The sequence below is a fragment of the Pristis pectinata genome, chromosome 24 (genome assembly GCF_009764475.1).
Source record: "Pristis pectinata isolate sPriPec2 chromosome 24, sPriPec2.1.pri, whole genome shotgun sequence".
NCBI lineage: Eukaryota > Metazoa > Chordata > Chondrichthyes > Rhinopristiformes > Pristidae > Pristis > Pristis pectinata.
Genome location: NC_067428.1, coordinates 31,660,936 through 31,733,024, shown reverse-complemented (window position 1 = coordinate 31,733,024; position 72,089 = coordinate 31,660,936). Strand labels below are relative to the sequence as shown.

General features: G+C 44.9%; 1 protein-coding gene and 1 long non-coding RNA gene across 4 annotated transcripts; one reads left to right on the top strand and one right to left on the bottom strand.

The window, feature by feature from the left end:
- The first annotated feature begins 1,941 nt into the window (after nt 1–1,941).
- Nucleotides 1,942–19,315, top strand: mob3a (MOB kinase activator 3A). 3 transcript variants are annotated; one of them, XM_052037549.1, is made up of 4 exons: nt 1,942–2,156; nt 12,450–12,995; nt 15,453–15,655; nt 18,265–19,315. In XM_052037549.1, the coding sequence occupies exons 2-4, from the start codon at nt 12,578–12,580 to the stop codon at nt 18,292–18,294; spliced, it is 651 nt and encodes a 216-aa protein (XP_051893509.1). In that variant the 5' UTR covers nt 1,942–2,156; nt 12,450–12,577; the 3' UTR covers nt 18,295–19,315. The 3 variants fall into 3 exon arrangements, with proteins under 3 accessions (XP_051893509.1, XP_051893510.1, XP_051893511.1); XM_052037550.1 differs by lacking the exon at nt 1,942–2,156 and adding an exon at nt 10,272–10,458; XM_052037551.1 differs by lacking the exon at nt 1,942–2,156 and adding an exon at nt 10,272–10,482.
- A 7,369-nt stretch (nt 19,316–26,684) lies between these two features.
- Nucleotides 26,685–50,510, bottom strand: LOC127582374 (uncharacterized). Its single transcript, XR_007958106.1, has 3 exons — nt 50,397–50,510; nt 42,209–42,279; nt 26,685–26,780 (listed from the first exon to the last, which is right to left on the bottom strand). It is a non-coding gene; the product is annotated as an uncharacterized LOC127582374 (long non-coding RNA).
- Between the last annotated feature and the right edge of the window lie 21,579 nt (nt 50,511–72,089).

Here is a 72,089-nt window from a genome sequence, read left to right as displayed (position 1 = left end):
CAAAGAATTATTACTAAGTGTAAAAGTACCATGCAGTGGTGCAGCTTTTGTACAATCTTCCACAGCTTTTACCTCTTAACTAACCATAACTTCAACTCCCGTATTATCAGCTGTAAATCTGATTCTAGGCACATCTCAGCTTGGTGTCAATTGGACCTGTCTGTAATTTCCTTGCAAGTTGCCCAGTTTTACCCAAAAAACCTCTTTTATAATATAAAAGAGTCACACCTGTGACAACTGATTGCCACAGCTCCTTCCTTTTCTCAATTGTCATTTCTGTGCCCATTTTATTCCTCACAAGACCATGCATCCCAACCATTTTTCACTTAAGATTGTTGTGGCTGGGAAGAACTCTCAGACTGTGGAGAAAACAGATAATATAAGTGCTGTCCTTGAGCTCGTCTTGTTTGTGAAAGATGATTTTCCCTGCAATTTTCTTCAACTCTCAACCTGTATTCTTTTTTAAAAAGTTGTTCTAAAAAGGTCCCGTGGTCTCTCATAGTGTGGAATTTTGGTTAATCAGGAGTTAAATACACACCATTTTTTGATGGTACTGCCTACAGTTCTAATGAGAGATCACTAACTGAAAACACTAACTCTTTCTGTCTTCACAGATGCAACTTCCCTGAATATTTCAAGCACTTTCTGTTTTTATTTGGTAGTTGTAACCACTTCCCATGCCTAACTGAATTTTGTCACCTTGTTTATGACCTGTACAATACTCCTAATTTCCCAAAGGTGGATGAATTAACACTGATAAAGATCAATTATAATTCCTGGGTCTTTTTCAGCGTTTTAGTGAATTTCAATTTATTGGCAAGTAACATGAAAAATACACGAGATTTAAGTAATAGTTTTGCCTCATAACTTCTCTAAAACTGAAGTGTGATTGAATAACTGTTTTTAGTTTTTAAGATGAAAACCAAATGACGTCGGTGACAGCAAAAATAAACCTCTTAGAGAATTGAAACAAAATTATTTTCCCATGAGGTTGGAATATACAATTCAGGGCTGTTCTGGGACAATGTCAGTGATGCCAATTACTTATGTGACAAATGAGTCTAGTGCAAGTGCACCCAATAATTGGTTATCAGTGATCCTGTAAAAGGTAATTGGAAATGTAAGGGTTAATGGTGTGAAGCTGTTATTGCTTCAACCATGGTGTGACTATAGTTATGACTGCAAGATGTGCAGGTGCTGGTGAGAAACAAAGAAGTGCTTAAGGCATATCTTGTTTTACTAAAAGCTTGCTGTAAGCAACTGCCCTAGTATGTGCAATGTCCCACAGAGGCTTCCCACTGTTTAAGTATAAAAGGAGGGACACTAACATGTAACTCTGAGTGGGGATCAGTACAGAGCTCGGGTTACACTGTTTACTCTTTCTCTGTATCCCTCACTCCCGCTGACGTTATAATAATAAAGCATTAATTGTATGCTCGTTGGTTCTGCGGTTGTCTGCTTTATTACAGCGCGGGTCGACTGTCGCAGTCCCTGATACTTACGCCAGTGTTACCTGTTGTATAGCTGTCCGATCACAATGGTGCGAATGTAGATTTGACACTGACTTAAAAAGCTTTACTGTGCTATACCACGTGGTAGATTCAAGCTCTCCGTTTCCTCGGGAATACGCAGGGAAAATGCTTCACTGGGCAGAAATCTCTACCACAAACTCACCGAATCAGTAATTCTGGATTCAAAGAGAAACTGTTGCTTGAAAAATAGAAATATTGGGAGACTAAGTAGGGCAGTACAAATATTATAGGATGCACGATAGGTGCACAATTTGCAATACAAATCAATGCATCTAACAGGTGTATTTTTCCACAAGGTGAGCAGTCCTGCAGGTGCACTATTCCCATGTTCTTTCACAACTTTACCTTGAACTTCTGGGAAGGGCTCTCCTGCTGCATTTCCCTGCCCTTGCACCTTGCTGACCAGTGCACTGTTGTTGCAAATTGCTGCCCCCTGGGGAGTTCCTGCAATGGGCGATGCTTGGCTGCTCTGCCCCGGGGCGATGTCCCTGGCGGTCGCCCACCTGCCGACGTCCGGCGGCGGGACGGTCTGGCGGAGGGGGTGGAACTACCATTCCCGGCGTGCCCGGCGGCCGGCGCGCGTGCGCAGTGGGGCGCCAGTCGGAGCGGGAGCGGGAGCCGGCGGTGAGTGACCGGGGCCGAGCCGGGAGCCGGGAGCCGGGAGCCGGAGGCCGGAGGCGGAGGCGGGGACCGGGGACCGGGAGCCGGAGGCGGGGACCGGGGACCGGGGCCGAGGGTCGGGGTTCGGGGGCCGAGCCCAATCAGTGAGGCAGCGGGAGGATTCCCAGAGACAGAGGGAGGTGCGCGGGTGTGGCGGCTCCAGCGGGCGGGGCAGCGCCGGGCGGGGCGGGAGGCCCCGGGACCCCTCAGCGGGAGGAGGCGGGGAGGGAGATCTCCTCCCCTCCCCCATCCCCTCCCCTCCCCCCTCCCCTCCCCTCCCCTCCCCCCTCCCCTCCCCTCCCCTCCCCCCTCCCCTCCCCTCTCCTCCCCACACCTCCCTCCCCCCCCTCCCCTCCCCCCCCTCCCCTCCCCCCCTCCCCCCTCCCCTCCCCCCCCTCCCCCCTCCCCTCCCCCCCCTCCCCCCCTCCCCCCTCCCCTCCCCCCCTCCCCCCCTCCCCTCCCCCCTCCCCCCTCCCCTCCCCCCCCCTCCCCCCTCCCCTCCCCCCCCTCCCCCCCTCCCCTCCCCCTCTCCCCCCCCTCCCCCTCTCCCCCCCCTCCCTCCCCCCCTCCCCCCCCTCCCCCCCCTCCCCCCCTCCCTCCCCCCCCTCCCCCCCTCCCTCCCCCCCCTCCCTCCCCCCCTCCCCCCCTCCCCCCCCCCCTCCCCCCCCTCCCTCCCCCCCCCCCCCCCCCCTCCCCCCCCTCCCCCCCCTCCCTCCCCCCCTCCCCCCCCCTCCCCCCCCTCCCTCCCCCTCTCCCCCTCTCCCCCCTCCCCTCTCCCCCTCTCCCCCTCTCCCCCCCTCCCCCTCTCCCCCCCTCCCCCTCTCCCCCCCTCCCCTCTCCCCCCCTCCCCTCTCCCCCCCTCCCCTCTCCCCCCCTCCCCTCTCCCCCCCCTCCCTCCCTCTCCCCCCCCTCCCTCCTCTCCCCCCCTCCCTCCCTCTCCCCCCCTCCCTCCCTCTCCCCCCCTCCCTCCCTCTCCCTCCCTCCCTCTCCCTCCCTCCCCCTCCCTCCCTCCCTCCCCCTCCCTCCCTCCCCCTCTCCCCCCCTCCCTCCCCCTCTCCCCCCCTCCCTCCCCCTCTCCCCCCCTCCCTCCCTCCCTCCCCCCCCCCTCCCCCCCTCCCCCCCTCCCTCCCTCCCCTCCCTCCCTCCCCCTCCCCCCCTCCCTCCCTCCCCCTCCCCCCCTCCCTCCCTCCCCCCCTCCCCCCTCCTCCCTCCCCCCTCCCTCCCTCCCCCTCCCCCCCTCCCTCCCTCCCCCCTCCCCCTCCCCCCCTCCCCCTCCCCCCCCCCCCCTCCCCCCCCTCCCCCCCTCCCCCCTCCCCCCCTCCCCCCTCCCCCCCTCCCCCCTCCCTCCCCCCTCCCCCCTCCCTCCCTCCCCCCTCCCCCCTCCCTCCCCTCCCTCCCCCCTCCCTCCCTCCCCCCCTCCCTCCCCTCCCCCTCCCTCCCCTCCCTCCCTCCCCTCCCCTCCCCTCCCCCCCTCCCCCCCCTCCCCTCCCTCCCCTCCCCCCTCCCCTCCCTCCCCCCTCCCCTCCCTCCCCCCTCCCCTCCCCTCCCCCCTCCCCTCCCCCCCCTCCCCCCCCTCCCCTCCCTCCCTCCCTCCCTCCCTCCCTCCCTCCCTCCCCCCCTCCCTCCCCCCCTCCCCCCCTCCCTCCCCCCTCCCTCCCCCCCTCCCTTCCCCCCCTCCCCCCCTCCCTCCCCCCTCCCTCCCCCCTCCCTCCCCCCCTCCCTTCCCCCCCCTCCCCCCCTCCCTTCCCCCCCCTCCCCCCCTCCCTTCCCCCCCCTCCCCCCCTCCCTTCCCCCCCCTCCCCCCTCCCTTCCCCCCTCCCCCCTCCCTTCCCCCCCCTCCCTTCCCCCCCCTCCCTTCCCCCCCTCCCTTCCCCCCCTCCCTTCCCCCCCTCCCTCCCTTCCCCCCTTCCCCCCTCCCTCCCTTCCCCCCCTCCCTCCCTCCCTCCCTTCCCCCCTCCCTCCCTTCCCCCCCTCCCTCCCTCCCTTCCCCCCCTCCCTCCCTCCCTTCCCCCCCTCCCTCCCTCCCTCCCTTCCCCCCCTCCCTCCCTCCCTCCCTTCCCCCCCTCCCTCCCTCCCTCCCCCCCTCCCTCCCCCCCCCTCCCTCCCCCCCTCCCTCCCCCCCTCCCTCCCCCCCCTCCCTCCCTCCCTCCCTTCCCCCCCTCCCCCCCCCTCCCCCTCCCCCCCCCTCCCCCTCCCCCCCCTCCCCCTCCCCCCCCCTCCCCCTCCCCCCCCCTCCCCCTCCCCCCCCCTCCCCCTCCCCCCTCCCCCTCCCCCTCCCCCCTCACTCTCCCCCCTCCCCCCTCCCTCTCCCCCCTCCCCCTCCCTCCCTCTCCCCCCTCCCCCCTCCTTCCTTCCCTCTCCCCCCACCCCCCTCCCTCCCTCTCCCCCCACCGCTGACCCCCCTCCCTCCCTCTCCCCCCACCGCTGACCCCCCCTCCCTCCCTCTCCCTCCCTCCCTCCCTCCCTCCCTCCCTCTCCCCCCCCTCCCTCCCTCCCTCTCCCCCCCCTCCATCCTCCCTCCCTCTCCCCCCCCTCCATCCTCCCTCCCTCTCCCCCCCTCCTCCCTCCCTCCCTCTCCCCCCCCTCCTCCCCCCCTCCCTCTCCCCCCCCTCCTCCCCCCCTCCCTCTCCCCCCCCTCCTCCCCCCCCTCCCTCTCCCCCCCCTCCTCCCCCCCATCCCACCCCCCCCCCCCCCCCCCATCAACGTTTCAGGTCTGCAACCCTTCATCAGAACGGCTGCAGGGTGACTCATTTCTGAGGTGGCTACTGAGGCCAATTTGGGATTCCCAGGCTCTTTCACAGATAGGGTAGGAGGTGGAGGACAGTTGTGAGGTGCTCAGTAAGATGGAGCTAAGGGGGAAGAGCAGGCTGAAAGGGCCAAATGGCTCAGACCTGCATCTATTTCTGATGTTGTCCCCCAGGCCAACGTGGCCTCAGTAACGAGGGATATTGACAAACCACCTCATTTTATGATCATCTGTAGGCATTGCAATTTGTGATGGATGAGAGGCCTTTTTAAAACCCAAACATTATTTATTGTTTGTTTCCAATCATGAGAGATTGCCAGTGATTATTAGTTGCACAAATCACAAATGACAGTACAAGGATCAGTGTCCCAGTTCTGTTTATAATTAGACCTTTCAGCTCTGAGGCACAAGTATAGCTGCAAAAAAAATCTATTAATTATATGGTGGCATGACTTTAGTTTATCTTAATGAGTTGACAATATAAGAAAAAAACACCAAAAACACTATAATTTGCTGGTATGAAAATTTAGAAAGAAGAAATAGGTCTAAATTTATGTTCAACTACAAAAGGAAAAAAAATATGTAAATAAGGTTAATTCTGGTTTATAAAATTCTAATGTATATGAAAAATCTGTAGTGAACTAATCACAAACATCTAAAAGTGATTTTCTGATTTAAGAGCAAGTTTGCAATACAGATTGATGGTGAAAAATGTTTAAAAATCTGTTCATGTCTAAAGAAGGCTTTCAATTCACAACAAACAGTGGAAGCTGCAGTCATTAAATGAAACTTGCTGATGTGAAAACGAGTGGGAGTATAAACTGTTGGTGAGAAAAGTGATTGGTCCTATTACGTGAACTTTAGTGAGAGAAACCATGTTGTCTGATTGCCTTTTCTCTGTATTTTTATGTTTTAAAAATAACCAATATTTAATGCTTAATTATAAAATAGCATTTCTATTTTAATCTTCATTAAAGTATGTTAGAAATAGTGGAAACCCAAAGAGATGGAGGCATTCACGTCTGTAAAATGCCATAAATGGGGAAATAATTACAATAAGCCAATGGATTTTATATCTGGAAGATTGGAATACAGGAGATGGGAATTGTGTTGCAGATATATACACAAAGCCCTTGAAAGCCCTGGAGTCTTTTCCCCTAGGTGGAAGTGTGACAAAAATTTATCAGAATGATACCGAGATTCCAGGGGTTAAGTTGGAGGAAAATTCTATGCGAGCTCTGATAGTATTGCCTGCAATTTAAACGATTAAGGATCTGACTGAAAATTTCAGGGTATTGAGGAAATCCTGATAAATTAGAGAGGCAAACTAGTTATGTTGGTTGGGGACTCTTGACCAGTGAATAGTCCAAAAATTTCCAGAGGGATGTTACAAAAGCTTCAATGTGCAACTGGTGGTGTAGACATCTCTTTCACAAATCTTAATTGATAGGTTAGTTTTAATGTTGTAACTTCTAACAATTTGTAAACCAGAGATATTAAAGTATTAAATATCTCTGGAGCAAACAGGAATTGGATCTCATTGAATGGCAAAGCAGGCTAAAGGGTTAAATCGACTGTGGGTCTGGAGTCACATAGACCAGACAGGGTAAGGATGGCAGATATTTTCCCCCTAAAAACATTCATGAATTTGTTTTACATTTTTGTATACCATTCAGATTACAGTGTATAATATGACAGGTGAATATGAAGGGAATGGAGGGATATGGATCATACACAGGAGGAGGACATTTCATATAAATTGGCATCAAGATTGGCACAACATTGTGGGCCGAATGGCCTGTCCAGTGCTGCACTGTTCTATGTAATATAAATGGGATGCACACATGCCTCCAGAAGCCATGAAAAGAGGACTCTTAAAACAACTATCAATTTGTCACTTTATTTCAGGTTGGTCGTGCAAGTGTCTCTGCATGGCCACGTCTGTCCCATAGTGTGAACTTGATGGGTTAGGCACAATTGAAGCCCACTTTGTTGTACACCTGCTTCTATTGGAATAAATAGAACAATAGGAAATAATGACCATTATCTTCTATAAAAGAGGGATGGGTTGTAGCCATTGTCTGATTATAACTGAGCAAGTTGATCTGAGGAAACCTTGAATGTTCAGAGGGTGGAATCTCTTTTGTTGCTGAAGATCTCAGTTGATCTGTATTGCCCACAGAGGAATATGCACTCTGCTCCTTGAGGAATCCTCCAGTCTTTGAGAACCACGTGCTCAATCTGTCTGACGCTTTCTTGGAAAATGGAGAAATGTAGTCAGTATTCTTTTTAGATAGAGAACAGTTATTTCCCTTATGCAACAATAAACTGAGAGATGCTGCAAATATCTGAAACTACAGTCGGTAAGGAGCCTGATTCCTGCAAGTCAGTGGTTCAGTTGACCTTAACGACTAGTGACAATGTTGTCCTTGCATTCTGTAAGTATGAGACAGTAGTCAAATTGAAGGGAGATAAACAGATAATTAGATTTGTTAACTATTTTTGAACACTGACATTACATTTCATCCTTAGCTTTACTCTCTGGTGTCACACAAGCATAGTTTATACATTTTATACTTGGAAGTGACTGTGTTCACACAGGGATTGCCCAGTGTATCCAAATGCTATGATGTACGTAAGGAGTTATTGACTACCTTTGTGACCTATTTGCTGCAATGTTACAGGAACGTTTATCGATTTGAAGATAAATTCTGTTTATATGCTCATGCTGGAACCCAAGTTCATTTTTCTCAGTATTGGTTTGTTTAGACTGTTGAGTGTCCACATCCTTCTAACCCGTGACCGGCAGGACAAATTAAGAGTAGCATAGAGTTGAAACAAAATATTGACATCTGTCCACCTTATCTTCCTCCGATTGTTCAGTAAACAAGAGACGGCTATACTGATCGGGCCTTGTGTATATCACACATGATCTGTTGATATCAAGCAGATTCACAGCACCCCTCCTAATATGCTAGTTATTTATTAAAACTGATATTTAGTACATAAACAGAGCTTTGGATTGTTATCCCCAACTCTGTTGTATGATGCATCCCATTTTATCCAGACATCTGTAGTTTGGGTTCTATTTTTCATTAATCCATTTTCTCTGCAGCTTACCTTCCATTCCATTAATATCTGGTGTGGATCCGAACCTCTTTGTTCATCTTGTGTGGTTGTCTTTTCCAAATGATTTTTTGGTCCATTGTTCACACTTGATTACTACAGTTAATTAAGGCTCTGCAATTCATTATCAACTCTCAGGCCATTAGTGTCGTTGTACAAAGCAGTTCATTTACCAGATGCCTCCTATTCTCACATGAGAACTTCTGAGTTTTGACAAAGGGTCTTTGAAATGAAACATTGCCTCTGTTTCTCTTCCCACAGATGTGGCCTGGCCTGCTGAGTATTGTTTTTGCTTTAGATTTCCACCATTTATATGATTTTGATTTTTGCCTCCTATTTTATTGTTTAAGATGAGAATCAACTTTATAGAGTCTTTATCCACTAAAATCCTTTCCTTCATCCAGTTGGCATGTACAAAAGCACTCTTTCCTTTTAATTCATTCAGTACATTTTTAACTAATCTGCTGGACTTGGCCAGACAGTTTAGTAGTAGCTTTCACTCCTTCAGTTCTTGAGCCAGCTGCTGATTTTATACATACTGTCCAAGTATTTATTTAATCTACAACAGTATTAGACTCCACACAGCTTAATTTAATGCAAAGCACATTGCGACATCCTTGGGTCGTGTAAAGACCTTTATAAATTATTCCTTTCTGTTGCCTAACTCTGGTTTAAACTTAGCATGGCAGTTTGAACTTAAACATCAAATTTAAGTATTACATCATTGATGGAGAAGAACAATTTCTGTTATAGTGCTGGATCTACTTTCTATCGTGACATTGGTTTGCTGAGAGGTATAACCCAAGTATATATTCATTTTGCCTACTCTACCCATTTTTAAATGCTGACCATATCGGTGTTTAAGCTTGTATTCAAGTTTGTAAAGTAGTTGTATATCTTGCGTGCAGTCATGTTCATTTCTCCCCTACCTTAAATTTTCTTAAAATATCTTCTTCCTGCAATTGCCTCCATCTTTAACCACTGGTTGCTATGTTACAACCACAAAAAAATACAAAAAGCTTCAGTTTTTTTTATATAGTATCTTTATTGGCTGATGGTCGACAGAAGTGCAACCAATGTAATTATATGAGGGTTGAAACTGGCTGTGTTGTGTATGAACTGAAATAGGAAGGGCGGGGAATCCCTAGATCATTTGTTAATGACAGGAAGTTTTTCAGTATTTTGAAGAAAACCCCAATATACCAGCGCCCAGACACCACTTTATTAATTTCCAAGCATTATTTCTTTAATATACACAGATTTGAAATATCATTCCACCCATCGCAGAGAGTCAATGTCGCCAACATGCAAAGTTTTTTGCGTCACCTGTGGTTTAATGGGCGCGGTTTGCATTTGTTCAACCATCAGAGTCTGCTTTAAGGTGACATGTTATTGGGTATCCACCATCTTAGTGTGTAATGTGTTGTATCCTGCAACTGAACAGCAGAGTGCACAAGGCACATCAGCAATGGTTGGATGTATTTATAGCCCAGGTGGCTGACAAGTTTGGCAGTTGGAGCATTGCAGTTTTTGAGTTTCTCAGCTGGATTCAGTAAATGATTTTGCTAGGTTAGTGATTGGTTAAAAGATGATTTCCAAGTAAGTGGTTGAAGCGGTTGCCTGCGAATTCACAAAAGATACTAGAATTGTGTAAGTGAAAAACTTACTGCTCGGTCTTGGTTGTAGACACTATTTCAAGCAATATTTACTGTAAGTTGCACGTCATTAGTGTGGTTTCTCGAGTGCAGTTTCTGTGATCGGGTCCTGGCCAGCTGACTTTTACAGATCGAAAAGGAACTGTGCTAGAAGTGTTGCCTGAGGGGGGGCATTGACTTTATCTCCTCAAGCAGGTCCAGGCAACCAGCTGAGGTTCCAGAACCCAGAGCAACGTGCGTCCAAGCTACTGGTTCTTTTTTTTGCAAGATGACCAAGATGAAATGGTTACTAGCTTAAGCTTTTAGTAATTCCTTGGGGGAACTCAACTCCAGAAGTATTCACTGAATCTGAATTGCCAGTTATTTGAATGAATTTCTTGTTAGTAGTTGGGTATTTCACAAAATTAAATACAAAATAAAACAGGAAGTGACTCTCCTGGGAAGTTCCCAAGGTATTAAATTGTTGGATTTCCCCATGCCTTTATTCACCATGGTACATTCCGATGTAATTACGTGAGAAGATCTGAACATTATAAGTAAAGGAACCAGAAGAAACATACCTTTATTCAAGCCGGTTATGTAGTGTATGGACTGTTTGCTAGGTCTTTGTTCAGTTATTTTTATTTTCAAACTATGTGTAAAATCTTCAGGAAGGCAGTGAGCACAGATGATTTATTTTCATGTTAAAACCCATACTTTGAATCCATCGATGGTGAAAGAGATTTATTTACGTAGAAAGGTAGGTGAATGCATCATTTCGAAGGTAGGGGAAACTTGTGGCGTCCAAAAACCTTGCTGCATGTTTAGTGTTGGCTAATAAACTAGGTGTTTCAGTAAACAAAATGTTCTCTTCCAGAGGCAAGATAAGGGGAGTTTTAAAAAAAATCACTGAAAAGTTTGGAGTGGAATTCGGCTTTCAAATTTCATAATTCTCGTCACTCTCTAAGATTTGCTTTTAATTTTTTGAAGATTGACTTGAAGGTTAATACAGTGAAAATGAAAGAACCAAAATGCATGCAAATTGCTGCTTAATGAATCACATTCAGAAGACTCCCTTACATAAAAGAACATTGCAGGGAATCTGCACAGGAAAGGCCTCTAACGTAATTGCTTCTGCATGTTTGGATGTCCGTCATTAATATATAACTAATGTATGTTATTGCTCTGTACTTAGAAGGTATATTGAGGTTGTATAGTAAGATAACATTGTGAAATAATGAGGATATTCATATCAACAAATTTTAGGTTCTTGTAATTTGAGCAATTATGTAATTGCACACACCTCCATTTGGCCATATCTGTTCAATCAGTGTCTACTTGTGTATTGTGTTCCCAGTGGATCAAACACTAACCAAGAACATCCAAAGTTTGATGGATGTAGGGTTATCTTAGTCTGGGCAGTTGATTGTACATTGTGCATCAGGGAAGAAGATGAAATAGCATTCTGGGTTCCCTTTTGAATCACTCTTTAATTTTGGATCATTTTTAGCATCTGTATTTAGCATCATCTGTTTTATGTCCAATTTGCAACACACCTGTATATTATATATACATGTATATTATGTTATGTATACTGTCAATTACTATTGTCACAGATTCTACCCCAACTTCAAGAGCAGATTGATACAATTGGAGAGGGTGGGGAAAGGATAGCTTATTTGAATCAGGTTTAAAATGCTTGTAGTAATTGGCACAGGTCAGAGAGAAGTTGGAGTAGAATTGTAGGTAGTCCATGACATAATTTTTATTGAAGATTTAAAATAAATCTGTTGGTCCATGAGAAGTTTCCCTTTAATATTGCCTCCAAGAAAACTCTTGCATTTTTTCTATTTTAGTCTTAACATTTTGAACCATCCTTTTATTTTTGAGATTCTTTGTACTTTATCATTTAAATCTGGCAAAGATGGGGAATTAAAATCTTTTTAGTACTGTGTTACTGGCTTATTTTGTATTTCAGTAAAAGAAAATATTTTATTCACATGAAGAAACATGCTGTCCATAATTTCTTTAATAAGAAGGAACTGTCATGTTAGAGCATGAAGCTGTTGGAATGAAGTACCGTGCCTGCATGTGTAAACAAGATTACCTAAACGTAGCAATTCTCGGAAAGAAAATCAAGGAAGTATTTAACCCACTTATTCCTTATCAAAGAGGCTTAATGTCCAAATAGCACAAGAAACTATCCCACCTCAGGGATATGACCTGAAATATTACCTTTTTTTTATTATTTCAAAACTTTATGACAAATAACTTTAAAAGGTCTCTGATGCATGAAGCAAAGTATCTGTTTTCTGACTAAAGTGACTAAACCAATAACTTCTTCAGCACCAAACTGTGGGTTACAGGATTGGTCTAATTGTATGCCCAAGGCTGCACACAGTACTCGTACTATAGCCAAATCAATGCCTTGACTTGCTTGTGGAATTCTGTATGCCTCACTAATCAAAGGAAGCCGGAGGGAGATAAACTAGTGAAATAATAAAGTTCATTGCAGTATTGTACTTGTACAAGTTAGTGACTTGAGGAAGTACAATGAATAGCGATCTATGTATTTTCATTTGGGAGCAATTCTGTTACTAATTGTTACATGAAAGATAACTTTACGTAATTTTGAATTTTTTTCTTGAAGTCTATTGACCAGAACAGGTGTAATTTGCAAATAACAATGTAGGAATGCAATGTAGTCAAAGTACAATATGTTTTAAGTTTTGTTTTCTATATTTTTCACAGAACTGAAGAATTGTTGAGTGAAAGGAACTTTTTGAGGTGTGCAAGCAAAGTAACTTGCCTCTAGCTCCATCCTTTACCTTGGAGGATTATCAGTCCTCCTCCTTGCAGACCATCACCAAGAGTTTAATATGGCTGTGGCCTTGAAACAAGTGTTCAATAAGGACAAGACTTTTCGTCCCAAACGCAAGTTTGAACCAGGTACACAGAGATTTGAATTGCATAAGAGGGCACAAGCATCGCTGAATGCAGGTCTGGATTTGAAAGTTGCAGTTCAACTCCCTTCAAACGAGGACCTCAATGACTGGGTAGCTGTCCATGTGGTGGATTTCTTCAACCGTATTAATCTAATTTATGGAACTGTATCTGAGTTCTGCACTGATACCACGTGCCCTGTAATGTCTGGAGGACCTCGGTATGAATACAGATGGCAAGATGAAAATAAGTACAGGAAGCCTACAGCACTCTCAGCACCACAATACATGAGTCTCCTTATGGACTGGATTGAAACCCAAGTGAACAATGAGAACGTATTTCCAACCAATGTTGGTGAGTTGGAAAACCAAGTCCTGTCTCTTGGTTTTGATGTATGATCTTTGTTTTCTCTGAGAAAATGTCATAGTCATTGAAAGATACAGCAACAGGCCCTTCAGCCGAACATCAACCACCCAGTTACACCAATCGACTTTAATCCCATTTTTTGTTCTCCCCACATTCTCATCAACTCCCCTCGGATTCTACCACTCCCTATACACTGGCGGTGATCTGAAGTGGCCAATTAACCCACCAACCCGCAGATCTTTGGGATGTGGGAGGAAACCAGAGCACCCAGAGGAAGCCACAGGAAAAACATGCAAACTCCACACAGATAGTGCCCTAGGTCAGGATCGAACCCGGGTCACTGGCGCTGTGAGGCGGCAGCTTCACTGGCTGCGTCACTGTGCTGCCCAATGTCATTTACATCCAGTTAAATAACAGAAACAGAAAAAATATTTGCAGACTTTCTGAATGACCGAAGAGCTGCCAATAATCTCCAAGACTTCATGCAAATTGGTGACTTTATTCAAATATAAATTGACACTCAGGTAAAGGGGAGAGCATCTGCATTACCAAGTATGCACTTGCTAAGTGAATTGACCCAGTAGTTTGCACTTTCCAGATCTATTCCATCATTACTCTGTAAACTCTCAAATCTATTGAATACTGACAGGCCTGGAAAGAGTGTACATGGAGAGGATGTTTCCTTCATTAGGAGAGTCTAGGTTCCAAGGGCACGGCCTCAGAATGGAGGAACATCCCTCTAAAACTGAGATGAGGAGGAATTTCTTCAGCCGGAGGGTGGTGAATCTGTGGAATTCATTGCCACAGAGGGTTGTGGAAGCCAAGTCGTTTGGTGTACATAAGACCGAGATTGATATGTTCTCGATTGGTAAAGGGGTTAAGAGTTACAGGAAGAAGGCAGGACAATGGGGTTGAAAAAAATCAGCCATGATTGAATGGCGGAGCGGACTCGATGGGCTGAATGACTTAATTCTGCTGCTATATCTTGTGGTCTAAACTTAACAACTTCTGGCATCCACACTGAAAATTAAATTTAGGTGTCCAGAAGTTGCTTTCAGTGATACCCTGCTCTACCACAGTCTGCGCACTTAGTCTTCACATACATGGTCAGTCATCATGACTTCAAATGATAACACACTATTTTGTTAAAATCATTGATGTGCTGGGACTCGCTAAAAGAATTACAACTGAGTTTTTAGTACCATAATAAGACACAATCACTGCTACCTAAAATCTAACTTTATGTGTGGACTCCCAAGTCCTTCAAGAATAGAAGTTGATTATTTAAAAAGTCAGGTAAAAAAAAATAGGATTATATGAGGAGACACGAGAGACTGCAGAAGCTGGAATGTGGAGCATCAAACAGTCTGCTGGAGGAACTCAGCGGGTCGAGCAGCATCTGTGGGAGGAAAAGAATTGTTGATGTTTCAGGTCAAAACCCTGCATCGGGACCAGCTGCTGCTCGATCCACTGAGTTCCTCCAGCAGATTGTTTGTTGCAATAGGATTGGGCAGCCCTGGCGTTGCCCTTTCAGAGAGATTCCCTTTCTCTTGTTCATCTCTTTGCCACTTTCTCTGCAACTGTTCAACAGTGACTGCAGTTCAAAAATGCACTTCATTGGTGATGACCTGAAGTTGAGAAAGATGTTATATAAATGCAATTCTTTGCCAAAGGATGGAAAATCATCTGATGACAGCACGTTTTAAATTTCAGTGCTATTGGCTGATCCGCCATTATTTCAATCTTGAGCTGAGTTATTCCAATCCAAGTTTAATGATTGGCTGTTCTGTGTGAGTGGACATTCATGTCTGTCCTATTATTTGGTTGGAATATAATCTGTTAACAATACAAAGACTATAAGCTTAATTTCTGAGCTCAAATCAAATGCTGAGAGTGCACAGCAATTCTATTGTGAACTCTCACCATGGGAACAGAAGTAGACCATTCAGCTCCCTCAGGTATTAAAACATGGCTGATCTGTGTCTTTATTCTAAGTAGAGGCAGGTACATTTATGACATTTAAAAGGCATTTGGACAGTTGCATTGCTAGGAAAGGTTTAGAGGGATATGGGCTGAACGCAGGCAAATGGGACCAGCTCATTTAAGCAACTTAGTCAGCGTGGACAAGTTGGGCCGAAGGGCCTGTTTCCATGCTGTATAGCCCTTAAAATCATTGTCCGTGAATTTAAAAAAATCATTCAGTTTTAACATTCTCAGTGACTACACTCAATTGATTTCTTTTGTCATTCACAGTTATTCCCACCTACCTGCTATGTGTTGCCTTCACATTTTACTTCAATCGTTGTTTACCTTTGGAGGTGATAAACTTCCAGGAGTTTCAGATATAAAGGAAAGCTTCTGTCTATACTGCATAGAAATATTGAACGGTTGTCAGCATTCAGACCTGAAGGATGATTAAACTGTGTGTTTTTCATTTCTCATCAGGAACCCCATTTCCTAAGAACTTCCAGCAAGTTTGCAAGAAGATCCTCTCTCGTCTTTTCCGTGTTTTTGTCCATGTATACATCCACCACTTTGATCGAATCGGCTTTATGGGAGCAGAAGCGCACGTTAATACTTGTTACAAACATTTTTACTACTTTGTTAAAGAGTTCAATCTTATAGACGACAAAGAATTAGTACCCCTGGTATGTAATTTTATATATTTACAATAAGGGGTGCTTGGAAGATTTTAATTTCTTTAATGGTTGGTCTGTTAATTACTCTACAGAATTTAAATGCATCACAATAATAACCTGGTGGGGTGGGGGGAAAGTGGAGGCTAATACAGTGGCTGTGTGCTTGGAGGCTGAAGTTGAATGATTGATCTCTACGTACAGTAAAACTCTGATACTCCACGATCCCATTGTTCTGAAATCCTGATGGTTTGCTAGCTGGCTCAGCAGAGCTCCATTCCCACCCTCCCTCTAAACACACTGGGGCCCCATTCCCACCCTCCCTCTAAACACGGTAGCATAGCAATTAGCGTAATGCTATTACAGTGCCAGCGACCTGGGTTCAATTCCCGCTGCTGCCTGTAAGGAGTTTGTACGTTCTCCCCGTGCCTGCGTGGGTTTCCTCCGGGTGCTCCGGTTTCCTCCCACATTCCAAAGATGTACGGGTTAGGAGCTGTGGGCATGCTGTGTTAGCGCTGGAAGAGTGGCGACACTTGCAGGCTGCCCCCAGCACATTCTCAGTAATGCAAAAAGACGTATTTCACTGTGTGTTTCGATGTACATGTGACTAATAAATAAGTAAATAAATATCTAAATACACTGGGGCCCCATTCACACCCTCCCTCTAAACACACTGGCACATTTTCCCGTGCTCTCTTAAAACATCCCTGGCTCACTGGAACATTTGTTAAACAACTGTGTAACATCTAAATGAAGGGTGTATTAAGAAGGGTAATATCCAATTGTCTGAAAAATCTGCTAGTCCAGCATCACCAAAGTCGCCGGATTATCAGAGTTCTACTGCGTTTATAAATCTTGGAAGTGTTGTTTTGACCTATTACACATGCAGAAGTTTAATGAGAACCTTTTCAGACAAGCAGGTGTGGAAACTGCAACATGCAGAGTTTGATTTTTCCTTAGCTGGGTCTCATCAGTGAGCCTGGCCCATTACTGAGGGTGCAGGACCATGGAGGGGATTAATATCGCACTGGATTACTGAATCTGCCTCAAGGGCTTGACTTTGTCCCAATGCTGGCTTTTTACCTTGGAGCCCCTGCTTCACCCAGGGTACAGATTCACCATTTGATTATTGGATCACTTTGAACTCTTCCTGAGTGGAAATAAGGAGCTACAGAGGTTTGCAAAACGTAGTGCAAAATGTGTTGGTGTGTGTCATCATGCTGAATGTAATCCAGGTGTAGAACACACGACATTCATGGTTCCACCAGCTGGGAGCACAAGTTCCTCAACAGCTACCTGTCTCTCTGCTGGTAAACATATTCTGCACTTCAGTCCTGATTGCTGGAAACCTCTAACTTTGTTTCAAGTATTAAGTTTATGAATTCAGGTGCACTCTGTGCATTTTTGTGACAATCTTGCTTTGTTCTAGAATAATAACAAGACCAGACCTAGTTGTTAAATCACTTGTACCTGTATTTATATGACCAGGTATTATTGTTGCTGTGATAACATTTGAGAACAGTCAGTAATAGGGTGTGATTAACAGGATAACAACATTAATGGGATAATCCATTAGCCGAACTACCATGGTCAAAGTCGAGTTTATTGTCATGTTGCACAAGTACGTGTGTGCACAGGTGCAATGAAAAATTTGCAGCAGCATCACAGGCACATAGCATCAGATAAGCAGCATTCACAAGAAAATAAATAAACATAATATTTAGACAATTTTTACAAGAAAAAAATGCAATTAGAACAAAAGTCTGTTTTAATGCAAAGTGATCAGAGTGGTCATAGTGTTGCTAAACTGTAGTGATTAGGGTTTTGCCAGTTGGTTCAAGAACCGAATGGTTGAAGGGAAGTAGCTGTTCTTGAACCTGTGGGTGTGGAACTTCAGGCTTCTGTACCTCTTGCCTGATGGTAGCTGCGAAATGCTGGCACGGCCCGGATGGTGGGGATCTTTGATGATGGATGTTGCCTTCTTGAGGCAGCGCCTCCTGTAGATACTACCGATGGTGGGGAGAGATGTGCCCGTGATGTATTGGGCTGAGCATTTCAGATAAACACTCATGTTCACAGGAGTTTGCTGATTCACGGATAGCTTATAATGCTAAGAGGTTTATTTAACTTCAGTATAAAGCTGCCTCCTCTCACTAACTGGGCAATGAAGTGTTGTATTTTTGGAAGACCGATCAGGGTAAAACATTCACAGTGAACAGTTGGACCCTGGGGAGACTCACACAACAGAGGACATACATAAAACAGAAGACATACAATAAATGCAGACAAAAAAATTGTGCATGTACAAATAATGCAAAAAACGGTATATACAGAATACAAATTTAGTGCAGAGTTAGCACAAAACCAAGTTGGACAAAGAAAATCCAGAACTCAGTGTGTTGCACTAATTGTATAAACATGTTCAGCAGCAGCCAGAGTTCTTGTACGCCGTTGTGCAAACCAGGGCTTTTGACACGGCATTTGATCTCTTCCTTGCTTTTCGACTCTTTTTCCTGAAAGGCTGCAGCGTTTACCTCAGCATTTCATGCCCCAGCAACAGTCTGCGTGACTATTTTCAGACCACTTACACCTAATACAGTTCCTTTCCATTTCTTCAACAGAAGGAGATGACCATGAGAATGTGCCATTGAAAACCGTCAACTGATCGATTACAGAAGAGGCTGTTCCAGATACATTGTTGTTGAAATGGATTATTTTAGCAGAAAAAACTTGAAAGGAAGATGTTGGTCCTATTTCAAATGATCATTGATGTTGAAATGTGAAAGATTAAAACACCTGATGTGGAATTTTCTGTTGCCGTAGGCAACTACAATGATTAAAGAAAATTCTATTGGGTACTGAGGCATCTAGCTGGGACAGTTAATTGCTTATGTTTCATTACCACTGCAAATGACATGATTCTGTAGCTGGAATGGTGCAAAAAATGAAGAGAGCATTTTTATGATAAATATTCTGCTTGATATAAAATTCGTGGATATTTTATGCATTTTATTGTATGTGAAGCGCTTTTGAATGTTTCTGATAAATTTGATAAAGCACTATAAAAGACAAAATGATGCAAGTACTTTCCATGGTCAGAAAAATGAACAGTTCATCTATTATGTTTACTTGCATGGTAATTCTAGCTGACATTACAGGGTTTGGCTGGTGCCAAAATCCTCTAAAACAGTTTGCAACATTCCTCACATATTTAATTCAGTTGTTTTTCTTTGACAGGAATACCAAACATTCTTTTCAAAATATATTTCCTGTAATGGTACAGTCTCACAGTGCTCTATATGGCACAAGTTCTCCGAAAATAAATTTCATCCTGAATGGTACATAGAATATTTGCATATTTGGTTGTTCCAACTGAAAGAAAACAGTTTTCTGACTTTTTTTAAATATTTAAAGAAGAACGATATACTTTTTTACTATATTTCTTTAAGATTTTAGAGTAAATGAATGCTATAATACAGTATAGTTTTGCAGTTCCAGGGGGCATCTGTGGTGAAAGTAAGTTCTTTAAATTTATATCACACTTTTCTTTGTTATATCATGTGCTTTGATTCCTAACTTTGTTATTTTTGCTTTTGATTCTGTGATGAGAATTTCTGCTTATAAGATTAAAGTATAATGTTATTAAAACATCTTAACTTCTGTTTTCTCATTTTTGCAGCTTCACATTCATTTAAAAGTTACTTATCACAGTGATTATAGTTCTTATAGAACATAGAACACTACAGCACAGTACAGGCCATTCAGCCCACAATGTTGTGCTGGCATTTTATCCTGCTCTAAGATCTATCTAACCCTTCCCACATAGCCCCCTATTTCTCTATCATTCGTGTGTCTATCTGAGAGTCTCTTAAATGTCCCTAATGTATCTGCCCCCACAACCTCTGCGGGCAGTGCGTTCCACGCACCCATCACTCTCTGTGTAAAAAAAAACCTTACCCCTAACATCCCCCTTATACCTTCCTCCAATCACCTTAAAATTATGTCACCTTGTGTTAGCCGTTGTTGCACTGGGAAAAAGTGTTAACTTGGAAAAATGTGTTTCTTGTGCAGGGTTGCACCTAACACCCAATATTTATTGAAAATGGACTTGGATAGAGAAAGTCACTGAGGTCTGCTACAGTTTCCAGGATTTCACCAAATTGTACGCTGGTGCTAATTGTCAGAACCACTCTGTACTGAGCTGTAACATCAATAGATCTGCTGCACATTCTTTTCTCTGTGTATTCCTTAACCAAGAATACTTAGTTCACCGGACTGATGAGCGGATTTTCAAGGAAATACTTTCATCAGACAGAATGAAGGCCTGAAGCAATTAACATCCACGCAGCAGACCATTATTTTAAATATAATGGCAGAGCTGCTGGTGTTCAAAGAGCACTAGAAGCAGCTTGCTGGTGTAGAGTGATGGAGACATGCAGTGCTCCTTCGCAGAATGAGTGGGAGCGATAAGGTGTTGATTGGCATAGGTTGATTCCTGTATGGTCCACAGGAGCACTGATGCAGCCTGTTGAGTTATGGAGGTTGTGTAACACACGGGCAACCCATTGGTAGATCACACTTGGAGAAGAGTTGTGTTGATGTCATGGGAATCCTCAATTTCATGGGTTCACTGTCCCTTTTAAGGCTGCCATGAACAGATCATGCCAAGAGCAGCAGTAGGACTGAAGACGTACTGGGGTTTTCATTGCTCTGTTCTCTCATAAACATTGAGTGCTGAAGATAAAAGTTTCTTGATCTCATTGTCTGCGTGAATGTTGGGTGAACAAATACACAAAACCTCAAGGGAAAAGCCATAAATGCAAGCAGAAAATAAAAACTTGTCAATGTTAGTGTACAAGCAGAGTCGATAACATCGCATGGACATAACATGCAAACAAGATCAGCATCAGTAACCAAAGCAGCATGAACAACTACACTCGTATCAGCCTAATGCGGTCCATTTCGACAGTGTCACTTCCTGTGTGCGGTCTGTCCTGATCGCTCTGTGACTTCACCACCTCCACCCCCACATCCACGTTCAAAAGAATGAGTGGCAAGTTGTTCAGAATTGTATTGGGAGTTTCTCCCTGCAGGTGGCACTCGATGCCTGCTGGAAGATGGAGGAGTTGCACAAAATGAAAGCCCTACAACTCATCTGATCTCTCTTGCCAGAATATTAACCTACCTTATTATATAAGTTTATTATATAACGTCTACAAGGTTACAAAAAATGGCTTTGTATTTGGACCTTATTTTTCAACTCCGGTCATTTTCAGTTGATGTCTCCCTTTAAGTTCACTAAATAACAAAGGGTGCTATCTGGAGAGGAGCACAGGGCTAGTCATGGAGAGATGCAGCATGGAAACAGGCTCATTGAGTCCACGCCAACTATTAACCATCTGTTTTCTCTAATCCTACACTAATCCCATCTTTTACCCTTCCCACATTCTCTTCAACTTACCTCCAGATTCTACCACTGACCTGCACAGTCAGCACAATTTACAGCGGCCAATTCACCCACCAACCTGCATGTCTTTGGGATGTGGGCAAATGGGAGTACCTGGAGGAAACTCATGCAGTCACAGGGAGAACATGCAAACTCCACACGGACACGACACCAGCGATCAGGTTTGAACCCAGTTCTCTTGAGCTGTGAGGCAGCAGGTCTAACTGTACCATCGTGCCACTCTTTTTTAATTTTTTTATTATTAGCATGGGACAGGCTAACAGTCTACACCGACCATCAGCCACCCGTTTACACTAATCCTACATTACTCCCTTTTTTATTCTCCCCACATTCTCATCAATTCCCCTCAGATTCTTCCACTCACACACTAGGAGCAATTTACAGCGGCCAATTAACCTACCAACCTGCACATCTTTGGTAAATTTAATAAACTTTACAATGCAGCCTGCAGAAATGGTGATCAGACCTGGAAACTGGGCCTCATCTCGCTATGTTCCAATACTTGTCGACATCAGTATTGGACACCCTATTCTGCCATTTGATGCTATCACTGCAACATAGGCAGCCCCAGAGAAAACAACCCCCTCGCCTGACAGCCGTAGTAGCAGGTCACAGCTCCAATCCAATTGGTTGGGTAGCAGGAACAATGCTTTGGTGTGAGGCTTTTATTTGTAGCCTTGGCTCCTCATTGATGTTAGTTTTGAGTTTGACATTGGATGAAGATTGGTCAAGAATCCACAGGGGCAGGGCATCTAATGTCATCTGTCCCTGTGTTCCTGCCCAGTTTGCCCAAACAGTATGGAAGACACGAGCTAATAAGGGCACAGAATTGAAAATGGGGCATCTGTGGCAGCAAACAGGTTATCTTACAGTCTACGGCACCTTTTAGTCAACCTGCACTGCACTTTCTCTGTAGCTGTTACACTTTATCCTGCATTCTGTTATTGTTTTACCCTGTACTACCTCGATGCACTGAGTAATGAAATAATCTGAATGAATATTATGCAAGACAAGGTTTTCACTGTACCTCGGTACATGTGACAATCTCCTTAGTGAAGTGTAAGGAAATAAAAATCAAAATTACTGAGGGGGAGGGTGAATTAAAGACAGTAAACTCCAATAAGATATATTAAGGGGCAGGCAAATGGGATGACCTTAGATGGGCATCTTGGTCAGCATGGACAAGATGGGCTGAAGGGCCTGTTTGGCACTGTATGGCCCTATGACCCCAAGAGGCAGTGAAGGAAGAAAAAAAGGGAAAATAAGCAAGTTGAATTTAAAATTTGATACTTTAAAAAATAATTCAAAAAATTGGAGGCACAAGACTCCCCCATCAAAATTTTCATCTTAGAGAGGCCTCTTGACGGTAATTTTCAACACACCTTTGAAAGGATAAGTGGGCTTGGTTTGATTTCTATCCACTGCCCCAACAGAGCAGATCAGCGGCACCACGGTGTTTGGCAACCAGCAAAGTTCCAAATATGCAGAGTAGATGGTGGAGAAACCCAACTCAGTAATTACCTGGGAATATTTAACTGTGCGGTCACTCCTCACCTACAGTTGCATAAAGAACAATGAAGTCCCAAAGTTTGTCAGGAAGGTCCGGGCTCAGGATTAAATACCGACTTTTTTCAGGGATGTGGGCACTACAGCACTCCTGGGTTCATTGTCCCTGAGCTGTGTCCTGGGCTGCTTCAGGGGTAGTTAACAGTTCACCAAATTTCTGAATCACATTTAGGATGTCAGATTTCGAACGCTGAAGGAATTCAGTGAACTGCACAGAGTTGCATGGAAATCCAGTGCATTCACAGTCACCATTACTGGCTTTTGAAAATATTTATTTTTAAACTAAATTTAAATTTTGTCCTTCAGGGGGATTTGAACGTTTTCCAGATCATTAGTCTCAGCCTCTGGGTCGATGGTCCAAGATCTCTCTTCATTTCCCCACCCTGAAACTGAGAGAACTTCAGAAGGCAGGATTTCACGTTCTTTGCCACAACTATCTCCTCTCAGACATGCATGACGAGTTACTTTGTTTTAAATAAACCTGAAAACATGATGCCAAGATTTGCACAGTAGACTTCATTTGCTGCCAATTTAACTAACCTTAAGCCACTGCTAAAAGTGCCAGTTGTAAACATTGCAGAGGGAAATAGGGCAACTTGAGAAACATCTTCTCAACCAATCAAATTGAAGGATTGAAAAATAAATAAACCAAGGACTAAGTAGGAAATGTAAATTAGAGTAAGTGAATTCAATGTCAAGTCAAAGAAATGCAGGTTGAAACTCTCTATTCTGACACCCTTGGAACCTGTCAGACTGTAGAAAATACCCCCTGATCATCAAAGTATGAGGGAGCACTGGAGTTGCCAGGCCACAGAATGCCAGACCAGAGAGTTTCAACCAGGAAAATAGGATAGAGGTGTTTAAAAGGCTCTTAGATCGGCACATGAATGTGCAGGGAATGGAGGGATGTGGACATTGTGTAGGCAGAGGGGATTAGTTTAGTTAAGCGTTTAAATTACTAGTTTAATTAAATTAGATTTACCAGGATGTTGCCTGGATTGGAGAGCATGTCTTATGAGGATAGATGAGTGAGCTAGGACTGTTCTTTTTGGAGAGAAGAAGGATGAGAGGTGACTTGATAGAGGTGTACAAGATGATAAGAGGCATAGATTGAGTGGACAGTCAGAGATTTTTTCCCGGGGCAAAAATGGCTCACACGAGGGGGCATAATTTTAAGGTGATTGGAGGAAGGTATAAGGGGGATGTCAGGGGTAAGTTTTTTACACGGTGAGTGGTGGGTGTGCGGAACACACTGCCTGCAGAGGTGGTGGGGGCAGATACATTTAAGAAACTCTTAGATATGCACATGAATGATAGAGAAATGGGGGGCTATGTGGGAGGGAAGGGTTCGATAGATCTTAGAGCAGGATAAAATATCGGCACAACATCGTGCTGTAGTGTTCTAATTAGTTAGGCACAACGTCATGGGAAAGGGCCTGTTCTGTGCAGTACTGTTCTATGTTAACCTGTAAACAGAGAGGGAAAGAGGGAATGAATTACAAGAAACAAAAGAAAAAGAAGAAACAACTAAAATGCAAAGGATTGAGGCTCCTCTTGTAATTGTTGGTTTTCAGTGTCAGAGAGAGCTGGTACATCACTGGGTTCAGGGATAACTAGGGCTAGTTAATAAACCCTGGCCTGCCGCTAATGCTCATGTCCTGTCAGTGTGTAAAAACTTTTCTAACAAACGTTGGTGTTCACTGTAAGTTACGTGTAAATGATACATTAAACAGGTACATGAAATGACTTGAGAATTGTATTTAAGTTTAAAATTAAATTTAAAATTCAAAATTTTTTTAAATTAAATTTTTAAAATTTAAATTTTTTTAAATTAAATTTAATTTTTTAAAAAAAAATTTTTACAGCGTGGTAACAGGCCCTTCTGGCCCAACAAGTCCGCACCGCCCATTTTAAACCCCAAATTAACCTACCCGTACGTCTTTAGAATGTGGGAGGAAACCAGAGCACCCGGAGGAAACCCACGCAGACACGGGGAGAACGTACAAACTCCTTATAGACAGTGGCCGGAATTGAACCCCGATCGCTGGCGCTGTAATAGCGTCACGCTAACTGCTACGCTACCGTGCCACCTTCAATCAGGTATGCTACCATACATGACTTCAATTCCTTTCTACGTCACAATCCTTGCGTGATTCAATTAATTTCAATGCAGTGCTAAAGAACCAGTTGATGATTTTGCAAATGCAAGGATAAGGCAACAGTTCTTGTATTTCTGTGACTAACCTCTCATCTCACCTGCACTGGCGTTTCTGTAACATTTGAACCTAAAAGCAAGGAACAATTTTAGCCTCACTGTTATTGTGATAGCACAACATATTGTAAAATAAATAATATGTCAGTTTTGCTAAGGCTACAATATCTGCATTCCCTTTAAGTGGACAGTCTGATAGACAGGCAGTGAACTTCTCTGTGGTGTAAATATTTGGTTTTCTTTGTGTTTGATGAGCCACATTCGCCTTGGGTATCAGGACTACAGCTGATAAATTGCCAGGTGTTAACAGCCAAACCAGTTTGTATCATTTGAAGTACATCCGGATCTGTGAGCTGTTTAATCTGCACTTATTTATGCAGACATTTCTGCAGTTATTATATCTACCATGCTATGGCAGCAGACTCCAAATAAGTCAAAAAGATGTTGGAAATGTAAGGTAATTTTTGCAAAATCTTTCTATTAAAGTGGAGAAGTGGGTCTACATATTCCCTGTGAGTCATTATGGCCACTTTCTTCTGCACACCCCACTCTCCTCGCCAGAGACATGGAACACTTGCAACAGCGGAGTGTTCCTCCTCCAAACTCTCCGTAAGGGTAACGTTGTCAGGAGGGCTACAGAGTCCAGGCCTGCTTTTCCCTGAGTGAGGAAAGGTAGGTACTCAGAAGTATTTATAAGATCCTGAGGTGTCCTGAAAAAAGTGAATGCACTGAGGATGTTTGAAATCAAAGTTCTGGAAACATCAGTGGGCCAGGTAGCAGCCGTGGAATTTCTGTTTCTCTTCCCACAGATGCTGCCTGACCTGCTGAGTATTTTCTGTTTTTATTTCAGATTTCCAGCAGCTGCAGGTTTTCTGATTTTCATTTAATGGAGACAATGTTTATTCTCAATGGTTGAATCTTTATGACTTTTCCTCAAAGCCCGATGGAAACAGAGGTAGCTACACTCCTGGTAGGCAAGGGGGTGTGTGGGGGGGGGGGGGGGGGCGGTGGGAGGCCGAAAGGTTTCTGTAAGCGACGGGTAGGCAGAGTTGAGGTTACAATCAGATTCACCAAGATCTTATCACATCATGAAGCAGGCTCAAGGGGCTGGGTCACCCACTCCTGTACTTGACCCTAGTCCAAACCGCTATCCACTTCACTCCAATCAACTCAGACCCTGACTCCAGAATCCCTCCACAACACCTCAATGTGTAAAGCCAAATCGCTATTCTTTCACTCTGCCGTTGTAATGCAAGTGTGTTCTTACAGTGAGGAAAAAATAAGAAAAACACTCCTAAAAAGTTTGTTTCTGATGAGCTTACATCTTTTAATTCATACAGTTCTACTCATCGATCTCCAGAACATGAGATCATGGTTACTTCTGTTATATGAGAACTATTCTAAACCAAACTAAAACAAGATGCTGGAGGAACTCAGCGGGTCAGGCAGCATCTATGGAGGGAAATGGACAGTCGACGTTTCATTTGGACTTTGTTTTCTCGTCTTGTTATTTGTTCCATATTCCTGCATCTTCAGTATCTCGTGTCTCCATTAAGTCAGAGCTAAGCACAGTTCAGACTAATAGTGTCTTTAATTGTATGTGTCCCTGTATAAAAGATAACTTTCAATCTGCTGGAGGAACTCAGCCGGTCGAACAACATCTGTGGGGGGGAAAGGAATTGCCAACGTTTCGTGTCGAAATCCTGCATCGGGACTGTTGCTCCAGATTCCAGCATCTATAACTCTTGTGTCTCTGAAACATAAAACTGTCATGTTGCCATTTTTTCTCTGTAGTACAGTTATTGTAGTGCTCCTGCCCTGGTCGTGCATCAGCATCCCTTCATTGTCACAGCTTCCAACTCGTGGACCTTCCTACCTGAAGCTGAAGAAACCTGCAAAGGTGATTAAGATCAGAATTGGAATCAGGGTTATTGTCACTGACATATGTCGTGAAATCTGTTGTTTTGCAGCAGCAGTACAGTGCAAGACATAACTGGATAGGAAAGGTTTTAGAGGGATATGGGCCAAACGCGGGCAACATGGGACTAGCTTAGATAGGCATCTTGGTCAACATGGACCAGTTGGTCTGAAGGGCCTGCTTCCATGCTGCATGACTCTATTGCTCTAAGTGCAGCACAGAAAGTGATATAGACTGTCGCAATATATAATTAGTGCGGATGAGTTTGGATCACTGGAGCCCTTCTGAAGTGGGCCAGTGGGTAGTTGATCAGGTGGTGCACTCCTGCCACTATGCAGGGGCTCTGTGAGCTACCAACCCATGACCTCAATGTTCTCAGTACCAACCTGAGTGCTCCTCCTCCACTTTGGTCAGAAATTCCCAGGAGTCAGTGGAGAAATTGCAGTTCTCCAAAGAAAATTTGAGCAGATCCTTGAACCTTTCTCTTCCTCTGCCCAGTAACCTCCTCCCATGACAGTGTTTGTTTTGGGAGTCTGGTGTTGGGCACACAAGTGACAGAGCCAGCACAATGTGACAACTGAAGGCCTCGGTGTGGGGGAGGGGACACGGATATTATCCATTCAGTGAACCTGGAGATAGCTCTGATGCCCTGAGATGCTTGCTCTTCTCCAGAAGCACACGTGAGAACGGGGATCACTGGTACCTGGTAGATTTGTGCCAGGTCTGAGGTTTTGATCTTTCAACTCTCTTTTCTTCAATCAACTGTGCAACAGATCACTACACATGACAGTTGTTTACAGTTACAGATTTGTCACACCCAGTTAAGTCGTCTGAAACATCAGCAGTTCAAACACACATGGGTCTGGTCTAGCAAGGCAACAAGGCAAGCATTCCGAACATTATGCTGAGATAATTATGAAGATAATTGGACCTGAAGGTACTGACAACCAGCCAGGAGAGCTAGAATGAAGCTATTCATTCAGTAAGTGGATGGGCAATATTAACTTTTGTTTAATCATTCACACACCACAGTTTCTCAATAAGTTGAGCTCCAATTCCAAACCAGCTCTCATGCGTTTCTCCTCTTTAGACATTAGAGCGGTGTCCATTCTCTTCACTATTGTCACCCTATGGCACCGTACATGTGAGTCTGTGACCCTTGCATTAAAGGAAAGCCCCTTCCTGCAGCAAGGTAGGCAGCTGATCAAAACTAACACAATCCACTTCTCCAAGTCTGGTGAGCAAGAGTCTTTATGTTTTGCACTGCTTGCCCATTAACATAAACACACCCAAGGAGCAAAGAACCGTGAAGATCCTTTATCAGAACTAGACAAACCAGGAAATCAAGCAAGCTTGAAATTGCAGGGAGTGGGGAAGGGTGGAGAGGACAATGGGCGGCACTCTGGCACAGCGGTTAGAACCGCTGCCTCACAGCTCCAGTGAGACGGGTTCGATCCTGACCTTGGTCCCGTCCATGTGGAGTTGGCACGTTCTCCCTGTGACTGCGTGGGTTTCCTCTGGGTGCTTCGGTTTTCTCCCACGTCCCAAAGGTGCGTGAGTGGGCAGGTTAAATGGCCGCTGTGAATTGTCCCTAATGTGTAGGTGAGTGATTTAATCTGTGGAGAAGAAATTGGGAAAATGGGGAAAATAAAATGGGATTAGTTAAGGGGGGGCTTGATGCTAGGAGCAGACCAGGTGGGTTGAAGGGCTTGTTTCCGTGCAGTATGACTTCATGAGTCTTGAGAAAAGTCAAAGTTGAGTTTATTGTCACATGCACAAGTCCATGTGTGCACAGGTGCAATGAAAAACTTACTTGCAGCAGCATCACAGGCACAGAGCATCAGATAAGCAGCATTCACAAGAAACACATAAATTAAATACAAATTATACACGATTTTTACAAGAAAGAACACAATTAGAACAAAATAAGGGTCTATTTTAGTGCAAAGTGATCAAAGTGGTCCCAGTGTTGCTGTACTGAGGCAGTGATTAGGGTTGTGCCGGTTGGTTCGAGAACCGAATGGTTGAAGGGAAGTAGCTGTTCTTGAACAAAGGGGATAGCTGATAGGATGGAAACCCAGGTTGTGCAGGTGACATAGTTGCCTTTGGTGATGTCTAAGAGAGGGAAATGAATGTTTGTTCCTCGCAGCCGAGCTGCCTGAAGAAGTCTAAATAGAGAGAGATGAGGGAGGGCTGTAAGGAGAAAGCAAATGTTATAACTGTGAGATAGAGAACACAGCAGTTACAGGAAACCTGAAATGAAAGAGAATGCTGGAGATCCCCAGAAGAACAGGCAACATCTGTGGAGACAGATAAAATGAGGTAATGTTACATCAGAATTGGTCAGCTCTGACACAAACAGGAAAGGCTGGTTATCTGAAGTAGTTGAACTCAGTACTGAGTCTCCAGACATTCTCTTTTATTTCAGATTTCCAGCATCTGCAGTCTTTTTACGAGCAATAATCTACCGGCTCCCCAGTGCAGGGCTGAAGAGGTGCTGCAGTGCAAAGCTGACTGATTCTCAGCTGAAATATTCGACCGATGCCGCATCTTCACTTCCCGGTGGACACAGCGCATCCCCGGCACCGTTGAAGGAACAGTCCTTCCAACTGCGTGACCAACAGCACAACATTGTTTTTTTCAGCTCAGTGCTGCTTGTGGGATGTTTCAGTGCTGTGCCGTCTGTGAAGCACTTTGGCTGAGATCACAACTGCAAGGACTTTCTGGTTCTGATACTCAACCTGTCTGAGTATCAGAACCGCTGAAGCCATACTCTCGGGCATACGCACACAATTGGTGATGAAGGTTCTTGAAGTTGAAGAGGAAAGACGGGAAGAAACAACCTGTCCCACCTTGCAGGGTGACCTTACACAGGAGTGTGAAGAGTTCAGTGGAGGGGAGAAGGTGGACCTGGAATACTACTTTAAATCACACAAGAAGGACAAAGAGATTCAGGTTCAAAACTCAAGACCAACATCAGTTTTAGAGATTGGTTTTCACACATACTGTTATCAATATAAGCAGTGAAGTCCCAATGAAATGTCGGAGATGAGGGCATCATTCAAGAAACAAATGGAGACTTCTGACTTGCGGATAGGTGAAGTGTAATGGACCAAGTGATCTTTAGCTAGATCCCGACATTATAAATGTGCATTTTCACCAGTTTGTTATTCCACTGCTGGGGTACAGGAAGCTGGTTTAAGAGTGGGAATGTTGACGGGAGAAGGGGATGTGGGGAAAACCATTCTGGAGGCTGGTACATGGACATTGGTCTCCACAGTGCTATGGAAGCAAAGGTAGAAGGCCTTTTACACGAATCAATCCATCTTTCACTTCTGGTAAACTATTACTGACCTCTCTAGAAGCAGAGACTTGTGCTGAACTACAGGTTCATGGAACAAGCAGGTCAGGACGATGTCGAGCCTTTTGAGAGCTGTTGGCATCACACTCATCCAGGCAAGCGGAGAGTGCTCCATCACACTCCCGACGTGTGCCCTGTAGATGGTGTCCGAGGGTGAGTCACTCGCTGCAGGATCCCCAGCCTCTGACCTGCTCTTGGACCACAATATTTAAGTGGCTGGTCCAGCTGAGCTTCTGGTCAATGGTAATCTCTCAGGATGTTGGTGGTGGCGTGTTTGGTGATGGTGATGCCAAGGCCAGGTGATTAGACTCCTTCTTGTTGGAGATGGTTATTGCCTGGTACCGAATGCCATTTGCCACTTATCAGCCCCTGCCTGAGCGTTGCCCAGTTCTCACTGCGCGCAGGCATGGGCTGCTTCAGTCGCTGAGGAGCTGCCAATGAAACTGAACGTTGTGCAATCATCAGTGAACATCCCCACTCTGACCTTAAGATGGAAGGAAGATCATTGAAGGAGCTGATGGTGGTTGGTTCCAGGGACACTGAGCTGGGGAGCTTCTTCAGGGATGTCCTGGGACTGGGGTGATTGACTGCCGACAACCACAACCATCTTCCTTTGTGTGACCTCTGACTCCAACCACTGGAATCTTTTCTCTTTGATGCCCATAGTCATCTCCTCTGCCACTGGATGAATCTGTCCCATTTACAGAATCCACCCACGGTTTGTCACACCGTCCAAACCCAACACCTCTACCACCAATAAGGGCAAGGATAGCAGGTACATGGGACCCGCTACCTGCAGGTTCTCCTCCATCCTGCGTATCATCACTGGGTCTAAATCAAGTCAAGTCATGTTTATTGGAGACACAAGTGATTCTGCAGATGCCGGAATTGGGAGCAATGCACACAAAGTGCTGGAGGGACTCAGCGGGTCGGGCAGCATCCACGGAAGGAAATAAACAGTCGACGTTTCGGGCCGAGACCCTTCATCAGGACTGGAAGGGAAGAGGGCAGAAGCCAGAATAAGAAGGTAGGGGGAGGGGGAGGAGCACACGCAGGCAGGGGACAGGTGAGTTCAGCTGAGTCCAGGTGAGGGGGGGAAAGTAGGTGGGTGGGGGAGGGAGGGGGAAGATGTAATAAGCTGGGAGGTGATGGGTGGAAGAGGCCAAGGGCTGAAGAAGAAGGAATCCGGGAGGAGAGGGCAGTGGACCATGGAATAAAGGATGAAGGAGGGGAGGAGAGGAGGTGGGCAGCTCATCAAGGTGAGGGAAGGGGGCCACAGGAATAAGGGAAGACAAAGGAGTTGGGGGGGGTGGGGAAAGAAAAAGAAGGGGTGGGGTTACCAAAAGTTAGAGAAATCGATGTCGAGGCCGTCAGGTTGGAGACTCAACAAGGCAGAATATGAGGTGTTGTTCCTCCAACCTGCGTCTGGCCATGTTTATTGTCATGTGCTCAAGTACGGTGAGGTACAGGTGCAATGAAAAAACTTGCTTGCAGCAGCATCACAGGCACTGTAGATACAGAAAACACACAGAATATGAATTATACATAAATTATACAAGACAGTGAAGAGAAAGAGAGAAAAAAATAGACTGCGAGAAAAAGACACAATTGTAGACATGTCCACGGCTGTGCAAGACGTGGTCTGTAGTGTTCTGTTGCTGAGGTTCAGTTAGCATTGAGCAGGTCGGTTCAAGAATCCAATGGTTCAAGGGAAGTAGCTGTTCCTGAACCTGGTGGTGTGGGACTTCAGGCTTCTGTGCCTCCTGCCCAACGGTAGCAGTGAGAAGAGGACATGGCCTAGGTGGTGGGGAATGGTGATCAATGCCACCTTCTTGAGGCAGCACCTCCTGTAGATGCTGTCAGTGGTGTGGAGAGCTGTGCCCGTGACGGACCGGGCTGTGTCCACTGCTCTCTGCAGCCTCTTGTGTTCCTCCCTCCACAAGGACATTGTGGGAACACCTTCACTAGAGTTGCATTGGTTCAAAAGGCACCTCACCAGCACCTTCCTAAAGTTTGGACAGTAAATGTTGGCCTTGCCAACGATGCCCATATTCTAAAAAATGAATAAATAGCTAAAAAGGGAAACATATTGATAGTCATGTTCAACCCTGAGTTGACCTTCCTACCTTATAACCGTGGCATTACCATTCAGTACAAGTTTGAGGCCATCCAAAGTTCTACTCTGTCTGTCTGTATGCACTACAAACTGCATTCATCTGTCTCCCCTTTGTTCATGACCTACAGTTAAGCAATGCTTCGATTTTGAAACCCCGGTCTTCTTGGTCTCACCCCGCTCCCTGCCTGCTTTCTGCTCCAGTTCTACAGTCCTCTGAGAAAGAGGAACAAAGGACCGCAGATGCTGGAATCTAGATGAAAAAAAACAACAAGATGCTGGAGGAACTCAGCAGGCCAGGCAGCATCCATGGAGAAAAGCAGGTGGTCAATATTTCGGGTCAGGACCCTTCTTCAGGACTGAAGATAGGAAACGGGGAAACCCAATATATAGAGAGGAAAAGCAGAGCAGTGATAGGTGGACAAAAGAGGGGAGGCAGGGCGAGCACGAGGTGGTGATAGGTAGATGCAGGTAAGAGATAGTGATGGGCAGGTGTGGGGGAGGAGGGGAGAGCAGATCCACCGGGGGATGGGTCAAAGGTAAGGAGACAGGCAACCCATGGGGGGGAGGGGAGGAGACGAGAAAGGAGCTGTGGGGCTACAGACATCTTCTGCCGTGTGGGAACTCGGTTCGTGGCTATATCTGAATGTTTGTGTTAAACGCCCCGTTTAACTACACGTTACCCTTGGGTGGTCCATGTTTTTATTTAAATATGTTGCTGGGCGGCTACATTTCAGACTTGCGAACAGTTCTCAGGAGCTGCGTGATAACCTGGGGAGGACCGCACACAGTTGGAAATTGCTAGTAAGACATCTGAAGGCACTTTGCAAGAGAATTATCAAACAAAATCTGCTCAAGATATTAAGGCCAATGAGTAAATTGTTGGTCAAAGGCAAAGATTTTAATGAGCATTTAAAGAAGGAAATAAAGATTGGAAACATTGGTTTCCTGACCTTAAGGTGTGTCAGCAGAAGGCTTGCTTGAATTTGACAGCTTCCCTGTAATAATATTTCTAATCACCAGATTAATTAAAACCTCTCATGTTGAGACGTTAAAGGCCTGTGAAGAAAACTTGGCAGAGGTCAGCCTTGGAAATAACTTTGTTCTTTTGTCAAACACTTAGCGAATGTCCTTTAAGTTTTACAGAATTGTGCAAGCAGTCCACTCACTGTGACACCAATTCTTCAGCGGGCCCACTCTCTTCCAAATCCTTTTCTAACTTTCCTTTCCAGTTAGATGACATTTTAAAATAGATTTTGTGGACAAGTTGAGGCCTGCAGATCTTTTTTATTTATTTGCGTCTTATTCTTGCCTGGCAAAATGTTGATTCGGGGTTACTGACCTATTTGCACATGGATCTTAAAGTGTGAACTGTAAACACCAAGAAAGGATCGGGCAGTGTTGTCACTTGGCAGATCTGCTGTTTGTCACCAGTAAGGCCACAACAGCCAGGACCTCCCGGTGGCCACCCACTTCAATTCCACATCCCACTCCCACACTGCCACATCTATCCACGGCCTCCTCTACTGCCACGTCGAGGCCAGACGCAGGTTGGAGGAGCAACACCTCATATTCCGCCTTGGGAGTCTCCAACCTGACAGCCTCAACATCGATTTCTGTAACTTTTGGTAACCCCACTCCTTCTTTTTCTCCCCCCCCCCACTTCTTTGTCTTCCCTCATTCCTGTGGCTCCCTTCCCTCACCTTGATGAGCTGCCCATCTCCTCTCCTCCCCTCCCCCATCCTTTATTCCATGGTCCTCTGCCCTCTCCGACCGGATTCCTTCTTCTTCAGCCCTCGGTCTCTTCTACCGATCACCTCTCAGCTTATTACATCTTCTCCCCCTCCCCCACCCACCTACCTCACCCCCTCTCACCTGGACTCACCTATCACCTGAACTCACCTGTCCCCTGCCTGCGTGTGCTCCTCCCCCTCCCCCCACCTTCTTATTCTGGCTTCTGCCCTCTTCCTTTCCAGTCCTGATGAAGGGTCTCGGCCCGAAACGTCGACTGTTTATTTCCCTCCGTGGATGCTGCCTGACCTGCTGAGTTCCTCCAGCACTTTTTGTGTTGCTCCAGATTCCAGCATCTGCAGAATCTCTTGTGTCTCTGATCTGGTTTATGGTGTTGCGATGTGTACAGAGATGGCTGATTAGGCCAATCTGGGCTCGGAAGTTACTTCCACACAGGAGACAGAGGTGTGGGGATGCAGGAGCTTGATTTTTGAGATTCTCTTTTCCTCTTTGTTTCCTCCATTCTAACTTCCTCACATGAGCGAGCACCGTTTTTACGTGGGTACACCATTTGGGACAATCCAGTGCTCATTGCTCCCAATGGAATGTGTCAATGTTGAAACCCATCAGGGATGTTCTAAGAGAGTCTTTGAACCTCCTTTTCTGTCCACCACCTGGTTGTTTGCCCTCAGTCAGCTCTCGATTAACTAGCTGGTAACTAGTCACATACCCACTGGTGAACTTTGCACTCAGCGTAAGCAATACCAAGGAGCTGAATGTGGACTTTAGGAAGGGGAAGTCAGGTGAACACACGCCAGTCCTTACTGAAGGGTCTGCAGTGGAAAGGGTGAGCAGCTTCAAGTTCCTGGGTGTCAACGTGTCGGAGGATCCATCCTGGGACCAGCACATAGATGCAACCATGAAGAAGGCGAGCCAGCAGTCCTACTTACTTAGAAGTTTAAGGAGATTTGGCAGGTCATCGAAGACTCTGACAAACTTCTACAGATGTCCAGTGGAAAGCATTCTGACTGGTTGCATCACAGCCTGGGATGGAAACTCCAATGTATAGGAATGCAAGAGGCTACAGAGAGTAGTGGGACTCAGCCAGTACCATCACGGGTACAGCTCTCCCCACCATCGAGGATGTCTATGAAAGGCGGTGCCTCAGGAAGGTGAAACCATCACTAAGGACCCCCCCATCCGGGCCATGTCCTCTTCTCGATGCTGCCATCAGGCAGGAGGTACAGGAGCCTGAAGACCCACACCTCAAGGTTCAACAACACCTTCTTCCCCACTTCCATCAGGATCTTGAACCCACCTGAAAAGCCATCATTCTTCCTTGGACTACATTTCCCACAATTTGCACTCATGTCGTTATGTTTATTTTTGTTTACTTTGTCCTGTAAGTTGTGTATAATTTAAATTTATGTTAATTCATGTTTGTCATGTTCGAAACGTACTGTGCTGCTGTTGCAAAAAGCTCATTTTCATGGCATTTATACCCTGGCTACGTACGCCCATGACAGTAAATTTGAACTAGAACCTCAACAGCTTTAATTTCTGGCAAAATATTAACTCTGTTTCTCTTTCCACAGACTCTGCCTGACCTGCTGAGCGTTTGCAGCAAGAATAATGTGAGATCGCTGTGGTTCCATGGATTGCCTAAAGAGGCAGGGAGCAGTTTACAGACAACACTAGTGGGCAGGGAGTTTTTCAGTGAGGAAGTGAAGAAGGTGAATAGGTTTCTGTAAATCCCTTAAGTTGAAACAAGTATTGTGGTGTAGGGAGGTGGCACAGACAACCAGCCGCAAATGATCTGACGTGAGTGCCGAAGATATCAATGTGTTAGCTCTTGTTCTGGAACATGTTGGAAATTTCAAGAACCTTCTGTTGCTCACTTCACTTTGTTAGTGTGTCATGACGGCTCCTTTCTCTCAGGCATGTCGGAATCTGCATTCTTTTCACTGTGATAAAACTCTCTACTTCCTTTTGTGAGTCAGAGGTCCATTAAGTATTAAAAGCTACAAATAAATAATGCCTGGTGAAGCTGTGTACTTTTTGTTTTTTAGAGATTAAAAATGAAATTACACAACAACAATTTTTTAAACAGCAAATGGTTTTGTTGCACTTTGGACTTAGTTTTTTCTTTCCTTCCTGTGTCCCAAGGCTCAGCCGTGTTCTGCACATCCATGACCAACCAGTTACATTCTTCTTGACCTGACAGTCAAGTCTGGGTTTATTCAACCACGGGACGTGGGCGTTGTTTGCAAGAGCAACATTTCAGGCACATCCCTACTTGCCCTTGAGGAGGTGGTTTGCATTACTGATAGCCCAGAGTGAGGTGCAACACTTACCGTGAGAATGATCTCACTCACGCGCGGTTTTCTTGACCTGGCCATTCTTCCTCAGGCTTAGAAGGTTGGGAGTGAAGCTTCACTGCAGGAATATGGTGATTGATTCAGTCCAAAGCCGAGGGAGGGTGGGTAGAAATCTTGTTGTTGGGTAAAATGTTATACTGAGGCTCCACCTGCCTGGTTGGTAGGTCGGGCCCATCTCCAAGTGATGCCTGGCACAGACTGAGGCAGACTGGCATATTACAAGGCCAGGACATGGTGTGGCTGCTGCATGCTCTCAGAGGAGATGGCCTCTCAGGGGAAGCCATGGATTCTTCAGCTTCCTCAGGGGGAAGAAAAAATGGAAGAGCTCAATCCTCAGCAAGACAGTCGGGCGTTTCGACAGCTGCAAACAAGACTCTGAGATCGTGCGTTGCCCGAGGCGAGAAGGATGTCAGAGAGTGGCTGCACAATATTCTTGACATGGAGGGTAAAATAGCCAGCAGTCAAGGTACATCTTGGTACCAACTACATGGGATAAAAAGAAGGGATAAGGTCCTTCAAGCCGAATATAGAGAGTTGGAAGATATATTAAAAACCAGGACCTCATATCTCAGGATTACTCCCAGTGCCATGGGTTAGGAGGATAAATATGAAGAAATATCAGGTGACCTGCCTTGGTCCAGCACACAGATGCAATCACAAAGAAGGTGTGCCAGCGTACTTTCTTAGGAGATTAAGGAGGTTCATCGTGTCACCAAACACTCTGACAAACTTCTGCAGATGTACTGTTTAAAGTATCCTGACTGGTTGTGTCTGGTACAGCAATTCAAATATGCAGGAATGTAAGAAGCTACAGAGAGTAGTGGACTCTGCCCAATACATCACAGGCACATCCCTCCCCACCATCGGGAGTATCTACAGGAGGTGCTGCCTCAAGAAGGCAACATCCATCATCAAAGATTCCCACCATCCGGGCCATACCATCTTCTTACAGCTACCATCGGGCAGGAGGTACAGAAGCCTGAAGTCCCACACCACCAGGTTCAAGAACAGCCACTTCCCTTCATCCACTCGGTTCTTGAACCAACCTGCACAACCCCAATCACTACGGTTTAGCAACACTATGACCACTTTGATCACTTTGCACTAAAATGGACCTTGTTTTTTTTTGTTCTAATTGTGCTCTTTCTTCTAAAAATTGTGCATAATTTATGCTTAATTTATGTGTCTCTTGTGAATGCTGCTTGCTTGATGCTCTGTGCCTGTGATGCTGCTGCAAGTAAGTTTTTCATTGCACCTGTGCACATATGGACTTGTGCATATGACAATAAACTCGACTTTGACTTTGAAGGTGTTGATATTGGTTTATTATTGTCACAGGTACTGAGTGAAAGGCTTTTGTTTGCGCGCCATCCACACAGATCAGGCCATACGTAAGTACATTGAGTTAGTAAAAAGAAAAACAGAATGTAGAATATAGTGTTTCAGATACAGAGAAAGTGGAGTGTGGGTAAACAAATAAAGTGCAAGGGCCACGACGAGGAAGACTGGGAGATCGAAAGGTCATCTTTAGCATGTGAGAGGTCCATTCAAGAGTCTGGTAACATCGGGATAGAAGCTGTCCTTGTTTCTGGTGGGAGGGTTGGTGCAGGAGGGTGAGATATAGATTTCTCAGGCATTGTGATTGGTTCTGGGGAAAGTGGGACCTGTACAAACTTGATGGGTTACACCTTGGAAGGATTGGGATGGATCTTCCCACAGAGGTGTTGCCCAAGAGAAGGATTAAACTAGTGTGGCAGGGCAGAGGGACCGGAGCAGAGAGCTAGCGGAGAGAGAAACAAAAGGTAGGAAGGTAAAAATGCAAAGGAGGAAGGCAAAGAAAGAAGTCAGTAGTGTAGCGGTTAGCGTAACGCTTTACAGCGCCAGCGACCTGGGTTTGATTCCCTCCGCTGTCTGTGAGGAGTTTGTACCTTCTCCCCATGTCCGTGTGGGTTTCCTCCGGGTGCTCCGGTTTCCTCCCACATTCCAAAGGCGTGCGGGTCAGGAAGTTGCGGGCGTGCTATGTTGGCGCCGGAAGGGTGACGGCACTTGCGGGCTGCCCCCAGAACACTCTGCGCGAAAGATGCATTTCACTGTGTGTTTCGATGTACATGTGACTAATAAAGAGATCTTCTCTTATCCAAGTGTGAGGAGCAAACAGGGGATCTGATGGAGGGGGGTTAATGTAAGGAAAGGTGGTTCCGAGACATGGCTACAAGGAGATCAGAGCTGAGAACTCAATGGTCAGAGATAATGGAGCTTTGAGAGGAACGAGTGGGAAGGAAAATGTGCTGGGGTTGCACTGTTATTGAGGTGAATTAAGTCCGGGTGTAAGAGAACTCAGAAAATGTAGAGTCTAATGACAGGAAGGTAAAAATAACAAGGCAAAGAGGAGAGCGCTGGGAGCGGTGTATGACCCTGAAACAGAAGCCACATTGTAGGAAAGTGTATAAATCAAGAAATAATGGAGGCATGCAAAAAGGATAGACCATTAATCATGGGTGACTTTAACCTTCTTGTAGAGTGGGTCAATCAAATTGGAAATGGTAGCCACGAGAATCAGTTCATCGAATGCATTGAGAATAGTTTCCTGAAGCAACGTGTGATGGAATGAACCAGGAACAGGCTGCTCTGAACATTAAGCAAACTGCTGGAGGAACTCAGCGGGTCAGGCAGCACCTGTGGAGGCAGAGGGACGGTTAATGTCTTGGGTCAAGACCCTGCATCAGGGTCCTTTCCCTCCACAGATGCTGCTCGAGCCGCCGAGTTCCTCCAGCGGATTGTTTCTCGCTCCAGGTTCCAGTACCTGATGCCTCTTGTGTCTCCACAGGTTGTCCTGAATCTGATTTTGTGTAATGAGACAGGATTAATGAAGGACCTCGGAGTTAATGATCCCCAAGGGAATAATAATTGCAGTATGATAGAATTTAGTATTCAGCTTCTCAGGGAGAAACTTAAGTAAAGGGAATTACAAAGAAATAAATTAGTTAAAGTACAAACAGATTATGGGGTAAGATTACCATCAAGCAGTGGGAGATGTTTAAGGAAATAATTTGTGACCCAGGTAAAAATCTATCCCAATGAGAAGAAATTCTAAGGAGGAATGAACCCATAACATATTGGCTCCATCACACGTTGCTGCAGGAAACTATTCTCAATGCATTCGATGAACTGATTCTCATGGTTACCATTTCCAATTTGATTGACCCACTTTACAAGGAGATTAAAGTCACCAATGATGAATGCTCTATTCTTTTTGCATGCCTTCATAATCTCTTGATTTATACACTTTCCTACAACGTGACTTCTGTTTCAGGGTCCATGCACCACTCACCAAGGAGGTTATGAAGAGTTTAAGTTGAAAGAGAAAACATGCAATGAGGCATAAATTAGTGAGAGATCTGAAGACTTGGATAAATTCAGAATCCAGCAAAGGGAGACACAAAAATCAAAGAGAAAAGAAACTGAGGATAGACGAGCAAGAAATATAAAAACTGACAATAAGAAGAGAGGTCCTTGGACAGAAAGGCTGGAGAAATAGCTATGGGGAACAAGGAAATAGCAGGGAATTGGACAGATAATTTGCATCAGCCTTTACCTGTATAAGATACTAAAGACATCCACAGAATCATTGAACTAAACCCCCTCTTACCCAGTTTTTTTCCTATCCCCCCCCAGCCTATTCTGTCTGCCCATCACCCACACACTTCACCCACGGGGTCTCCTTCCCCTCCCCCAGCAGGTTCCATCACCCCTCCTTTATCTAGTTCCACTTATCACCTTCCTCACTCATCAGGTTCCAACATCTACAGCCTCTTGTGTCTCCACTTATCCCATCCCAGCCTCTGTCTCTACCTCCACCCTCCTCTCCCCCACATGGATCCATCTACCCCCTTTTTTCTCTTAACTCTATCACCCACCAGCCAGTGTCTCCCAACGTCACCCCTCCCCCTCCCCCTCCCACCCCCGCCCCCCGACCTGGCTCCATCTGCACATCCTGACCTGGTTCTACCTGTCACCTGCCAGCCCCTGCCTCACCCCTCCCTCTCACCTCTTCATACCGGCTCTCTCCCCTCTCCACTCTCAGTCCTGAAGCGGGGTCTCGACCTGAAATGTCGACCGTTGCTTTGCTTCCACAGATGCTGCCCGACCCGCTGAGTTGTTCCTCCAGCTAGGGAACACCGGCTGTGAGGAGACAGCAGGAAAGTGAGCTTAAGGAAAGGCAGATCAGCCTTGAACTTATTAAATGGTGTAGCAGGCTCAAAGGCCCAAATAGATAAGATAATGAGATCTCTTTACTGGTCACATGTACATCGAAACACACAGTGAAATACATCTTTTGCGTAGAGTGTTCTGGGGACAGCCCGCAAGTGTCGCCATGCTTCCGGCGCCAACATAGCATGCCCACAACTTCCTAACCCGTACGTCTTTGGAATGTGGGAGGAAACCGGAGCACCCGGAGGAAACCCACGCAGACACGGGGAGAACGTACAAACTCCTTACAGACAGCGGCCGGAATTGAACCCAGGTCACCGGCGCTGTAATAGCGTTACGCTAACCGCTACACTACCATGCCTGCCCCGAGTAGGCTGTATAGCTTACTCCTATTCGTGCTTCTTATGATCATTCTTTTGGCCACAGTGTAAGGCTCCACCTACATTGAACACTGAGGGTGTGGAACCTGTGGAAAAAAACTCTTACCTTGTTTGTAGTGAAATGCAATTAAAGAAATAACTGTGTTAATAAACTTCATCCTGTAAATGGTTGAAATATCCAGTGTGCCAAGTATGGAACAGAATGGATATAATCTATAGTGAGCATGTAAATACACTGGATGATATATTTGCAAATTTTATGAACAAAGTGTATTATTGAAAAAACACATTATCACATTGTTGTTTGAGGTTCTTTTCCACATACAAATTAGCTTGTGTATTGGAAGTTCTTTTTTGTTCATTCACTGGACATTGGTGTCAATGACAACACAATATTTATTTTGCATCTTTAGTTGTCTCTTGGCTTGCTAGACCACTTCAGTTAAGAGTCAACTTTTATTTGGTCTGGAGTCACATATAGAATAAAGACGGCAGATTTCATTCCCCACAGATCATTAATAAGTGTGCAACAACACAATCCATTGACACTGCTGTGACTGAAGACTTGAAGGCCATATTCATTTCTTAATCTTGTTGCATGAGCTGCCACTCACTGTTGTATGAGTTGTGCGAGAGAAGGATGAAGGCTAATTTTAGTCTCTACTCTGCCCAGTAACAATGGAAGGAATTTAGGGGACAAGTCCGTCAAGCAAACCAGCCTCCCCTTCATTGCTTCCATCTACACTACCTGCTGCCTCAGGTAAGCAGGTAACATAATCAAAGACCCCTCCCACCCCGGTCATTCTCTCTTCTCCCCCCTCCCATCGGGCAGACAATACAAGAGCCTGAGAACACATACCACCAGGCTCAAGGACAGCTTCTATCCCGATGTTATCAGATTTTTGAATAGACCTCTCATATGCTTAAGATGAACTCTTGATCTCCCAATCTACCTTGTGATGGTCCTTGCATTTTATTTGTCTGCCTGCACTGCACTTCCTCTGTAACTGTAACATGATATCCTGCATTCTGTTTTGTTTTTGTACCTACATATGGCATGATCTGTCTGGATGGTACACAAACAAAACTTTGCTATATCTCGGTACATGTGACTATAATAAACCAATACCAATTGAGGCACTGTTAAATTTCTTGGTGAAATTTAGTCTTGTAGCACTGGTCTAAAATATATAAAAATGAATAAATTAATAATAAGCCTTCACTTACCTTTGGGTGTGCAGGGTAAAATGCCACCCATACCTCAGGATTCTCAGCCAATCACAAAGAATGCGCACTTCCTAACAGCATGACAAAAAGCAAAGTCAAAGCAAACTGACTTCCATGGTATCAAGCAACATCACAGGTAGATAATAAAAATGGATTTCCATTTAATTTGAATTGTGACACAACTGTTAACTGACACATTTACTCTAGCAATAGAACAGACCACTCCTTGAATAGAATTTCTCTCACACCCAAACACCCAATTACACCTCTATGTAAATACAATGAGACTGGTAACTTGTGAGCATGTGTCCCAGATGAGACATCACTTGATCAAACTTGCAGAAATACATCCAGTTACCAATTCAATCCTGCAACAGGTGAGTCAGACCTGGCTTGATTGCCGTTGCTGTCTTCTCAGTAGGAGCTACACCTACCAAGGACTGAAAAGGTTTATGAGAATAATCCCAGGGATGAAAGGGTTAATATGTGAAGAGCACTTGATGACTCTGGGTCTGTACTCACTGCAGTTTAGAAGGATGAGCGGGGATCTCATTGAAACCTACCGAATATTAAAAGGCCTGGATAGAGTGGATGTGGAGAGGATGTTTCCAGTAGCGGGAGAGTCTAGGACCAGAGGGCACAGCCTCAGAATAGAAGGACGTCCCTTTAGAACAGAGATGAGGGGGAATTTCTTTAGCCAGAGGGTGGTGAATCTGTGGAATTCATTGCCACAGATGGCTGTGGAGGCCAATTGGGTATATTTAAAGCGGAGGTTGATAGGTTCTTGATTAGTAAGGGCGTCAAAGGTTATTGGGAGAAGGCAGGGGAGTGGGGTTTAGAGGGAAAAATAAATCAGCCATGATCGAATGGTGGAGCAGACTTGATGAGAGAATGGCTTAATTCTGCTCCTATTTCTTATGGTCTTAAAATACAACCCAGTGTCCACAGTTCTGCAGAAACACCCAACACTTTCTGGTTAGGATACTGTGGGGGTAGGAGGCAGTAATGTTTAGTGGCCCTGGAGATAGAAATGCAAAGAAAAATTCCTTGATTTTTGTATAGATTCTAGGAGAACTTTATAATTTGTATGGAGAACAGAAGGCAGACTAGGTGATATCAATAGGTGATAGACTAGGCTCACGCCAGGGCTGCTATGACGTCTTCATGCAGAACTCTTTTCTAAAGTATAATAGATCACAAGAGACCTGTTCTCACACAGGTACTAGATTTCCTCTCTGCATTGACATGTTTTTGGATTTTGGATTGGGTGAGGTCAGGCCACTCTCCTTCCCAAATTCCCTATGAAATTAGAGGCAGCTGTATAATATGTGGTCAAGGACAGGCTAACATCCAAGAGGTGGACATAATCAACTTAGTGCATTTTAAGGCACTTGGACCTCAGACTGTTGGAACCAAGGTGGTGAAAGGCCACTGCAATCAACAAGTGTGAACAAAACACTAACGTTTAAATGGCCAGCTTCCTTGCTGAGACCTAGGGCACAGGTACATAGTTCTTTGAAAGTGGTGACACAGGTAGATAAGGTGGTAAAGGAGGTGTTTGGCACGCTGGCCTTCATCGGTCAGGATATTGAGTACAGGAGTTGGGACATCATGTTACAGTTATACAAGACGTTGGTGAGGTCACATTTGGAGTATTACACATAGTTCTAGTCGCCCTGCTATAGGATGTCAGTAAACTGGAAAGGGTGCAAAAAAGTTTTATGAGAATGTTACCGGGACTGGAGGGTTCCAGTTACAAGGAGAGACTGGACAGGCTGGGACTGTTTATCCTGGAGCGAAGGAGGCTGAGGGGTGACCTTATAGAGGTTCACAAAATCATGAGGGGCATAGATAGGGTGGATCGCCACAGTCTTTTCCCCAGGGTGGGGGAGTCGAAAGCTAAAGGTCATAGGTTTAAAGTGAGAGGAGAACGATTTAAAAGGGACCTGAGGGGAAATTTTTTCAAACAGAGGGTGGTAGGAATGTGGAACGAGCTGCCAGAGGAAGTGGTAGAGGTGGGTATAATTATGACATCTAAAAGGCATTTGGACAAGTTCATAGATAGGAAAGATTTAGAGGGAAATGGGCCAAACGCGGGCAAATGGGACTATCCCTGGGTCAAGGAAGGCATTTTGGTTGCCATGGACAAGTTGGGCCGAAGGACCTGTTTTCTGTGCTGTATAGATCTACGACGCTATAACAATATCAGAGCACTTGGTTATAGTATTGAAATTATTAAATTAAATCAGACCGTTACAAAATAATGTAGGTGAACTGTGACAAAGATCTCCACTCACTCCGTGTACACATCTCAGATTCACAACTAATGTCTCGGGCATTTTCAAATGACCAGATCTCTTGGCCTGAAACACTTGAAGAGTGAAATTCAATGCAGAAGGAAATTGGCCGTTATATAAAACAGGCTGATTTCAAGTTTGTCCAGATGCTTGAAGCCAGTCCCATCAAATTCACCCACAAAGACTGTGCGGGTCAGACATGGATATAGTTTGTTGGAAATGGACAAAGGGGTCACAAACTATGAAACACCAACTGCAAATATTCTTTTTGACCATAGTGAATGGTATTTAAATCCTAACAGTAGATAGACACCCTGTACCGTAATACACCAGGAACACGACAACCACAGACCGTGATGGGATATTACATCAAAAGTAGGGAACCGATTAGCCCAGTGAGAATAGTTTGCTTTAGGTTCATAAAGTTGCCAGGGATGAAACTGGAAGTGTGATCTGTGGAAACGGAGTCTGTGATCTTCTGTAGGCTTAGCCAGAGAGCAGCCACTCCTGCAGTAGTGGTCAAACAGAGACAACTGGAGGACCAAGACTGGAAGGTGGTGAGGTGAAGCTGGTGTCATCGCTTGAATGTGGAAGGTGATGCTGGTTTTGGTTGATGTTGGAGAGAGGCAGCAGGTAGATGAGAGGTAGATCCTTGGGAGGAGCCATCAGCCATGGTGCCAGTGCAGAAGAAAGTCCATCGCCATCAAATGAATGGACCTCTTGTACATTAAAGATAACCTCACAATCTACCCCATCGTGGCCCTTGCACCTTATTATCTATTTGCACTGCACTTTCTCTGTAACTGTATTAGAACATAGAACATTACAGCACAGTACAGGCCCTTCAGCCCACAATGTTGTGCCGACATTTTATCCTGCGCTCTCTATCTAACCCTTCCCTCCCACATACTCCTCTATTTTTCTGTCATCCATGTGCCTATCTAAGAGTCTCTTAAACATCCTTAATGTATCTGCCTCTACCAGCACCGCCGGCAGTGCGTTCCACGCACCCACCACTCTCTATGTAAAAAACTTACCTTTGATCCCCCCTGTACTTTCCTCCAATCACCTTAAAATTATGCTTCCTCGTGTTAGCCATTTCCACCCTGGGAAAAAGTCTCTGACTGTGCACTCGATCTATGCCTCTTATCATCTTGTACACCTCTATCAGGTCACCTCTCATCCTCCTTCTCTCCAAAGAGAAAAGCCCTAACTCACTCAACCTATCCTCATAAGACATGATCTCCAATCTAGGCAGCATCCTGCTACACCTCCTCCACACCCTCTCTAAAGCTTCCTCATCCTTTCTATAGTGAGACGACCAGAACTGAACACAATATTCTAAGTGTGGTCTAACCAGGGTTTTATAGAGCTGTAACATTACCTTGCGGCTCTTGAACTCAATCCCCTGACTAATGAAGGCCAAAACACCATACGCCTTCTTAACAACTCTATCAACTTGTGTGACAGCTTTGAGGGATCTATGGACTTGGACCCCAAATCCCTCTGTTCCTCCACACCGCTAAGAATCCTGCCATTAACCCTGTATTCTGCCTTTAAGTTCAACCTTCTAAAGTGAATCATTTCACACTTATCCAGGTTGAACTCCAACTGCCACTTCTCAGCCCGGCTTTGCATCCTATCAATGTCCTGTTGTAACCCTCTTCTATACTATCCACAACACCACCAACCTTCATGTTGTCTGCAAACTTACTCACCCACCCATCCACTTCTTCATCCAAGTCATTTATAAAAATTACAGAGCAGGGGTCCCAGAACAGATCCCTGCAGAACACCACTGGCCACCGACCTCCAGGCAGAATACGCTCCACCTACCACCACCCTCTGCCTTCTATGGATGCTAATTCCGAATCCATGCAGCCAAGTTTCCCTGAATCCGATGCCTCTCGACCTTCTGAATGAGCCTTTCATGGGAAACCTTATCAAATACCTTACTAAACTCTATATACACTACATCCACTGCTCTACCCTCATCAGTGTGTTTTGTCACATCCTCAAAGAATTCAATCTGGTTCGTGAGGCATGACCTGCCCCTCACAAAGCTGTGCTGACTGTCCCTAATCAGCCTACACTTCTCCAAATGCTCATAAATCCTGTCCCTAAGAATCTTTTCCAATAATTTGCCCACCACTGAAGTAAGACTCACTGGTCTGCATTCTGTAATTGCTTTTCCCTTTGTACTACCTCAAAGTAGTTATGTTTTGAAATGATCTGTACGGATATCTTGTAAAACTAAGTTTTTCACTGTATCTCAGTACATGTGACAATAATAAACCAATACCAATTCTACAGCTAAAACTGCAATGGTAAGAACAAAACAGGGCAAGTGTTGGCCCACCCAAATGGACAATGGAGAACGGTAAGGCTTTGGACAAAGAAGATCAAGGCTGTGAAAGGCCTCAGACAACTTGAAAAGGACAAGGAGGGGTGGGAAGCTACCAAAATGTTCAACGATTTGGAGGGGAAAGGGGAATTGGTGATGGAGCATTGGTTTGTGAGGACAGAGGGGTCAAGTCTTGTTTTCTTAGAGAGGCGAGCACAGTAGATTTGGTGGGGGGGGGGGGGGCAGTAGTCTAGTGAAGCGAGCCATTGACCACATCAAAATGAAGGCATGTAAACTTTGGATTATAAATCTGCTTTAATTTCTCTGTTTATAAACTTCTCAATTTCCTTACATATGCAATGTTTGCACTGCAGGGTTAAATCAATATTTCATCATCCGTCTCGTCAATACTGGTCGTGTGCCAGGACACAGCAAGAGAAGTGAGTTAAATAGTCTTGTGTCCAACACATAATTATGAAATGCTTCCTATAATTTGGAACCTATCCAAGTATAGTTCATTATTAATTCATTCGTCATTATTTATTTTTGCCTTTTGAAGTTTATTTTAAAGCACTTGCAATGAGAGTAAATTAGTAAATAGCTGAATCAGTCAGAACTATAAACTGAAGGACAAGCAGCCAGATCAGTTATTCGATCTTGCTGGAGTATGGTGTCTCACAGTGTGTGCTGTGAATTAGGTTGGGTTTTCACCACACCCTTTATTCCATAACTATTTTTTTCACAGCCAGTTGCTGGAAGTATAAACTGAGAACGGTGTAGACAACGTTAACATTGAGGCTTCTGGGACTTTCCTAACATTGAGTCAATTGGTCAAAATCCTCAGCCAGTTAATGTTAAGCAAAAACAAGGAAACAAGTGAATGACTCACATTTGATGCAGAAAGAGTAAAGGGAGGGAAGGGAAATGTGGATTAAGGAAAAAAAGAATTAAGAAAAAAAGAAAGGGAAAAGTAAGAAAATGTTAAAAAGCATCTCCCGTAGCAACTTACTGTCTCCAGGTGAAACTCCACAATTGCAATTGCTATTTTTTAGGACCACAAAAGTCAAAAAGACCATATTGCCATGAACATGACATTGGCGCCAGAAATTAGCAACCCCAAATGGCTGTTGTGAAATTGATTTGGAGTATTGCATTCAACTCTGGTCACCCCATTATAAGAAGGATGTGGAGGCTTTGGAGAGGGTGCAGAAGAGGTTCACCAGGATGCTGCCTGGATTAGAGGGCATGTGCTATAAGGAGAGGTTGGACAAACTTGGGCTGTTTTCTCTGGAGCGGCGGAGGCTGAGGGGAGACCTGATAGAAGTTTATAGAATTATGAAAGAAATAGACAGTCAGTATCTTTTTCCCAGGGTCGAAATGTCAAATACTAGAGGGCATGCATTTAAGGTGAGAGGGTAAGAGTTCAAAGGAGACATGCAGGGCAAGTTTTTTACACAGAGAGTGGTGGGTGCCTGGAATGTGCTGCCAGGGCAGATACGATAGAGGCTCTTAGATCAGCACATGAATATGCAGAGAATGGAGTGATATGGATCATGTGCAGGCAAAAGGGATTGGGTGTCATTAACTTAATTAGTTCGGCACAACATCGTGGGCCGAAGGGCCTGTTCCTGTGCTGTAGTGTTTGATGTTTATTTGCATTTATTGTGCAGACACAGCAATTTCTTGACCCTTAGTGAATGGCAAGAGGGAAGTGAGTGGTGGAGATTTTGCCTTGAGGATTAACACTTGCACAGTAGCACACACTGACCCAGTAATTGGTTACAACTCACAACCCGTGACCCAGCTCCTCCATCTCACCAACAGCTGTTTTCCTCATATTCAGATAATGATATGTGTGGTGAAACTGATATTTTTCCAACAATTCAATATGTTGTTATTTAACACCTCTCTCTATTAGACTGCCTGTTACACCTTGCAGAGTGTGTCTCATTACACAGCTTTGGGTTGTGGAGGGAACGGTGCCTGGAAACATTGACCCATCCAGTTCAAGTTGAAACCCTTTGCTGTGGATGAAGGAAAATCCCACTGACAAGCAGACTCACGATAATCAGAACCATGAGCACACTTCTGCCGTACAAATTCCCCTTTTATCTCTTGGGAGGAATTTGTGGCTGATACACAGAAACAGAGTGCCTCGCATCGACTACCAGAGGTGCTTTGTGAGAGGTGAAGTTGCTGTAGGGTTTTCCAGGAAAGGGGAATGTTCTGAGAAACATTCAAGAGGGAAGAACAGGGTCCAACTTTGAGGCTTCGAGCGAGCTAGTGTAGTGCAGTAAGGCTTGGTTTAAATACACTGCTGGAAGAGGAGAAATCTAGAAGATTTAGAAGTTTCAAGACCAAATAGGAAAACAAGATTGGGAAATAAAAAAAACAGAATGCTGGACGAACTCAGCAGGTCAAGCAGCATCTGAGGAGGCAAAAAGAGTAAGTTGACATTTCAGGTCGAGGTCCTGCATCAGGACTGAGAGAGAAGAGGAGAGATTGCCGGAATATAGCAGTACAGGGGAGAGATGGGACAGAGGCTGGCAGGTGATATCTGGAAGCAGATGATGAGCAGTGGGAATCATGGACAGATAGAATCGGGTGGAGGCAAGGGATGGGAGGAATGAACAAATGTAGAAGAAAACGCGGTGGGCATGTGAGTGTATGTAGGAGGAGAGCACCATGGGTGGGAGTTACCTAAATTGGAAAATTCAAGGTTCATACCATTGGGTTGTAAGCTACCTCAGCGGAATATGAGATATTGTTCTTCCAATTTGGCCTCCCTGTTGTAACGGAGAAGGCCAAGAACAATCAGGTCGGCGTGGGAGAGGGAAGGACAGTTAAAATGACATGCCACCGGCCGCTCGAGATGGTCATTGCAGACAGAGCACAGGTGCTCTGCAAAACGGTTGCCTGGTCTACACTTTGTTTCTCCCATTGTAGAGGTGGCCTCCATTTAGATGTGTCTTCTTCGGAGTTCAGAAAAATCAGGAGAGATCTTGCTGAAAGTTCTTAAGAGGGCAAGACAGGATAGATGTGGAGATGTTTGCAAAAGTGGGAGAGTCTCAACCGAGGAGACGTAGTTGCAAGATATGGGTAGGTTGTTAAAAACGGAGGTGTGTAGGAATTTCTCTTGCAAAGGATGATGCATCTCCAGAATTCTCTACCCTGGACATTTGTGAAGGTTGGGTGCCTAGAAGTATTCAAAAAGGAAGTAGATAATTTTTTGAAAGATTGGAGAACTAGAGATAAGAGGGGTTAAGCAGATGTTCAGAGGGATATGGGCCAAACGTGGGCAAATGGTGAGCACCATGGTCAGCATGGAAGAGTTGGGCTGAAGGGCCTGTTTTCCTGCTGTATTACTCTATGACTCTGGGACTCTAATTGAGGCCTACAGGGAACTGGCACAGAAGAGGAAGTGAGGTCTGGAGTAGGCTTAAGGAGTCGGGAGCTTTCTCCTGCTCCTATTCATGTCTTCCTGCGTTAAAAAAAATCAGGAGCACAGATTAAGCAAAGTAGTGGTGAAGCAAAACCAGAGACTCACTGCAGGTGCTGGCTGATGAAGGGTCTCGACCCAAAACATCGACTATCCATTCCCACCATACATGCTCCCTGGCCCATTGAGTTTCTCCAGCTCCTTTGTGTGTTGTGAAGTAGAACCAGCTGATTTCAATGTGTACTTGGAAGATAAGGTTCTTCCAAATGTTAAATATAGATGTCCACTGGTTATATATGGAACAGACACAAATAAACAGAACATTAGAAAAGATTATTGATTAAATGCATTACTGAAGGTTTGATGCAGTCTTCTAACAAAGGTATTAAAATAATCAGATTAAAGAAACAGATTAAAGCTGCTATTAAAATACGAAATGGAGAGCCACAATAACATTGAGGAGAGTTTTTGCTGATAGTATCAGTGATGCTTACTAGATTTAGACCTCCAAAAAATTAAATTTGTAAATTGATAAATTGGTTTATTATTGTCACATGTACCGAGGTACAGTGAAAAACGTTGTTTTGCATGCCATCCATACAGATCATTTCATTACAACAGTGCATTGAGGTAGTACAAGGGAAAACAATAACAGAATGCAGAATAAAGTGTTACAGTTACAGAGAAAGTGCAGTGCAGGCAGACAATAAGGTGCAAGGTCATAACGAGGTAGATTGTGAGGTCAAGAGTCCATCTTATCGTACCAGGGAACTGTTCAATAGTCTTATAACAGCGGGATAGAAACTGTCCTTGAGCCTGGTGGTACGTGCTTTCAAGCTTTTGAATTTTCTGCCCGACGGGAGGAGGGAGAAGAGAGAATGTCCGGGGGGTGGGTGGGGTCTTTGATTATGTTGGCTGCTTTACTGAGGCAGTGAGAAGTGTAGACAGAGTCCATGGAGGGGAGGCTGGTTTCTGTGATGTGTTGAGCTGTATCCACAACTCCCTGCAGTTTCTTTTGGTCCTGGGCAGAGCAGTTGCCGTACCAAGCCATGACACATCTGGATAGGTTGCTGAATTAGAAGAAAATGCTAATGAATTAATGATGAATTAGAAGAAACTTACTTACTTGCTGAAGAGCCTGGAGGAACTCAGGTTGTATTCAACATCTATGCTATCAAAGGAAGTGGGTAAACATGTCGTCGATTCATCAGGAAAGCAGTGGTCGACTTTACCTTGCTGTCTGACTGCCTCAAACCACATTCTCTAGGTTGGTTGGTCACTGTCAACTCAAAAATGCTCTTTAGAGAAACATTTGGTAATCCCTGCTTGAGCAACAGGATAGGCAGCAACACCTCCGGCACGATTATTCTCAACACTGGTGCCCCACAAGGCTGCGTCCTCAGCCCTCTACTCTACTCCCTATACATTCATGACTGTGTGGCCAGATTCTGCTCTAACTCCATCTACAAGTTTGCAGATGATACCACCGTTGTAGACCGTATCTCAAACAGCGATGAGTCAGAGTACAGCAAGGAGATAGAGAGCTTAGTGACATGGTGTCATGACAACAACCTTTCCTTCAATGTCAACAAAAGAGCTGGTCATTGACTTCAGGAAAGGGGGTGGTGAACATGCACCTGTCTACATCAATGGTGCTGAGGTCGAGAGGGTTGAGAGCTTCAAGTTCCTAGGAGTGAACATCACCAATAGCCTGTCCTGGTCAAATCACGTAGACGCCAAGGCCAAGAAAGCTCACCAGCACCTCTACTTCCTCAGGAGGCTAAAGAAATTTAGCATGTCCCCTTTGACTCTCACCAACTTTTATCGATGCACCATAGAAAGCATCCTATCTGGATACATCCCGGCTTGGTACGGCAACTGCTCTGCCCAGGACCACAAGAAACTGCAGAGTCGTGGACACAGCCCAGGGCGTCACGGACACCAGCCTCCCCTCCATGGACTCTGTCTATACCTCTCGTTGCCTTGGTGAAGCAGCCAGCATAATCAGAGACCCCACCCACCCGGGTCACTCTCTCTTCTCTCCTCTCCCATCAGGCAGAAGATACAGGAGCCTGAGGGCATGTACCACCAGGCTCAAGGACAGCTTCTATCCCACAGTGATAAGACCATTGAAAGCTTCCCTTATATGATGAGATGGACTCTTGACCTCGCAATCTACCTTGTTATGACCTTGCATCTTATTGTCTACCTGCAATGCACTTCCCTGTAGTTGTGACACTTTACTCTGTATTCTGTTATTGTTTTTACCTGTACTGCCTCAATGCACTCTGTACTAACTCAATGTATCTGCACTGTGTAATGAATTGATCTGTATGAACTGTATGCAAGACAAGTTTTTCACTGTACTTTGGTACAAGTGACAATAATAAACCAATACTAATAAACCAATAACTTGAAGTGGGTAGGGATTTGAGATCAAAGGTCTTTGATCTTGTTTTAGTAACCTTTGTGCTCCGGAAACCCACAGCTCTGGAAGATAGTGCACATTGTTGACTTTGGAATTGTCATAGACATAGAACATAGAACAGTACACACAGGAACAGGCCCTTCGGCCCACGATGTTGTGCTGAACTAATTAAATTAATGACACCTAATCCCATCTGCCTGCACACGGTCCATATCCCTCCATTCCCTGCACACTCATGTGCTGAACTAAGAGCCTCTTAAATGCCTCTATTGTACTTACCCCCCCCCAACCACCCCCCCCCCCCCACCAGCCCTGGCAGCACATTCCAGGCACCCGCCACTCTCTGTGTAAAAAAACCTGCCCCATTTTTGATGTCGAGACCATTCATCATCCAACATCTGCAGTGTCTCTGGTTCTGCTTCACCACTACTTTGCTTAATCTGTGCTTCTGATTTTTTTTAACACAAGAGGACATGAATTGTGCCCCATCACCTTTGAACTTACCCCCCTCTCACCTCAAGTATATGCTCTCTCGTATTAGACTTTTCCCTAACCCTGGGAATAAGACACCAGCTGTTCACTCTATCTGCAGCTCTCATAATTTTATAAACTTCCATCAGGTCTCCCCTCAGCATCCGACCCTCCAGAGAAAACAACCTTAGTTTGTCTAAACTCTCCTCATAGCACATACCCTCCGATCCAGACAGCATCTCAGATTGACTGGGGCATATTTTTTAGCCAAAGCCCCACTGAAGATCAGACCTATCGCAAGGGGAATTTCTGCTTCTGCTGGTACTGAAATGTCATCTTTACTGTGGCTAGGGTGTAGGGCTGCTTAGGACTTCCCAAAAACTCCCTGTATTGAAAATAGTTCCAGGTCTTGGTTGAGCTCTCTGCCCGAGTGGGTTGAATGTCTGTAACGTTTTAGCACTACACTTTACTGTCTTCGACTCCCACCAAGTGCAGCTCTTAAGTTATGTTTTCTGGCTTTGATTTTCTGTTTCCTGTCCTGAGCCTGCTTCCCTTTTCTCAGGCATAACGGCAGATCTCGGGTCAGGAAGTACTTCTGGTTATTGGATTTCCCTGGTTATTGAGATAAGTACCTTTGGTTATTGGATTTCCCTGTACAAACCCATAGAGCCAGGAGCCACTGTCCAATTCTACCTCCCAGTTTGTCTGAATTTTCCACACTCCACTACTCAGCAGCACCTGAGCCAACTCATCCAAGTCCCTCCAAGCTTTAATTATTACTCCTCAGTCCTGTGCCTTTTCCTCGCTCTCCTGGTTGACTTTCTAGAGCGTTTGATACAGCATCTAGGAGTTAACAATGGTCAAGTGGATCCAGAGTTACACCCAGGCCTTACTGAGTGAAGACAACACATTTCCTTCCTGATAGGACACTGGGGTTTCTATGACAATCCCACAGCTCCTGGACAACTTTGAGCAACAGTGAGCTTCTTCAAATAACAGATGTCAATATCTCAAATAGCTTTAGTTAGATTTAACCCCAGGTTCTCTTGTTTATCGCTCCAGTAACATAAAGCATCACATTACTGTGGCCCTGTGGAGTTCATCCAATCATAGGACCAGTTTTGTGTTGATACTGAAGGCTCTTCACTCATCTTGGTTCAGAATGAGAACAGTGATCTGTACCACTTGGGCACACAATAGATTAACTCAAGAAGCTTCCAGAAAAGTGCAAAGAAGATTTGTGAGAATGTTGCCAGAATTCGAGGGAGTGAGTTACAGGGTGAGGTTGTGCAGGCTAGATCTCATTTTCTGGACTGTAGGAGATTGAGGTGTATTGAAGCAACTTATAGAGGTGTATAAAATCATGAGGGATATAGATAGAGTGAATGCACATAGTCTTTTTCCCAGGGTTGGGGAGTCAAGAACTAGAGGGCATAGGTTTAAGGTGAGAGGGGAGAAATTTAAAAGGGACCTGAGGGGCAACGCCTTCAAATCGAGGGTGGTCCGTATATGGAACGAGCTGCCAGAAGAAGTGGTTGAGGCAGGTACAATAACAACATTGAAAAGACATTTGGACAGGTCCATGGATCAGGAAGGCTTAGAAGGTTACGGGCCAAACTTGGGCAAATGGGACTAGCTTAGTTGGGCATCTTGGTCAGCATGGATGAGTTGGGCCAAAGGGCCTGTTTCCATGCTGTATTACTCTATGATTCTATTTCCTCTGAATAACTATCTCCGTTTCTCAGATACCGGTGCTACTGAAACAGAGACTTTATATATGTAAAGATAAAGGGCTGGTCATCAGGAGACAGAGGCAGGGAGTCAGAGTCCTACACACAGAGCATTGAGAGAGTGGGCAAGAAACCATCACCCAGAGACACAGGAGACTGCAGATGCTGGGATCTGGAGCAAAAAACAAACTGCTGGAGAAACTCAGCGGGTCGAGCGGCAAAGGGATGGTTGATATTTCAGGGCGAGACTCTGCGAAGCAAGCAGATCAAAAACCTGTACTGACTTCACTCTTGAAATGACACCTCATAGAGACAATTTAGCCCCTCCGTCTATGACAACCTAGGCTACACTATCCCCATTCATTTCCCCTTTCATTGCATGTTTTTAACTTTTCCTTTTGTATAATTATATTATAGACCTAATTAAATCATGTTATAGTCCTGCCGGTTGAACACTCAGTGATGTCTATGCAAACACTTCGAACGGTAACGGAGAAAGCGCTGCAGAAATTGAACAAGTAGGTTTACAGAAATGGACATTTGTTGAACAAGCCAAGAAGCACAGTTTGTAAATTATTATTCTGCTTAATGATTCTTCCCAGACTTTAGAGGTACAAAATATGTCTTGAACAAAATTAATCCAGATTACTGAAACAAAATATGCAGTCTTGAAAGAAAGGAAAAGTTTGCACTTAGATAGCGCCTTTCATAACATGCCGAAGTGCCATCAAAGAGCAGTTGCTTTTATAATATAGAACAGCAGTGAGCTAGCTTGTACACAGTGCAGTTACCAACTGGTACCTGTGAATGGGATTGGTTCAGGAGTAAATACTGGTCAAGACACCACATAGAAATCGCCCACCTTTCTTCAGACATTGCCACAGGATCTTTCACTTGCTCCTGAGAGGACAAATAGAACATGCAACATAGAACATTACAGCGCTTCGACCCACAATATAGTGCCGACATTTTATCCTGCTCTAAGATCTATCTAACCCTTCCCTCCCACATAGCCCTCCATTTCTCTATCATTCATGTGTCTATCCAAGAGTCTCTTAGATGTCCTTAATGTATCTGCCCCCACAACCTCTGCCGGCAGTGCGTTCCACGCACCCATCACTCTCTGTGTAAAAATTTTACCCCTGACATCCCCCTTATACCTTCCTCCAGTCACCTTAAAATTATCTCCCCTCATGTTAGCCATTGTCACCCTAAAAATAGGGCTTTGATTTTACAGCTCTCCCCACCTGTGACAAAGCAGCCTTCCCTCAGTACTGCAATGCAATGTCAACCCAGATTATGTGTATACATGCCTAGAGTGACACCTGAATCAATAAACTCAGAGGCAGGAGTATTATCGCTGAGCTATAATTGGCAACTTGTGTCCAATATTCTGCAGCCTGATCAACTAATATCAACAGTGTAAACTCAGTGTTAACCAGAATGCCGCTCCTGATGGAATTCTTCACTGCTTATTTGAACTGCAAGTCTTAAGACTTCCTAACTTGGCAGCATTCCTGCATTGCACTTAGATTCTACCATACTGTTCACATAGTCCAAAGGTTTCCTAAATTTAAAAATAAATAACTGTAGGTTGGAACAAGTCAGCAGCTACAACAAACAAAAGCTCTTAAAACACAGTTAACATGTGATCCTGTCATAAGGCAATAAACTCAAACATAACATGTAAGTTAATTGCAAAAGTAAATAACGAGCTCAACTCTCACCTTGGAACAATGATCTTACTTGTTCTCAGCTCAAAGGCAAAAGTCTGTTTGTCTCTATTCTGTTATCCAGCTGTGGAGCTGGTCTGTATAGACAGGATCAATCCCAATTTTCAGATCTGGTTTGGCCAACTCCTGATGTCAGCTCGGTTGATGACATGGGCCCGACTGTTGCCTAAGAAACTGGCTTGGAGAAAGGAAGATAAGGCTAGATTAGTCATTGTGCTTTGGCCCCTGCTGGGAAGTACATGGACGGTGGTAAACCCTGCTACAATGGTCAGCTGGAGTCCTGAGTGAGGCAGATGGTCTCATTGCTGAAAGCAATTCAGCAACAGTAAATTACACCCTTGGTTTAGCACGTGCCAACCTTCCAGCATAAATAGGGCTTTAAAGGGACCCATCTCTGCTCTGAACAATTGCTCCATTTTTCTCACTCATCGCAACCTTTCCTTTAACGCTGAACCAAAGCTTTAGAAGCTGCCGCCACACCAGATTTCACAAACTGCAGGCTGTGCTCTCTGGAAGAGCTTTTCCTGTGACATCAGCCTCTTCAAACCAGAGGAAGCTCCCACTGTAGAAAGCTGGGGCCTGTGATATGAAGAGGAGTATACAGTACCTACATCATGGCCTACATTAGCACTACACGTCCTCTGCAAAAATGCAACACTCATTTCCTTTGGTTTGGGTTGGTTTATTATTGCCACATGCACCGAGATACAGTGAAAAGCTTTTGTTTGCGTGCCATCCAGACAGATCAGGCGACACATAAGTACAACGAGGTAGTACAAAAAGGAAAACAAAAATAGAAGGCAGAATATAGTGTCACAGTTACAGAGAAAGAGCAGTGCAGGTAGACAAATAAAGTCTATGATGGGGGAGGGAGATTGAGAGATGAAGATTTCATCTTTATCGCATGTTCAGGAGTCTTATAACAGCAGGATAGAACCTGTCCTTCAGCCTGGTGATACGTGTTCTCAAGCTTTTGTATCTCCTGCCTAATGGGAGGGGGGAGAAGAGAGAACGACCGGGGTGGGAGGCACGCTTTCGCGAGGCAGTGGGAAGTGTAGACAGAGTCAAAGGTTGGTTTTCGTGATGGACTGGGCTGTGTTCACAACTCTCTGCAATTCCTTGCAGTCCTGGGCAGAGCAGTTGCCATAACAAGCTGTGATGGCCTTGGAAGAGTATAGCACCAAATGTTGTCCTTCAGATCTATCAGTTGTGTTGCCCCTCCCAGAGGAGGAAGACAGATGTCATTAAGGGAATGTAGGGCCTTCCACTTTGCACATCTAGGCATCCTTTAGGTAAGGTTATGTGACCATTCTATAATCGTTGGGTGAGAAAAAAGTGGACAACATTTCTGCATATTGCTTGTTCATTAAGGCTTGCAATGTCACTGTTTAGTACTTCTGTAAGATATTTACCAGGATAATTATTTACTCATCTTCTTTCAAGTTGTGGTGGTTTGGATCGACGTTAAGTTGCAGAGTTTTTAGAAACCAGCTTTGTATCAAAGAAAGATGGATTCTCCTTTTTACAAGACCGCAAGAAATCATGCTGTGGGGAAAATAAACAACATTTTTATTACAAAGAAGTTATCTTCCAATTGTTCAAAGGAGCATCCTTCTGTTTGGATTGATGTATTTTTCTTGATGTGGAATAGGGAATGGAATATTTTATGGAGGATTATGGATCAAGGGGATTTGAGGGGAATGTGGCGAGAGTAAAATGGGAATAATGTAAATGGGTACTTGATGATCAGCATAGACCCGGTGGGCTGAATGGCCTCCATCTGTGCTGTGTGACTCTCTGACTCTGGCTCCATACAACACTAGCAATGATCTCTGAAAGTCATCTCACTGAGAACTTCAAAAACAGCTTAAAACAGAAAGTACTGGACCCACTCAGCAGGTCAGGTAGCATCTGTGGAAAGGAAAGAGAAACATTTTTCAAAGAAAAAGGTCTTCAACCTGAATCATTAACTCATTTCTCTCTCCACAGGTGCTGCCTGACCTGCTGAGTGTTTCCAGCATTTTCTATTTTTACTTCAGATTTCCAGCATCTGCAGTTTTAGTTATTTTTGAAAACAATTTGCCATCTAAAAAATTATTTTCTACTAAAATGATGCTTTTACATGCACTCTGTACCAGCTCAATGTAACCGCACCATGTATAAATTGACCTGTACGATAGGTATGCAAGAGAAGTTTTTCACTGTACCTCGATACAAGTGACAATAATAAACCAATACCAATACAAGTACATGAATTTGCTTTGAAAACTTGATTACTTAAAGCTGTTTTCTCTCCCCTAGTGGTATACAGTTGAATTCTTTTTGCCAAAGTATGTGAACAATCTTCTTCAAGTTGTTATACAATGGTCTGGACATTTTACAGGACACATCTGGTCTTGAATCAGCCTTGCATCCAGCTGATGTTCAGGATGATGACATTTCCTGTGCGATGCATTGCAGGGGACTTATGGACCACATTGTCCTGGGAGCGGCCATCATTAAGCATTCCTGGGAAAGCCTGGACTTCACTTGGTAGCATTAGATTGGATGCCTATTGAGGTAAGTCAATGACTCTGGGCCCACGCACTGTACACTGTCACTCCTCCACAACAGCCCCTGATCTCTCCCCCTGCCCCACACTCTCAAGAACCTACTTTCACCTAAGGCCCACTACCCAGCCATTGCCCCCAGCCTGACCATCCACTGCTGCAGTCCATTCCCCACTATTCCCACGCTCCCCCCCTTATACATCCCCACTGAATTCCAGTACATCTTCCCCAGCCTGTCCCAGTTCCCAGTGTCCTTGTCCCAACAGGCATCCCGAATGTCCAACCCCTCTACCTCTTCCTTGAAGAGGCCAGAGCAGTTCCCACTCACCACCTACCCATTTCACCGGGCTAAAGGTGTTCTCACACTGAACAACCTTTCCATTAACTCCACTCACTCCCACCCGATCAAAGGTGTCGCTATGGGAACCCACATGAGCCCAAGCCACACCTGTCTCTTTGTGTGTTATACATCCTTGTTTCAATCCTATGCACAGGACTCTCCTCTCATTTATTTCAAGTACAGTGAAGGCTGTACTGATGCAATTCCCTGCTGCTGTAGAAAACTCCAGAGATTTATTCCCTTTGCTCCCAGGTTGCGCCCATTTCACCAGGTCCACTGACAACTCCTTCATAGAGTCATAGAGTCATACAGCACAGAAACAGGCCCTTCGGCCCATCTGGTCCATGCCGACCAAGATGCCCATTTAAACTAGTCCCATTTGCCCGTGTTTGGCCCATATCCCTCTAAACCTTTCCCATCCATGTACCTGTCCAAACATCTTTTAAATATTGTTCTTGTACCTGTCTCAACCACAATCCATATACGTGCTGCTCCCTGTGTGAAATAATTTCCCCCCAGGTTCCTATTAAATCTTGCCCCTCTCACCCTAAACCTATGCCTCTTAGTTCTTGAGTCCCCAACCCTGGGAAAAAGATTGTTGGGGAAATCAAGAACCAGATTCCTCCCCTTTTCCAATTTCTTTGTCTCCATTTTAATGGAAAGGTTAACGGCCAGTTTCCACGACAATCCCACAGGCTCCCATGTTTTTGTGGATTACACTCACTCCCACCCTACTTACTGTCATAACTCCATCCCAGCTCCATCACATCTGTTGTAACAATACCGCCCTCCAGACCGAGCACCAAAGGGCATTTCTGTATCTAAGCAGCCTCCGTGTGGTGCTGAATCATCACCTTCAGAGCTGTTTCTTTGGCAGGACATCAGGCAGCTCAACATGTGCATCTCTGCAAAAGGTGTCTTCCTCTGGTCGTGCGGAAGGCTCAGAATTCACAATATTTACATGCATTTTGCGACTGATGACTTTGGCCAAATAACTCCTTTTAAAATTTGCTTTAACCCCTATTTTCTCCAATCCAATCTGTTGATCTTGACTTGCATTGAACCCACCCCAGCCCTTAAAGTATTCCCTTTTGAAAAGAGTGAATAACAACCGGCTTCAGACCTGCTGACGCAGATTAACGAGAGGGCTGGTGCTGTTGATTCCACTCCTAGCTTGGTAATACAGCTCTGAAATTGAATCCTCTGCCTGCCTGTGGAACAGATCATAGTACACCAGAGTCATCTGCCACTTGAGTAATGTTATTGATTCTCCTGGTATCTGGAATCCTGAGCACTTAACCCGGTCACACTTACCTCCAATATTTACATGGGAGTGAATCTGTGGGTGGGGACACAAGAGACTGCAGATGCTGGAATCTGGAGCAACACACAATCTACTGGAGGAACTCAGCAGGTTGAGCAGCATCTGTGGAAGGGAAGGAATTGTCGACGTCTCGGGTTGAAGCCCTGCATCAGCACCTGCCGTACATTGTTTGTGAATCTGCAGGTGATGCCTGTTTTCTGAAGGGCTTCTTTTAACTCACCTTAAACACCTGAGTTCATGTTTGTTCCAATATTGCTAATTTGCTTTAGAAATCAGTATGAGCTGGTTCATGACACACAGAGCACAGCAAGCAGTTAGGAAGACAAATTGTAGATTAGCCTTCATTGTAAGGGGTTGGAATACAAAGGTAAGCAAGTCTTGCTGAAATTGATGAGACCTCATTCAGAGAATTTTTCCAATTTTTGTCCAGTATTAGCTGTTCAAGGAGTCTCAGAAACAAACAAGACAGAGCATAATGAACGGAACAGAGTAATGAAATATATTCCTGCACTTCCTTCGTTTTCCAGTCTATTATGTAAATCTGATCCAAGTAAACTATTGCCACAGGCAACTTCTTTCCCTGCTTTGAATTTCTTGGTAATTCAGTAATAAGTGTTTACACAACTAATTCTTAACTCCTCATTGATTTCTTGTGTATTATGTGATTATACTTAAGATATTGCTGCATTAAAAGTAGAAATACTGGTATCACTAAGTTAAATGCGAAGGTTAGTCTTTTTTATGGAAACTTCTGTGAAAAATGCACTGGATGAAAAGAGTATAGAGCAATAAATGCTCAGCTGAAGTAGTCGGTCTATAACGACGTCCTTCCATGAGTCCCTGACGACTGGTGTAAGGAATCAATGTCAGTTCTCAGCGAATCCAAGCCAACAAAACCAAGGACTTAATCATTGACTTCAGAAAGGGGAAGTCAGAAACCACATTCCAGTACTCATTGGTGCATCAGTGGTGGAGAGAGTCAGCAGCTTTAAATTCCTGGGCGTTAACATCTCGGATGACCTGTCCTGGGTCCAGCATATAGATGCACTCATGAAGAAAGCATGTCAGCTTAAGGAGATTTGGCATGTCACCAAACTTCTACAGATGCACTGTTGAAAGTATCCTGACTGGTTGCATCATGGCTTGGTACAGCAGTTCCAACACACAAGAATGCAAGTTGCTGCAGAGAGTAGTGGACACAGCCCGGTCCATCACGGGCACAGCCCTTGCCACCATTGACGCATCTACAGGAGGCGCTACTTCAAGAGGGTGGCATCTATCATCAAGGATCCCCACCATCCGGGCCCTTCTCACTGCTACCGTCGGGCAGGAGGTACGGAAGCCTGAAGTCCCACACCACCAGGTTCAGGAACAGCTACTTCCCTACAACCATCAGGTTCTTGAACCGAACTGGACAACCCTAACCCTACCTCAGCAACGGAACACTATGGACCACCTCTTGCACTGCCGTGGACTTGTCTCTGATCGTGTTTTCTTTTGCACTATGCCTTGTTTTGTACAGTCTTTTTCTTCCTTTCACTGTCTTGTATAATTTACGTATACCTTATGTATAAATTACATTCTGTGTGTTGTCTGAATCTACGTGCCTGTGATGCTGCTATAGAAAAGCTTTTCATTGTACTTGTACCTCACCGTACTTGTGCACTGACAATAAACTTGACTTGACCTGAATTCCCATCCTCATGATAATCTACCTGGTGTGCACTTAGGAATGATGGTACGATTGACAGTAACAGACATCTTACTCTGCTCCTTGTCCTATTGGCCAATGGATCTAACAATAGTGAAAAATCTTCATAAGACAGACATGAGGATAAAGAAACCAAAGCTGACAGCTTGAAACAAGAGTGACCCTGATCACCTCGTTTCTTTGTGGTTTATCAATCTGATTTTCTTTTATGTCTGGGTGGATTAATTTGACATGTTACAGTAAACTCTCAGGAACTTTCAACCTGCTTCCATTATGTACACTGAAAATTACAAAAGCTGTTTTAAAAGAATCATAAATAGAAACAGAAAATGCCAAAAACATTCAGCAGGACAGGCAGCATCTGCGGAGAGGGAAACAATGTTCATGTTTCTGATCAGACATCTTTCATCAGAAAAGAGGAAATAATTCAGATTAAATTGACTCTATATACACTTTCCATCACCTGGAGAAAGCAGCCAAAGGAATCAAGGACTCCTCCCACCCCGGTCATTCTCTCTTCTCCCCTCTCCCATCAGGCAGAATATACAAAAGCTTGAGAGCTCATATTGGTATTGGTTTATTATTGTCACTTGCACCAAGGTACAGTGAAAAGCCTGTCTTACAAGCCGATTGTACAGGTCAATTCATTACACAGTGCAGTTACACTGAGTTAGTACAGAGTGCATTGAGGTATAGTAAAGGCAATGAGTAGATCTGTAGAGAGCAGCGTGTCACCACGCTCCGGTACCACCAGGAACAGGGACAGCTTCTATCCTGCTGTTATCAAACTCTTGAACGGACTTCTCATATGCTAAAGTTGAATCCTTGATCTCCCAATCTATCTTGTGATGGCCCTTGCACTTTACTTGTCTACCTGCACTGCAGCTTCTCTGTCGCTCCAACACTATATTCTGCATTCTGTTTTCTTTTTACCACCTTGACGTACTTACATATGACATGATCTGCTGGGACGGCACGCAAACAAAGCTTCTCACTGTGTCTTGGTACACGTGACAGTAATAAACCAACACCAACACCAATTTTTATTTTAATAACCAACCATTAAAGATAAGAGAAACAAGACCACAGTGAAGACACAAGAGACTACACTGAGATATTTAATTGTAATAAGAAATTGTGTTAACCAGTTAGTGGAAGGAGCAGTAAAATTAAATCCTCAGTGCTCACATGGATAAGTGTTTAATGCAAGTGTCATAAAATGGAGTGTCCATGCCAAGTTCTTTCTAAAAATATAAGTTACATTCATCACTGGTCAGATATAGTTCAGCCACAATAAACATGATTTTCAATGGACCCATCCTCCACACATCAAAAATCTCAATAAAGTGAATCCATCCCATGAAAAGCATACTGAATCTTTCTTTCCTAGAGAGCTGGAAAAGGAACCTAATAGGAGCAAGGTTCCTGAGTTTAAAAGATGGAATGGAAACCATTCCAGAGCTTCTACTATCTGGAGATCTATTCGTGACTTGGATTGAATACCGTGTAATGTGAATATGTTCCTGAAAGGAGTCCAGTGTCTGGGAAGGAGTGGTGAACGCCAGTGCAGTAAACTAACGTCAGAGCAGTAATCTCTGCCATCCTTGTATCCAGCAGATCTTATGTTGCTTCGTTTATAATAACGAATGAATTCATTCTGGATCACAATAACCTCCATTGAAATCTAATCCAACTCCCAAAGAACTTTTTCCAAAACAGGGAGTAGGTTATATTATCAAAATTCATCTCAAAGCCACAAAAGTGAAGCCTAATGAAGTGACTTTGCTGAGTTTCAGCGGAAACGTGTAGACAGTGATGGGTTTATATTTCATTAATCGGGGTTTTATGCTTCAAATTTTATGTTTAAATTTAGACCTATAATTCCATATCTTCAGAGAGGTGAAATTATTAAATATTATGATTTATAGCCAGCCTATGAGATTGAGATGGAGTCATAGAGTAGTACAGCATGGAAACAGGCCCTTCGGCCCAACTTATCCATGCCGACCGAGATGACCATGCTAATCCCATTTTCCTGCGTTTGGCTCACATCCTTTTGTTCCTTTCCTATCCATATACCTGTACAAATGTTTTTTTAAATGCAGTGATTCTACCTGCCTCTACCACCTCCGCTGGCAGCTTGTTCCATATACTCACCACCCTCTGTGCAGAAAACTTACCCCTCAGATCTCCTACAATATGTTTCCCCTCTCACCTTAAACCTATGTCTTCTAGTTTTAGACTCCCCTACCCTTGGAAAAGTGACTGGAACTATCTACTCTATCTATGCTCCTCGTTATTTTATAAACCTCCATCATGTCACCCCTCAGCCTCTGCGTTCCATTGAGAACTCTCCCAGCCAATCCAATCTCTCATTGTAACTAAAACCCTCTATTCCAGGCAACATCCTGGTAAATCTTTCCAGCACTACCTCATCCTTTCTGTAGGACAATGACCAGAATTGCACACAATATTCCAAGTATGGTCTCCCCAGTGTCTTGTGCAGATGCAACATGGTGTCCCAACTCTTATACGCAGTAGCCCTGTCTATGAAGACAAGCAAGCTAGACACCTTCTTCACTACCCTATCCACCTGTATCACAATTTTCAGGGAGCTGTGAACTTGCACCCCAACGCCCCTCTGTACATCAACGCTTCTAAGTGCCTGCCGTTGACGGTATACGTCCAGCCAGTGTTAGATAACCCAAAACGTATTACCTCACATTTACCTGGATTAAATTCTGTTTGCCACCTGCTCCACCCAATTTCTCAGCTGATCCATGTCCCATTATATCCTTAGGAAACCATTCTTGCTATACACAGTTCCACAAATCTTCGTGTCGTCAGCAAATTTACTTATCAGACCACAGACATTGTCATCCAAGCCAACTATACATACGACAAACAACAAAGGTCCCAGCACAGATCCCTGCAGTACACCCCTTGTTACAGCTTCCAGTCAGAAAATCAACTACCCCTTGCCTCCTAACACCAAGCTAGTATTGGACCTAGTTTGCCAGAACACCTTGGATCCCATGAACCCTAACTTACAGCAGACCAGCCTAGTGTTTGGAACCTTGTCAAAAGCCTTGCTAAAGTCCACGTAAACCACATTTACTGTCCTGCCTTCATCATTTTTCTTAGTAACCACCTCAGAAAACTCAATCAGATTTGTGAGGCAGGGTCTCCTGTGCACAAAACCATGCTGTCTCTCCCTAATCAGTCCCTGCTGTTTCAAGTGATCATAAGTCCTATCCCTAAGAATTTTTTCCCAGTAGTTTCCATACTGCTGAGGTAAGGGTCCCTGGCCTATAGTTTCCTGGCTTATCCTTACCACCCTTCTAGAATGTGGGAACAACATTAGTTACCCTCTTACTTCCGGCACCTCACTACAGATGATGTCGTCGTCGTCGTGGTGGCTATCCCTCGAGGTCGAGGATGGTGGTCTTTGTTCCATTGATCTATTTGTGGCCTCTCAAGTGGCAGCCCACAGAGCAAAGACGCTTGTGCGTGTATTTGTTTAATGTGTACTTGATGTTGCACTACAAAAAGCACACGATACTTCACAAATCAACCAACTCGTTCCAATGGCATGGAAGCCACGACGAATGGAGCTGATGGATTTGTTGCAGCCTTCATCTGCCTTCACAGCCGTCGAGTTCAAAGTAACTTTGTCCACCTGTTCCACCGTTGAGGTCTTGGTTGGATTGTTCTTTGTCCGGGACCTCACCATCGACCTTACCGCCATGGGTGACCCTACCAGGAGCATAGCTCCAGACGGCATGGCTCTCGGGATCTCAGGACCACACAAGCTTCTCCACCACGACAAGGTGACAATCCACGGAGAAGTATAGATGATGTAAAATTCTCTATCAGGGACCAGCAATCTCCTTCCTTGCTAACAACCTGGGATGGACTTCATCAGGCCCTGGGAGTTATCCATCTTGGTGTTCATCAATACCTCTAACACTTCCTCTTCCCTGATACACACACGTTCCAAACTATCAGCGTACACCCCCTCTAAATCTCCATCCTCCCAATCCTTCCGACTACTCCATCAAATAAGAATTGCTTTGAAAATGTATCTTCTTGGTGGCAGCTTCCAGTGGGGTGTTGAAGAACCATTGGATGGCTGCACCTTCTAAATCCCAGCAGCCTGTCACTTGTTGCATCTGCTCCTTGTCAGGCACTTGTGTCCCAACCAGATGTTAGATGCTATTTTGTTTATACTTCTTTAGTTCCCTCTGCCTAGTTGGGTCAACATTTTAGCTGCTCTCCTATTGGTCCTTGTCTAAATCAGCTTTTGCAGTCATGTCTTTGCCAGTTTTAGCATTGTAAAAGCAAAGAGCTGGTGACTTCTGTTAATAAATTGCTGTTTGATTCCTAGGGCTTTATGGAAAGTCCCTTTCAATCTCCATCAGTACAAAAGAGGGAGTGCAGTGATATTTCACCCATATTCTAGCGTGGGTTTGCTGTACACAGAGAGATTGAATAGGCTTGGTCTGTATTCTCTAGAGCTTAGAAGGCTGAGGTGACCTCCTCAAAATCTACAGTCCTTACAGGGCTCCACAAGGTGGATGCTGGCGAATGTTTTCCCTGGGTGAGGCACCTAGAAGCCCAGGATTCTCTGTCTCAGAATAAGCATGGAACTTAGAACATAGAACACTACAGCACAGTACAGACCCTTTGGCCCACGATGTTGCGCCGACATTTTATCCTGCTCTAAGATCTATCTAACCCTTCCCTCCCACATAGCCCCCTATTTTTCTACCATTCATGTGTCTCTCTAAGAGTCTCTTAAATGTCCCTAATATATCTTCCCCCACAACCTCTGCCGGCAGTGCGTTCCACGCACCCACCACTCTCTGTTTAAAAAACTTACGCCTGACATCCCCCTTATACCTTCCTCCAGTCACCTTAAAATTATGTCCCCTCGTGTTAGCCATTTTCGCCCTGGGAAAAAGTCTCTGACTGTCCACTTGATCTATGCCTCTTATCATTTTGTGCACCTCTATCAAATCAGCTCTCATCCTCCTTCTCTCCAAAGAGAAAAAGCCCGAGCTCACTCAACCTATCCTCATAATCCATGCTCTCCAATCCAGGCAGCATCCTGGTAAATCTCCTCTGCACCCTCTCTAAAGCTTCCACATCCTTCCTATAATGAGGCAACCAGAACAGGACACAATACTCCAAGTGTGGTCTTACCAGAGTTCTATAGAGCTGCAACATCATCTCGTGGCTCTTGAACTCAATCCCCCGACTAATGAAGGCCAACACTCCATACACCTTCTTAACAACCCTATCGACCTGCATGGCAACCTTAAGGGATCTATGGACCTGGACCCCAAGATCCCTCTGCTCCTCCACACTGCTAAGAGTGGGCTGAGACAAGGGGAGGCTTCTTCACTCAGATTGATGAATCTTTGGAATTCTCCACCTTACAGGGCTGTGGAGACTCAGGCATTGAGTTCACTCAAAACAGAGGACAGTGCTGGAAAATGGCAATGAAGTGGAAGATCGTCCATGATCTTGATGAATGGCTGAACAGGCTTGGAGGCCAAGTGGCCTACTCCTGCTTCCAGTTCAAGCTCAAGTTTATTGTCAATGGTGTGCATGCCCAGGGTATAAATGCCATCAAAATTAGCTTTTTGCAGCAGCAGCACAGTATGACAAAAATAAATTAAATTTTAAATTTTTTTTAATTTTAAATTTTATTTACAGCGTGGTAACAGGCCCTTCCGGCCCAACGAGTCCGCGCCGCCCATTTTAAATCCATATTAACCTACCCGTACGTCTTTGGAATGTGGGAGGAAACCGGAGCACCCGGAGGAAACCCATGCAGACACCGGGAGAACGCACAAACTCCTTACAGACAGCGACGGGAATCGAACCCCGATCTCTGGCGCTGTAATAGCATCACGCTAACCGCTACGCTACCGTGCCACCCTAATTACGTAAATTACATAAACTTGAATTAACGTAAATTATACATAACTTACATGACAAAACAAACAAAACTAACACAATTACATTAGTGCCAGTTGAGGGAAAGACAGTCCAATGTAGAATTAGGGTTTTTCAGGTGAGTTCAAGAACCTGATGCAGCTGTTGTTGAACCGTGAGGTGTGGGTCTTCCGGGTCCTGTACCTCCTGCCTGATGGCAGCAAGAAGAGGACATGGCCTGGATGGTGGGGGTCTCTGATGATGGACGTCGCCTTCCTGAGACATCGCCTCCTGTAGATGACCTTGATGGTGGGGAGAGCTGTACCCATGATGGAACTGGCTGAGTCCCACTACTCTCTGTAGCCTCTTGCATTCCTACGCATTGGAGTTCCCAGACCAGGCTGTGATGCAACCAGTCAGAATGTATTCCACTGTACATCTCCAGAAATTTGTCAGAGTCTTCAATGACATGCAGAATCTCCTTCTATCTCCTATGTTCTAAGTAATCCGTCAACTGGAGGTTGCATTTAAACAGCACACTTTACAAATCTACACAGGTGTGAGGTGCCTTCCTGGGCGGGGACGGTGGTGTCCTAGCCCTTAAGGGTGTCATTTGCCTGATAATCTGCTGAGTTACACTGGAAAGTCTGTTCCGATTATTTTGTGTTGATGCAAACCGACAGTGTGTCTGCGGCCTGACATAAACCACAATACTTCTGTGGCTCCTGCATTCTTTAGACTATCAAAACTATCAGGGAATTTGGGAAATGGTCCAGGACTAAGAACATGAAATACACCCAAATGAACGCATTTTGCTTATAATCTGCACTATGATTACAGTGTAAGTTCTGTCTGGCTCCTAATGCTGGCATTGTAATGAAAGTTTATCCTATTTTGAAGATGTCATGATTATCAACCAATTGTAGCCATGGCTCTGTTTCCTGCTGACGACACCACTGCCGTGGATTTAATATTGGGTTCATTCTAATCTTTGCGCCTCGCTGTATTTTTGACACTTCTTGTTTTCCTGCCCACAGCATCAATTAACTGTTCAATGAACAAAATCCTGACGTGTTAATTGGCACCTCATGGAGATGCATTAAGAGAAGAATGCTTGACAGGGAATAAGTTTCAATTTCTGATGCCTGAACCAAAAATGGAAAGAACTCAGATAAGGTAATAGACTGGATGTCTGGAGGAGGTGATCATCTGCCTACTCGAATATTTGCCCCCACCTATCGGCTCATTGGAAGCAAAAAGGGTCGAGAACTATGCGGAGAGAGGGCACAGAACCAACATGTATATCTCCTTAACCATTGAGACACAAGGACTTCACTCTGTTCTCAGGGTTGAGAATAAAGTGAATTACGATTGGAGAATTTAATAAGACCAATGTCACTGAAATGTGTTGACACTTCCATTGGAACCCACATTAATGTCAACTAGTTCCAGATTTGGGTCCATTCATATCCAGATATAGAACCTCGGAACTTGCTACCTGACTCCAGCCAATGATTCTGACTTTACCTACACAGGGCGATCTGCTCACAGAACTTGTGTCAGGTCTTGCTCAGCACCAGGGTCTCACAGATGCAGAAGATGTTGGCCTACTGTTCATTGGTGGGATCGTGGTCCAGGGGTTGGTTAGAGGAAGTGTCCGAGAGCTGTCGTCTGGCCTCTGCGAGGTAGAGGTCAGTCCACCTCACCACAATGCCAGCACCCTTGTCTGCAGGTTTGATGACGAGGTTGCGATTGGTGTGGAGTGAATGGAGTGCTGCGTGTTCAGAGCAGGCGAGGTTGGAGAGGGCCAGAGGAGTGGAGAAGTTGAGGTGGTGAATGTCACGGCGGAAAATGATGTTGAAAAGGTCGAGAGAGAGTCAGGGGCCCAGCTGGGATGTCCAAGAGGGAGGGGAGTGTTGGAGACGTGATAAGGGGTCATCAGTGGGGTGGGTGAGGACTCCTTGCCAAAGAAATAGACATGGAGGCAGAGAGGTGATGGAAGAAGAGCTCCATGTCATGGCGGACCCAGAACTTACCGAGGGTAACAAGGGTGAGGCCTCTGCTGAGGGCAGTCCTCTCAGCGTGAGAGAGGAAGAGGTCGGGGGGATGGTGAAGATCCAGCTGAGATTGCAGCTGGAGCATGGATTGGAGTCGGTGATTGGAGAGGGGGGTGTGAGGTGAGGGGAAGGATTTCTCAGAGGAGGAAGGGGGGAGTGCACTGTGGGGCTGGGGGTGGGATACAAGGTCAGAGGATGGGGGCACCATGATGAGAACAGGGGAGGGGGGAAGGAGGAAAAAGGTGGGAGCTTGGGGCTGGGTGGCAGAGAGAGAGAGCCAGTCTTGGTGCAGAGTTTCGTCCTGATGTGTCAACAATTCCTTTCCTCCCACAGATGCTGCTCGACCCGCTGAGTTCCTCCAGCAGATTGCGTGTTGTTCCTGCCCAGCACTACATCTACTGGCTCGCCCACTACAAGGAAATTTTAATGCTGCAACAAGCGTAGGTAAAATTATTGTACATGACATTTTAAAAAAAGAACAATTTGTGCTTGTAGTAATGTTGCTATTTTGAAGTGCTATGTTTTAAAATCTTAAATAATTTAATTGTTAATTGATTATTTAATTTCTTAATAGTTTTTGAATGCTTCTTAACGTCAGGGACAGAACAGAAATGGGAGATAAAAACAGAAAATACTGGAAGCACTCAGCAGGTCAGGCAGCATCCGTGGAGAGAGAAGCAATTAAAGTTTCAGTTCTGGGACCCTTCAGCAGAACGTGGTAACGATTTGTAAGAGTCTTTAAGCAAGTGCAGACGAAGGAGTGTCATAGAGTCATAGACCAATACAGCACGGATACAGGCCCTTCGGCCCAACCAGTCCATGCCAACCAGGTGCCCACCCAGCTCCTACACTTCCAGTGAAAGGAAGATTAAACATAAGAAATAGCACAGCTGGAATTCCCTGTCTGTCACAGGGTGGGATCGTTCTGGCCCACCCACACAACCTAAAAATGTGGTGCAGAGCCTCACTGGTTGGATCCATGGCACTGCCCATCACCAAGCTTTGTCCTACAGATCCAAACCAGATAAGGGTGGGACAATTGGGTCTCCAAGCAGTGAGTACACATGGCAAGTTGAAGATTAACTCTGGACCCGTAGGTTAAATAAAGTGAAAGAAAGAAAGTTTGGATTCAGAAGGAACAAAGGATCGAAAAAAAAAGCTTTAAACTTGCCAAAAACAATTCACTGCTTGAAGAAGTGATGCGGGTATCTTTAATTGTGCATATTCTGGGCCAGAGAGGTTGATCAGCCTTTGTTAAAAAACAGTCAAGGATAGTTGAATCAGAATCAGGTTTATTATCACTGACGTATGATGTGAAATTTGTTGTTTTGCAGCAACAGTACAATGCAAAGGCATAAACTTACTATAAATTACAAAATAAATAAATAGTGCAAAAAAAAGGAACAATGAGGTAGCGTTCATGGGTTCATGGACCGTTCAGAAATCTGATGGTGGAGGGGAACAAACTGTTCCTGAATCATTGAGTGTGGGTCTTCAGGCTCCTGTACCTCCTCC

Excerpts from the sequence above, each read along its gene's own strand:
- mob3a (XM_052037549.1), top strand. The coding sequence starts at position 12,578 with ATGGCTGTGGCCTTGAAACAAGTGTTCAATAAGGACAAGACTTTTCGT. Across the intron at positions 12,996-15,452 it reads CGTATTTCCAACCAATGTTG|GAACCCCATTTCCTAAGAAC; the intron begins GTGAGTTGGAAA and ends ATTTCTCATCAG. Across the intron at positions 15,656-18,264 it reads ACAAAGAATTAGTACCCCTG|AAGGAGATGACCATGAGAAT; the intron begins GTATGTAATTTT and ends TTTCTTCAACAG.